A 72,089-nucleotide genomic window follows, 5' to 3' on the forward strand; every position below is an offset into this window, starting at 1 on the left:
ACACCTCCAAGCGTTAAGGTGTCATGATCCACTGCAAATGTATTTTTAAATGATTTTCCTGCAAGTAAATACAATGGGAGAAACCATGTGAGCTGTTTTGAAAGGTAATTTTTTTTTTCGCCCGGCAAACTTGCTCAAATATTAGATCAAAATACAACCTTCTTATTGCTATTGTCATTCATGATAAAAAAAAACAAACAATACAAACAAAAGTTTTCTCATTGGAAATATCACAGTCTTGTCATTTTGTGTGGCTTTAGTTTATTTCTTTAATTTTCAATGCCACAACAATATGCAACAAATGTACAGGAAAATCAACAGGACACAGAATAAGATTCAGGCTAAAGTATATTGATGCTACAACTGAATATGTTTTCAGGAAAAGTCGGTAATTTCTTGAGTATTAAAGATATATTACATATTTAAAAGTCAGTTTCTATCTGTATTATGTTAGGGTTAACAATATAGACCGGTGTTCTGCAGTCAGTGGCTATTGCTCTTTTAAAGGTACTGTCCAATGTGCTGTACACTTTGAATAGAATATGAGAGCTGAATGACTGTACTCAGCCATGACATTTTTTTTATTCCTGCGAGACTTTTAGACTACTTTTTCTACCTGGTAATGTTCAGGAAGCAGACTAAGAACTGGGGGCAGGAGACTGACAAGATAAGCATGGAACAAATTATTAGTCTCCAGGAAGAGGGGTGGAGGGAGCAATGATTCGACATGTATTTTACCTGAGCGGAATGCCCCTTTATAACATCAGTCAGAATGAATAACAAAAATTTCAGCTTTTCAGTTTTTTTAAGCAAAAATGTATATTGTTTAACAGCAAGAGTGCATTTGATTTTTCATCTCTATAAAACATATCAGCTGCATATAACTAATCGACAGAATTCACAGATCGCTGACTCTGCACACTCCAGAACTTTTATTCTTATTCATGACTCCTGCTGACATTTTTTTGGTACGAAAACACGGCAACAGCAGCTACAAAAAAAAATAGAAGAAAAAATATTTTATATGGAAATTCATATACAGTGTGAAAGTTTCTATTGTAAAAAAGATAATGCAATCAGGTGCTTATTATTATTTTTCTAGTTCCATTATTATTTCTTTCTATGTTACTACTTTATTGCTCAAAATAAGGAAATCAGCAGAATGCAAATGGGAAAGAGCAGGTCCTGGTGGGCTGCTCTCTTTATGGGCCGCCCATTCTACCCCTGTACAGCACTATAGTTCTGAAAATTTATTGCATCACATTTTTAACTGCTATCTCCAGCCAGACTCAGGACCCTATGGGTGATGTACATGTCTCAACATCTAAGAAACCTGGCTCCACCTCCTGACCTTTAACCCCTGACCTTCGTACAAATTTGATGCTAATTGTTCATTTTCACGGATCACAAATAATTTGTTCATAAGAAAAACAGATTGCTGATCTCAGGGAGACCAGCCAAATGACAACACTGCCGGCTGCTAGTGAAAGCGGTCAATGCAGTGAAGTCCTAGGTACATTGCCTCCTGGGAAACATGAATATGCAAAAGAAGAGCCTGTGGAGCCTCATCAAAGAGTCTTGAAACACAGGACTATCCAGATATCCCTCCAGGAAGGACCCAGCCAAGGGGTGGCTCCTGTAAGGAAACCACCAAAACCACCATATTAAGTGGCCCTATTAGTCAATGTAATGACAAGGAAAAACCAAGGCCAGGTAACCATCCACATACAGCTGTTTCGGGGTGTTGCCCCTCATCAGTGTGGAGCAGGATTCTGGCTAGGTGGGAGCAATGCCTAGTAGAGCCATAAGAGAAACAGATCACTGATCTCAGGGAGACCAGCCAAACGACAACACTGCCGGCTGCTAGTGAAAGCGCTCAATGCAGTGAAGCCCTAGGTGCATTGCCCCCTGGGAAACATTAATATGCAAAAGAAGAGCCCGTGGAGCCTCAATTTGTTTGATGATCAAAATGGTTCTAACAATAATTTTCAAACATATTTCGAACATGCGAATGTTTACTTAGCAATGTACGCAACTGCGCAATTTACGCTTTGTGCTTAATAATCTGTACACATGTGCTTAACTCTAGACCGAAGCGTTTGCAACTGCACAATTTATGCTTTGCACCTGAAAATCTGTACGCATGTGCGTAACTCTAGACTGAAACGTTTGCAACTGTGCAATTTATGCTTTGCACCTGATAATCTGTACGCATGTGCGTAACTCTAGACTGAAACGTTTGCAACTGTGCAATTTATGCTTTGCACCTGATAATCTGTACGCATGTGCGTAACTCTAGACTGAAATGTTTGTAACTGCGCAATTTATGCTTTGCACCTGATAATCTGTACTCACGTGCGTAACTCTAGACCGAAACATACACAACTGTGTATTTTGCACTTTACAACTGATAATCTGTACTTACCGAAATGTACTCTTGTCCGTACATTTGTTATTTGTTCCTGAGTGTTCAGCGAACACGAACATTAACCAACCACAATAATTTTTTTTTTATGCTCGTGTTCGGGATCTCAACCAAACATCGGGATGTTCGCTCATCACTACTCCTGATCTTACACACTAGTAGTGTAAAGCAGGGCAGTAAACTCTACCTCCTCTCTTGAAATCTGCCAGCTTCTGTGGGCCAACTGCAACTTGATAATTGGGTCTGGCTGCTGGCACTACTGTTTAAGGGGACTGGGAGAGTCATAACTATGTAAGGCACTGAGCATTGACTAGTGGTAGCACTTACCATTTCATGAATAGCAGACTAGTAAAGAGGGCCAATAACAAAGCAAAGAGAATGGGCAGGATGGTGGTAATGACAACCATGCTGGCGCTGCGACCCTTTCTTGAAGTATCAATTGTATGATAATCTCTGGCTGCAAGAGACAAGGGGTCACCCTTAGAAATATATAATGACATATAAATACACCTTCATATTACTATAGGGGATATTGAGAAAGACAACATAGAAACTGGGCACAAGTTTACACTTTCTCATTTTCAGTCTACATGGTTTACTCTACATTTAAGGCCCTTGCACACTGAGTAAAAGTGGTGGAATTTCGAGTGGATTCCGCATCCAAATGCACATGGAATCCACTCGAAATTCAGCCCGTAAAAAACGAACATCTCATTTTTATATTGCTTTGAATGGGCTTTTATCTCATTCGTCCACACGGCAGAATTTCCATCAGGAAAATTCCGTTGTGGATCCGCGTTCCGCCCAAAGAAGTGACATGTCACTTCTTAGCGTAAATTCCGCTAGAGGAATCCTATAGAAGTCAATGGGGCTTGAATTCTGCTCGAATTCCGCTCAAATTCAGCCCCCATTCTGCTCCTATTCTGCCAGAGCTGAAAAGGCAAGAAATTTCAAGCAGAAATCTTCCCTCGTTTTTCCTCACGTATTACTAAGTGTGCGAGGGCCTGAATCCAGATACCCTCACACTTTCCAGACCTATCTTTTTTTTTTTTCCATATTTTCCGGCGTATAAGACGACCCCTGACTTTCAATAAGATTTTCAGGGGTTCGCCCTATTAACTAGAAAATGTTAACCCCTGCCTTACCACAGGGGTTAACTGCAGCTAAAGAAAAAAACAACAACGACAATCAACTCACCTGTGACCTGTTCCCTGCAGCCTCTCCAGTTCCATTCCCGGCGCAGGCTGTGTGATGCAAGCTGCCTGCGCCAGAGGCAAAAGCTCTCCTGGGCAGCCGAGCGTCTTATTGGAGAAGCTCGGAGATGCTCGGCTGCCAGGAGAGCTTTGGAAGAATGACAGAGGCTTTGGGAACCTCCAGCACCTCTGCCATTCTCCCAAAACTCTCCCAGCAGCTGAGCGTCTCCAAGCTTCTCTGATGAGGCGCTCTGCTGCCCGGGAGAGCTTCAGGGACCTCTAGCGCAGGCAGTGTATGTCAAACTGCCTGTGTCGGGAATGGGTCTGGAGCCGGGAACGGGTCACAGGTGAGTAGAGTTTTTTTTTTTTATAGTGGTCACCCATACGGTGGGGATGCGGCCATTTTTTAGCTCTACCAACGTATGGGGTGAACATACTCGACGTACAAGACAACCTCCACTTCTAAGAGGATTTTTTGGGGTTACAAAGTCGTCCTATACGCCGGAAAATACAGTAGGTATTTTCTTCCCTACACATAACAAGTATACTGCAATAGAATTAAAATGGGGAAACCCAAAGAGATGCACAATGCAATCCTTAGACACATAGCTCTATCAGATGACTACATTAACGTGTCCCTTTCGTTATAACTTTCAAAACCTAAAACAACAGTAGATGTGATATAAAGCAAGTTTGCAATTTACATTCATTTTTTTCTCATTATCATGGAGAAAACTTCCTGTGTTTAGTTTCTTTTTTTCAACCAGCACAAGACTAAAAAGCTTCAGGAGACTGGACCTGGATTTCTGGTAAGTAAAGCTTTGTTTTAAAGCATGATAATTAAAAAAAAAAAGATAATGAATGTTAATTGCACTGTATCTACTGTTGATTTAGTATATGAGGGCTTGTTTTTTTTTTTGCATATGAGTTATATTTTTTAATTATGACATTCAAAATACAATATAAACATATATGACATAAAATACGTCTTTTGTAAGGCTATGTTTAACACGACAGGATTGTCGACGGTCATCAAAAAGATGTTCGTTATTTGCCAATGATGTCCACTAAATCCTGTTGTGTGAACAAATTTCTTATTTTAATTGAGCTTCTGGTGGATGTGCTGTAAAAACAAGTATTATCCATGTGGGTGAAAAAAACCTGAGGTTTTATAGAGTCATGCCTCAACAAACCATGACTGTTTTGGAGGAATGAGGAGGTCAACATAGTATTAGGCAATTTGGTCCTATTGTTATGGATGATCACTGCGTATAACATCTATGTGTATTACTCACGTCTTCTAAGGATGATTTCTGGTGATATCCTTGTTGCACCAATAAGTGTCCCATTACTAGCATAAACTAATTGTATTACCCTATAAAAGATTTAAAAAAAAGCAGAATAAGGGTAGTAACATGGCAATATATAATGTACACAAAGAGAAGACAGAGGGAGTTCAGAGATTCAGCAATGATATGCTTTTAAAGCATGGCTACTTCTATCTGTACTGCCACACCTTTCTACAGGCTGTGTGTTTGTTCCTGCATTTTAGTCCTACTACACGAACCGATCAGCAGGAGCAAGCGGGCGACGACCTGTCAGGTCAGCGATTGCTTGCTCCTCGTTTCCTGCTCGCTGCCAGCAAAATTACACACGGGGCTCTGGGCAGTCCATAGGAGATAGCGGCGGTCTGCTGCTCCTGTAACACTGAGCAACAGTAGCAGATTGTCGCTAACGTTGTTGTTCATATTTCAACATGTTGTAAGACGTTAGATATCGTGCTTGTCGGCTGATCGTTGCCTTTTATTACACAATCATTGCCTTTTATTATGGTGCGTTTACACAGGCAGATTTATCTGACAGATTTTTGAAGCCAAAGCCAGGAACAGACCATAAACAGGGAATGGGTCCTAAAGGAAAGACTGAGCTTTCTCCTTTTTTCAAATCCATTTCTGTCTTTGGCTTCCAAAATCTGTCAGATAAATCTGCCTGTGTAAACGCACCATTACACAAAGCAATTATCGGCCATAATGGCTGATAACCGGCAAATACGGTGATAATCGATTAGTGTAATAGGGCCTCTAATGAGCTGAGCTGCAGAACCAGATATAGTCCACAGAACTTTGATCAGCCTCCATGTAGATGACTAAAGTCTTATGTGATTGTTCATATTACTAAACTGATAAATAATTGTGGTTGGAAAAAAAAATCACAGTGAGCAGTAGTAAATGATTGGCCAAATGTTGGCTGTTTGCAGTCCTGACTTCCTATAATCTGCAGGTCATGGGGTCAATGATGTGTAGCAGACAATATAATTTATGGTCACTCAATAAAACACGCCGCCCCTACAAGTCTGTCACTCATTTGGCCTCATGGCAGAGATGGCCCTGCTCTGGACATGTTCCTCTCAGTCTCCTGATGACACAATTTATGTAATTGTGTATTGTTGAGCTTTTTTTGAACTGAGATCTGTGGGCCACCTCTTTGGATTCAGATGAAGAGGGCCTCGGGCACAACCCATTGTAATATGCTTTGTCTCAAAACTTAGAGCTTGTAAGTGTAACTATTTATTTCTCTAGAGGTCTGGATTTTATCCCTCTTTTTGCTTTCTTTTGCTGATCTAAAAAAACAAACAAAAAAAACCCTCTGATTTGGATGGCTGCTACGTACTGCCATGTGATCATTACAAACCATGACCATTTATAGTGCTTGTAATTTAATATTTGCCTAAAACTGTGTCTATGCAGCTATTTTGATACTTCAAACTTGATCTTACATTAAACTTGTCAAAAGGGGCCTAGAAACGCGTTGCCGTTATGCAATAATAAAAACAACCCATTTCAATACCTACGTGTCCTGAGATCTCCCTGCGCCACGAAGTCTCCGTTCTCTTGGAAAGTGTATACGCACTGTGGTTACTACCTCATCTGCACGTTTCTTCATATCCTGATACCTTCGACGTGAGGCATCCCGTCCTTGTTCCCCGGAGCGGCAGCATCGAGATCTCCATTTATGCGCATAAAGGTGTTGTGCTCTCAGTACAACCTGACCAGGTGAGCACACCCATCACCCCTACTTACCCTACAAGACCCGCTACTGATTCACCCAGGGAGCGCCTATCTTTTTGTGTTTCCAGCTATTATCTACTATCAAACTTGTCAAGTGATTAGTTGTTTTCCCCCTGAAAACGGCAACTGTGGTTTTTGAGCCAAAGCCAGAAGTGGATCCAGTAGGAAACAGAAGTATAAGTCTTCTTCTGTGTGGTTTAATTTAGCATCTAGTAAGGCCGTTTAGAGCACTGGGGGCAGGGCTGCTGCCCCTAGAGCACCAATCTGCCCATGGCCCACCCCCTCTAACTGATTATCAGTGGAGTGGGCCGGAGCGGTGCTCTTAGGGCTGTAGCCCCACCCCCAGTGCTTCAAACAGCTTTCATAGATGCTGAATTAAACTACAAACTACACCGAAATGGCACAGAGGATAAAGGTAAGAGACTTACCTTCATCCTCAGCACCCCTTGCACAATAAGGTGTTAGATTCAACCTGCTCATAGTTTCTATTTAATACTGTTTTCAGAATCTTACGTGCTGAAGACCATACATTTCCTTAATTCATTTCACAGGACTGTTCTCATTTATACATTAGACAAATAGAAAAAAGAAAATAAATAGTATAGGTTTACATTTTCCCAAGATCATTTACAATTATCTACCTGTAATCCAAGTCATTAGGTAGGGGGCCATTGCAAAATAGTGTGTTTCCATTCACCATGCAAGCAACATTATCTCCAATTCGTATTACTGACGGTAAATTTCCATTCAAGGGACAAAGGTCTCTAACAAGTCCTCCAGAGGCAGCAAAAAATCCGGAGGTATTTAAATTGGAATACAATGGCAGATCGCTTAAACGGATCGGGGGAACAAAATTGGTTATTGCTGAAAAATAGGAAGAAACAGGGACATGTTATACATTATTATATAGGAAGTGCTTATCAATTGAACAGTGTGGAAGCTAGTTTTGGTAGCTGTTACTTTCTATCCTCCAGGATTAGAAAAAAAGGGTACAGAAGGATCACCATTCTTGTCTATGGGCAGTGTCTGGTATTGTATATTAGTCCTATTCATTTGAAGAATAAGCTGCACTGCAGTGTGATACAGAACCAATGGCCGTATGTCTCACTGTCTCTGATACATCGCTTTAAGTGTTTAATATGATTAGACCAGCACCAAAGTGGGGATGCTGATGCCGCTGTCCTCTTTTTAAACCGATTCCCACGCACGGCATCGGTCTATTCTCGGGCACCGACCTGGCCTGGAGCACTGGAGGCGGGCCTTACGGCCCTCAGTGTGATGAAACCCCTCCCCTCTATGAAGTGGCTCTATTGACGGGGATTTGTCACACTAGTGGCGGGTGGGCCCGGCTCCAGTGTTTCAGGCCAGGCCGAATATACCGGCGCTGTGCGCGGGAGTCGGGACGCGGTTTTAAAAAATGGCCACAGCATCCCTATGCCAGTGCCGGTCTATTCATATGAAAAACTTATAGTGGTGTATAGTATATTCGCTTTAACTTTAATTGGTGAACTGCATAGTCTGATGACCCATTAATTATTGGGATTAGGGAAAGAGGGAAAAGGAAGAGGCTAGAGCAGCACTCCTCTTATAAGTACATAAAATTCCTAACTATATGTTAGTATATATTATCACTACTATTAGCCAATCCACACATTTATTGGCTTCCGCCAGCTTCTTTTTCCTACATCTACAGCCATGTTGCACTCCATGCAGTTTCACTTCTGCAGTTTCAGTCCTGGCCTGTAGGGTGTGCCCACCAGCTCCTACTGGTATCCAAGGGGACAATGCCAGCTCCACCCTCTCCCTGGAGCATTAATGTGACTCCTTAGCATCCATAAACGAAGGTGTGCTGAATCTGTTCCTGATTTCCATGTATTGGTCTTTGCCTGTTACCTAAATCCCATTTTGCCTGTTCCTTCCTCTAATGTACTGATTCTCCTGTGATCAACCTGGACTGCTGACTATGCTTTTTTTCCTGACCCCCTGATCACACATACCAGTTCCACCTGGTTCATTGGGCTAGCCAATACACACACTAGAATCATGCTTGGCAAACAATGGGAATTGTAGTTGTGCCACAGCTAGAGGGCTGAATTTTCCCCACCCCTGGCTTAAAGGGGTATTCCACCCAAAGTAAACTTTTAATACCCTTTAATGAGTTATTAGGTTAAATAGTAACCAAAGGAAGGATGGTAGTGTCACATATCAGATCTTGTTCCACACAAGGGAAGAGTAAACAACATAAGCCTAACTTCCGCTTCCAGTCTAACTAAATGCCCGTATGTCCCATGCTGGTTTTATTGAGCGGTGTAACCTGTGCAGCAGCCTCAGAAATCAAGCTCAGACAGGCAGGATGTTTACAGACACAGATTGTTTGTGCCTTTTGGCCAATCCATGCCAAGGTGCAGATTGATAAATCTCCTCTAATTCTATATAATTGTTTAGTTACTTTACTTACCACTGCTTGTACTCACTACTGTCACTATAGTGGAATCTGCTTGAACTCTAGGATCCTGAGCAATACAGCATGGGTTTTGCAATGTGAAAGTAGAAGACGTGCGTCCTCCAATAAGATTAGGTGAAACAAGGTTTGGAATACAGTTGACTATAGAAAAAAGATTAAGGACAGGTATTAGTGAGTTCACGAATTTCATTATACATTGGATGCTATTATACATATGCAGAATAAACTGCACGGCACCGAGCAGGGAGGGAGAGTGGTGCCAGTGCATCTAGCTACCTCCCCCCGCCCTCCCTGCACAGTGCCGTGGGACAGATACACACTGTACTACTCCTCCCATCATCTGCTCATACTATGAGCGCTTCTAACCCGTGCTCAGCCCGCATCTCACTAACACTACACTACAGACCTCCATAAACAATACACTACATAGAGTTCCATAGACAATACACTACATAGACTTCTACACATAGTGTGCCCCCCTGTTGGACACTTCATATGAATTACACCTGATTCCTGATGTCACTGTTTTTTTAGTGAATTTAAACTCTGCCTGATCTACTAAATTATGGGAATTAGCACTATATGTGCATTTCCCATAATTAATGAACATTAGGAATTTGTCTAACTTTCCTTAAGTAATAACACATTAAAAAATATTTTTGTTTGGAGTTGTCCTTTAAAGGTAGTTATTCTCCTTAATACCTGAAGATTCATAAAGATCATCAACTAATTTCACAAATTATATTTTCAACAGTTTTACCATCTAGGCTCTTGTAGTGGCAGAAAACTGTGTTAGGCTGAGTTCACATTACGTTTTTTTTCCGTTCTTCAATTCCATTATAAAAAAAAAAAAAAAAAAAAAAAACTGATGAAAAAACGTCCTTTTTTTTTTTAAACGTACATAAAGTGTGGTCAACCACATTTCTGTGTACGCTTAAAAAAAAGGATGCTTTTTGGTCTGTTTTCTTTATAGTGGAAGTCAATGGAAAAACGGATCAAAATGGATGCACACAAATGCCTTCGTTTTCTTTCCTATCCGGTTTTTGTAAAAACGGTTAAAAAAAACTTAGTACAAACCCGGCCTTATACAACATATTACACACTAAGAAAACAATATGTATTTACTGTGTTCTAAATAGGGTGGAAAGAGTGATAGACCAAAAATTTGAATGGTAATGCTAATCTACAAGTAAACAGTTGTGCTTTCCAGGGGACATACATGTAAACATCTTACATGTATACAATTAAATTATAAAATGAAGAAAAATTTGGAAATAAATATGAAATGAACTTACTCTGGCCATTTACAGTGGAGACGCCAAAAGCTACGAGTATCACCAGGTACCACATTGCTCCTGCACAGGATTGCGTCTCTATCGCTCAGCAATGCTCCCTTCCGTCTTCCACACCTTTTTCTCAGTTGAATAAAATATTGGTTCCATTCTCAGATGATATAAACTCCCAAAACCAAATAAAATCTTAATTGCTGCACATTCAGGTCAAGTTTCTGCCCTCAGGAAATGGTGGAGTCATTAAGATGACTCTATAAAAAAAAATAGTGAACGTGTTTGTACCAGTTGTACCTGTGTGATACATAGTAATCTGCTAAATATTTTTTTACTACACACTTGAATGGAAATGAGCTATTTCCAAGAATAGCATTTATCGTTTATTTAAGGGTGCATGTACACACTGTCATAGGGCTTCCACAGGTGTTTAACTCTTCTCTTGGATCTTCATATTCCTTAGATTTTATATGGCGGCGTATGAAATCTGTACAAATTTAACAGAAAAAAATCATGCCATTCCCCATCCAACACTATGTGGCTTGTGGTATTCTCCGCTATAAGACTATCTTTAAAAATGTGTTATTTGAGAGAACTTGTATGTCAACACAAATTGGCCACATGGGTACATAATAAGGATCCATGTAACCACAATGTACTGTGAACCTTCATGCTGACCAAACCATGGGCATAAAATACACTGCATACATCACTCACGTATAGGGATGCAGGCAGATGATCCACGGGGGACCAATGGACCGGGAATCCCCCTTGTATGGATCAGCGCAGGGGACAAGGTTGGTGGTGTGGGACAAGATATAATCCATACCGTACACAGTAAGTGGTAAACCGCACACATAGTAGATTCCAATATTGTGTTTATTCAATGCAACGCGTTTCGGCCCGTGAGGTCAGAACAGGCCTTTATCAAGCTTGAAGAATTTTTGGTTATGTGTTTGCTAATTTTCCGTTTTATGATCTACATTTAAAAATAATTCTAAAATCTTATGGTTTTCATGTTGGCGCCAGGCCTAATAATAAAATTAAACTTTCTGTTCTATACTGAAATCTTTTCATCAGCCTCCTCCCTATCATCACTGACAGGATTACAGTGGGAGGTAACTCCATTTGATAGATAAACTGTGATCAGGTTATTTACAATAAATGATGCTAAGAAATCCTTCCAGAAGTATTAATCTTCAGGGAAACAATAATAGATCACCTGAGATGCCTCAAAACATCCAAACTCTGCCTATGGGCTCTGCCCTGTATCCCTTCCGGGACCAGAGCGCACTCTAGCTTGGGCCCACTGGGGGATTTCCCGATTCCTCAGTGGGCTAGTACCAGGGGCGGGCTGGGCATCTGCCCCCCGGGCCAGTCTTCCTCAAGACAGTATGGGGCCGCACAGCTGCCACTCACTGACAGCTCGTTGAAGGTCTCAGGGCCGCCCTGCAGCTTCTAACCGCCCCAGCGCTCTTTTCTCTGACACCTAAGAGTGCTGGAGGGCCGGTCTGTGCTGCGGGCCGCCGCTGAAGCTCCGCCCCCACCACACCGTCAAGCCCTGCCCCCTCCGCAGACCCCTATGCTTTTAACTCAAGCCTATGAGGTTTATAGTTAAAAGCAAACTGCTGCTCTTTCTCCCTCCGGCCACTAGAGGCCGCTCTGTCCCCCCAGCTGTCACTACTACAGCCTGGATAGAGGAGCCGGAAGACAGAGAAGATGGTGGTCTGCATTCTGCAGGGAGCCAGGTAACATCTGTACAGGGGAGACCTACACAGCATCCGCTGCAGCCCCCCATACACAGCATCCCCTGAAACCCCCCCATACACAGCATCCCCTGCAGCCCCCCATACACAGCATCCCCTGAAACCCCCCCATACACAGCATCCCCTGCAGCCCCCCATACACAGCATCCCCTGAAACCCCCCCATACACAGCATCCCCTGCAGCCCCCCATACACAGCATCCCCTGAAACCCCCCCATACACAGCATCCCCTGCAGCCCCCCATACACAGCATCCCCTGCAGCCCCCCATACACAGCATCCCCTGCAGCCCCCCATACACAGCATCCCCTGCAGCCCCCCATACACAGCATCCCCTGCAGCCCCCCATACACAGCATCCCCTGCAGCCCCCCATACACAGTATCCCCTGCAGCCCCCCCATACACAGCATCCCCTGCAGCCCCCCCTATCCCCCCATACACAGCAGCCCCCCATACACAGCATCCCCTGCAGCCCCCCATACACAGCATCCCCTGCAGCCCCCCCTATCCCCCCATACACAGCATCCCCTGCAGCCCCCCCATACACAGCATCCCCTGCAGCCCCCCCATACACAGCATCCCCTGCAGCCCCCCATACACAGCATCCCCTGCAGCCCCCCCATCCCCAAACACAGCATCCCCTGCAGCCCCCCATACACAGTATCCCCTGCAGCCCCCCATACACAGTATCCCCTGCAGCCCCCCATACACAGTATCCCCTGCAGCCCCCCCATACACAGCATCCCCTGAAACCCCCCCATACACAGCATCCCCTGCAACCCCCCATACACAGCATCCCCTGCAGCCCCCCATACACAGCATCCCCTGCAGCCCCCCATACACAGCATCCCCTGCAGCCCCCCCATACACAGCATCCCCTGCAGCCCCCCCCATACACAGCATCCCCTGCAGCCCCCCCATACACAGCATCCCCTGCAGCCCCCCATACACAGCATCCCCTGCAGCCCCCCCGTACACAGCATCCCCTGCAGCCCCCCCATACACAGCATCCCCTGCAGCCCCCCATACACAGCATCCCCTGCAGCCCCCCCATACACAGCATCCCCTGCAACCCCCCATACACAGCATCCCCTGCAGCCCCCCATACACAGCATCCCCTGCAGCCCCCCCATACACAGCATCCCCTGCAGCCCCCCCCATACACAGCATCCCCTGCAGCCCCCCCATACACAGCATCCCCTGCAGCCCCCCATACACAGCATCCCCTGCAGCCCCCCCGTACACAGCATCCCCTGCAGCCCCCCCATACACAGCATCCCCTGCAGCCCCCCATACACAGCATCCCCTGCAGCCCCCCCATACACAGTATCCCCTGCAACCCCCCCATACACAGTATCCCCTGCAACCCCCCCGTACACAGTATCCCCTGCAGCCCCCCATGCACAGCATCCCCTGCAGCCCCCCATACACAGTATCCCCTGCAACCCCCCATACACAGCATCCCCTGCAGCCCCCCATACACAGCATCCCCTGCAGCCCCCCCATACACAGTATCCCCTGCAACCCCCCCATACACAGTATCCCCTGCAGCCCCCCCGTACACAGTATCCCCTGCAGCCCCCCATGCACAGCATCCCCTGCAGCCCCCCATACACAGTATCCCCTGCAACCCCCCATACACAGTATCCCCTGCAGCCCCCCATACACAGTATCCCCTGCAGCCCCCCATACACAGTATCCCCTGCAGCCCCCCCATACACAGCATCCCCTGCAGCCCCCCATACACAGTATCCCCTGCAGCCCCCCATACACAGCATCCCCTGCAGCCCCCCATACACAGTATCCGCTGCAGCCCCCCATACACAGTATCCGCTGCAGCCCCCCATACACAGCATCCCCTGCAGCCCCCCATACACAGCATCCCCTGCAGCCCCCCATCCCCTCACACACAGCCTCCCCCCCATTCCCCCCCACAGACAGCCTCTCCTGCATCCCCCCTATCCCCACACACACAGCATCCCCTGCAGCCCCCATCCCCCCACACACAGTATCCCCTGAAGCTCCCCCATCCCCCCCCCACAGCATCCCCTGCAGCCTCCCCAAACACAGCATCCCCTGCAGCCCCCCATCCCCACACACAGCATCCCCTGCAGCCCCCCCATCCCCACACGCACAGCATCCCCTGCAGCCCCCCATCCCCCCCACAGCATCCCCTGCAGCCCCCATCCCCCCTACACACAGCATCCCCTGCAGCCCCCATCCCCCCTACACACAGCATCCCCTGCAGCCCCCCATCCCCCACAGCATCCCCTGCAGCCCCCCATTCCCACACACACAAATAGCAGCCCCCATATCCCCCCCCCACACAGAGCATCCCCTGCAGCTCCCCCATTCCCCCCCCCACAGCATCCCCTGCAGCCCCCATCCCCCCACACAGAGCATCCCCTGCAGCTCCCCCATTCCCCCCCCCACAGCATCCCCTGCAGCCCCCCATCCCCCCACACACAGCATCCCCTGCAGCCTCCCCCCCTCCACACAGCATCCCCTGCTGACCCCCATCCCCACACACACAGCATCCCCTGCAGCCCCCCATCCCCCCACAGCATGCCCTGCAGCCCCCCATTCCCACACACACAAATAGCAGCCCCCATATCCCCCCACACACACACAGCATCCCCTGCAGCTCCCCCATTCCCCCCACACACAGCATCCCCTGCAGCCCCCCATCCCCCCACACACAGCATCCCCTGCAGCCTCCCCCCCCCACACACAGCATCCCCTGCTGACCCCCATCCCCACACACACAGCATCCCCTGCAGTTCTTCATCCCCCCCACAGCATCCCCTGCAGCCCCCCATTCCCACACACACAAATAGCAGCCCCCATATCCCCCCCCACACACAGAGCATCCCCTGCAGCCCCCCATTCCCACACACACAAATAGCAGCCCCCATATCCCCCCCCACACACAGAGCATCCCCTGCAGCCCCCCATTCCCACACACACAAATAGCAGCCCCCATATCCCCCCCACACACACACACAGAGCATCCCCTGCAGCTCCCCCATTCCCCCCACAGCATCTCCTGCAGCCCCCCCCCCCATCCCCACTCCACAGTATCCCAGGGCCATACACTCTCTTCCCCCCACCAACCAAGGGAAGCAGCCACACAGGATCAGAGGGGGACAAAGCAGGTACCAGGACAGGTGAGAACTACAACCCCCACCATCTCCTCCTAACAGTTCATGGTGGGAGTTGTAGTTTTGCAGTCTGTGGACATTCAGGTGCAGGGCTACAACCCCCATCAAGACCTATTGGCAAATCATAAAGGGAGTTGAAGTTCTGCAACAGATTAGAGGTTGACACAGTATAGGAGGGGGGAGCAGTGGCACAGTAGTACTACATCCCCCAGCATGGTGTATAGCAGTGCTTCTCAATTCCAGTCCTCAGGCCTCACCAACAGGTCATGTTTTGAGGATATCCCGAACAAAGGACACCTGTGATAATACCTGATGCGCCGAGTATGATTATATCACCTGTGATATACTAAGGAAATCCTCAAAACATGACCTGTTGGTGAGGCCTGAGGACTGGAATTGAGAAGCACTGGTATATAGGGTAGGCTGTACAACTACATCTCCCAGTATGATCCTCTGATGCTTTGGTAGAACTACAGTATGTGTGTATGTTGCTTTGTTTACTATGATTTTTACTAATAGGGGGTGTGCACATGAGGGGAAGGAGAATTGAACTATGGCTGGCCCAGTAGAAATTGCCCATACCCACAGGGGTATTGCTTGGGGGGGAGGCATTGACAGAAAAGGTGATCATGTGGAGGGAAAAGTGAACTATGGTGAAAATACAGAAACCCCAGTTTCTCAGCATCTTGTATTGTAATGGATGATGGAGGTCACCCAGCTTTCTCACCATCTTATACTCAGTATGATGGAGGTCACCCAGCTTTCCCAGCATCTAGTACTTAGTATAATGAAGGTCACCCAGCTTTCCCACCACCTTATACTCAGTATGATGTGGTCACCCAGCTTTCTACCCTTCTTATACTAAGTATTATGTGGTCACCCAGCTTTCCCAGCATCTTATACTTAATATGATGTGGTCACCCAGCTTTCCCAGCATCTTATACTTAATATGATGTGGTCACCCAGCTTTCCCACCATCTTATACTCAGTATGATGTGGTCACCCAGCTTTCCCAGCATCTTATACTCAGTATGATGTGGTCACCCAGCTTTCCCAGCATCCTATATTCAGTATGATGGAGGTCACCCAGCTTTCCCTGGATCCTATACTCAGTATGATGAAGGTCACTCAGCTTTCTGTCCATCTTATACTCAGTATGATGTGGTCACCCAGATTTCCCTGCATCTTGTACTAAGTATAATGTGGTCACCCAGCTTTCCCACCATCCCACCATGCCTCAGGGAGCTGCACAGTAAATCTATACTGTGTAGCTGAAAACCATATTAGCACAATTGTGCTAATTGGTTCCCTTTAAAGAAGCACTCCGGCCATTACCTATTATTGCGCTTCCCATATCAGTGCACGGATGGTAGATGGCACCCCGGCCTGTACTTCTGCCAGCGGCGATGTTCCGACAGTTCGAATAATGTCTCCAGCCCTTCTGGTCATTTGTGACCAGGGAATTCCTACTGCTCTGTGTGAAGGGGCCAGAAGTCACTTTCTCAATGTAAGTGTATGGGACTATGGTTCAGTGTCAGTGCTGAGCCGTCCCATAGACTTATACAGGAAAGTGACTTCCGACCCCTTCACAGTGAGTAGTAGGAATTCCCTGGTCACAAATGACTGGAAGGGCCGAATGTGTTATCCGAACTGTCAGAACAATTCCGCTGGAGGAAGTACAGGTCCGAGTGGCATCTACCTTCCTCGCACTGATGTAGGGAGCGTAATAATAGGTAAGGGCCAGAGTGGTACTTGAAGGATGGGCCGCTAGCCGGCTACTCATGGGCCACTGCTGTGTGCTTGCCCCCCAGGCTAAAATTTGCCAGCCAGCCCCTGGCTAGTACGAGCCTGTCCAAACCACTATACTCATCTGTAACCACCGACCAATTTAGTGTTCTTGTCTCTAAAATAAGTAATAAACTGGTCAGAAATGGGATTTAACGAATGGGAAGTCTAAGTGAGTAGCATTGGGACACATTTAGACTTGAACCTGTTAGTTTGTTAATATACCCATAAAGCTGAGATCCTTCTGCTGTTACACTGGGTATTACAAAAGTAATAAAATAATAAAATTTAAAAATAATATTTAAAAAAGTATAGTTTAATAAGATTGGCATTAAATTCGAATCGTGTACACTGGCACACTAGTACAACAGGTGAAAAAAGGGCCAATATTGACTATTACAGCAGGTTGACTTTGCAGAAAAGTAGTTTTGCATCATAGATACACATCCATATTCGTGCCACAGGTTTTTATTGGTTTTGATGAAGAATTTTCCAGAACAAGGTTTAATAATAGAAGCAATACCTATTATTAAAAAGCAAATTACACAGTAGTCGCTGCCATACAATTAGTTAATGTCATAAAAGTATTTGTAATGGTACGAGCTATGGAATGTGCTCCAGCAAGACTCAGAAATGGAGATTTTCAGGCGTTCCTCACATACATCTTTTAAGCATCATCTTGCAGAAATATGTATGAGGGGTAACATTTGCCCCCTTATGCAAAACTCTGTGTTCCCTAATATCTCATTGCTGTACTGCTTGTTATGCAGAACATAGTGCCTGTGGTTAAACCACAAGTAATGCCAAAGGGGCCTGCTATGGATGCATCTAGTACATGGGTCTCCAAACTCCGGCCCTCCAGCTGTTGCAAAACCCCAATTCCCATCATGCCTGGACATCTAAAGCTTTGGATTGTAGTATGTAGTATTGCCACAGCTTGAGGGTTGCAGTTTGTACTTTGGCCAAAGTACAGCAGTGGTAAATGGATGTGAAAGCCTGATTGGAGCCCTGAAGCAATGCTTCCCCCATTAGTATAGCAGTTTGTCTCCTAAAAACTATAGAAACTTTGAGAGTCATTGCTGGGTCAGTGTGGGTTGTAAGTATGCTACAACTGATTGGGACCAGTAGCTGGTGAGAGAATGGCTGCTTTGAAGCCTGGAGTGGGGACAATCACAAATTGGGCAGACTGATGGGGTAAGATGGTGAGTGTTATGACTGGTGGTACACTCGGTCAAGGAAGGAACGAGAAAGACACAGACAGTGGACCCTACACTTGTCCTCGCCCACTGTCCCTGCCTACTTGCCACAATCAGCCATAGGTGGCTGCGGACAACTGGGCGACCGTCCCTCACTTAGGTACAGTGGCACATGGAACACAGACAAGACAGACATATACAATAACGCAGTCAGAAAGCCGGGTCAAAACCAGAGGACAGCGAGGTACAAAATCTGAGGCAAATGGATAATCAGGTCACATAGTAGCAAGTCAGAGCAGGCGTATAACTAAGATTGTCAAGGTCAAAGCAGAGGGGTCAGGTAAACCAAAGGTACAAACAGGAAAACACAGGAGCTGGGCTAGCAAGGAGGGATCCAGACAAAATATCCATCAAGGGGTTAACAAACTGGAGATGTTATATTGGAGACCAGGAGTCTAGTTTAGAATGTTCCCTGCTCTCCAAACCACTGACATCTGATAACCATATGTGATCCCTGTAACCTGCCAGTCACAGGGATCACTGATGCAAAACAAGGTTAACCATGAAGTGACTGGAGGGAAGTTTCCAGGGAAGGGATAGGGTGTGGTAAGGAAACAGAAAGTGTAGGACAGTGTACACACCAATGCGGCGGCGTCTATGCAGCAACAAGTGCAAGACAGGTACAAGCATGGCAGTGAGTTTGTAATTGGAGAACAGTTCAAGACAAAGTAAAAAAATACAATTGTATCTGCTCTTACATTGTACATGGTTGCAAATTAAAGTATACCTGTCATTGGGCATCTTAATCTAATCGGTGTGCAGTTGCTTCTACCACTGGAAGGTCGAGAAACTATGGGTTTGGCCACATTGGGTAAATTTTCTTGTACTCTATTGATTCAGAATAGGGTTTACGTACAGAATTTACTTGGCATGGTCATATCCATAGTTACCCGATCATCCTTTACCTTAAATTAGCGCAGTTCAGTTAAAGAAACAGTACCCCTTTCCGACAAGGACTTATGCTGAAACTGCATTAGCTACTTTTATTAGCTGTATTCTTTTCTGCACTGTACTGTACTTGGGTACTGTATGACATCCATGCTGCACATTAGCAACCTTGGGTTGTTGGGCATCCATGAAAGGTATTGACTTAGTGGCCACAAAGTTGGCAACTGTTTTAGTCCTGCAATTGGCATATAGCCGAGACAGACTAATGGTCCTTTTACACGGGACGATTGATCGTTAGTTTTTGCACAATAACGGTCAAATTCGAACGATAATCGTACGTGTAAACGCAGCGAACGCTCAAACGACGAGCAAAAAATCATTCATTTTGATCTTCCAACATGTTCTCAAATCATCGTTGATCGTTCGCAAAAATGTGCAGATCGTTCCGTGTAAACATTCTTTCAGCGATTTCACCTGTGTGTGAGATAGGCTTAAACGGTCGCAAAACGATCGCATAGCGAATTTTTCATACGATGTATCGTTCCGTCTAAACGCTGATCGTTATAAAAAAAAACAATTATCGCACCGTGTAAAAGTACCATAAGGGCCCTATTTCACCGGACGATTATCGTTTGCATAATCGTTAACGATTAACGATCTCAAACGACCACTATTGCGAAAGACCTGAAAACGTTCACTCATTTCCATGGAACGATAATCGTTACTTATGATCGTAATTGCGATCGTTTTTTCTTTGCTATTTATTCGCTATTGCGTTCGTATCTATTGCAAATGACCGAATGATGTCTTATTCAATGCGAACGATTTGCGAACGAGCAACGATAAAAATAGGTCCAGGTCTTATAAAGCGATCAACGATTTCTCGTTCAGTCGTTAATCGTTAACTGCATTTCAACCGAACGATTATCGTTTAGATTCAAATGATTTAACGATAATCTGAACGATAAGCGTCCGGTGGAATAGGGCCCTATGGCAGGGGGTCGTCTGCTGTACACTCCCAGCCCCACAGTAGGTTGGGTGAGAATTCAGAGTCAGTTTGGTATAATCCGACTTTTGGCACATTCTGCGGTCCCTGGCCTTGATTTAGGGACTGCGTAGCGTTTTTTGTGCCACTTTTAAGAATAAAAACAAGAGACTTAATGTAGAATGTAAATGGGTATTCCTATAATATTCTATATGGGATATCATAGAAAATGTCTGAATGGGTAAGTTGCACCCTTGGGACCCTCACCAATCAAGAGAACCTATGTACGCTTTTTCCTGGAGCAGTCTAGTCCTCATTTTAGTGCCTTTAGGAAGCAGTAATGGAGTATTTTTATTTTATTTTGCTGTGATGGTATTACTATGTGCACGGTAGCATTTTATGTATGTTATTGTGCTATGAAGAACACTAGAGAGCTTTAGGACAAGAAACATGGTAGGAGGACATATGTTTATGTTCCCACCTTGTCAGCAGTAAATACAGGGAGGGGATGCTTACATGGGGGTGGGGGCTAGCTACCAGGGAGGATTACCTACAGGGGGATGCTTAAGATGGGAGATACTATTTACTGGGGGGGCTAACGACCAGGGAGATTACCCACATAAGGATGCTCACACGGGGATATTATCTACTGAAGGGAGGGCTCGCTACCAGGAGATACATGTTAAGGTGTAAACTGAGCCCATTATCCTAAACCTTACATTATTGATAAATACTAATCTTCCTAATGACTGATTTTTGCACATAGGCATTGGTGGCCTTATTAACCCCTTAGGGACCAAGCCTATTTGGACCTTTTTCAAAATCTGTAGAAATATGTAGAAGACGGCACTTCCGTGGCGGTGGTGCGCGAGGTGAGAAAAATGTTCAGATATTAGGAAGAGCCCGGCACTCACCAAGTAAATTATGCTTCTTTATTGTAGTGTAGCAAACATATGGTACCATATGTTTGCTACACTACAATAAAGAAGCATAATTTACTTGGTGAGTGCCGGGCTCTTCCTAATATCTAAACCTTTTTCAAAATCTGACCTGTCTCACTTATATGCGCTTATAGCTCAGTGATGCTTTAACATATGCTAGCGATTCTGAGACAGTTTTTTCGTAACATATGGTACTTTATGTTAGTGGCAAAATTTGTTCACTGTCTTGTGTGTTTTTTGTGAAAAACATTAAAATATCATGAAAAATGTGCACTTTACGAACTCTGAAATTCTTTGCTTCTAAAAAAAGAAATTCACATGACAAAAATTAGTAAGTCACATTATCAATATGTCCTCTTTATTCTGATTTAATTTCGTAAACATATTTCACTTTTTTAGGGTGTTACATGGCTTAGAAATGTATCAGCAAATTATGAAATTTTCATAAAATTTCCAAAACTGATTTTTTTTTAGGGACAAGTTATTTTTTTAAGTTGTATTTAGGAGGCGTGTATACTGGAAACCCCCATAAGTGACCCCATTTTGGAAACTAGACACCTTAAAGAATTAATGTAGGGGTATAATGAGCATTTTAACCCTACAGGGGCTGGAGGAAAGTATTCACAATTAGGCCAGAAAAAAATGGAAAATATAAATTTTCCAATAATATATTTGTTAAGATTAAAGTATCTCATTTTCATAAGCAACATGAGAGAAAATGCACCCTAAATTTTGTAACGCAGGTTCTCCTGAGTACAAAGGTACCCCATATGTGGGCATAAACCACTGTATGGGCACACAGTGGGGCTCAGAAGGAATGGAGCGCCAATTAGCATTTCCAGTTCAGATTTTGCTGAAGAAGTTTCTGAGCGCCAGGTGCGTTTGCAGTGCCCCTGTAGTGTCAGCAGAATAACCCCCCCCAAAAGCCACCCAATTTAGGAAAGTACACCCCTCAAAGAATTCATCTTGGGGTGTGGTGACCATTTTGACCCCACAGGTATTGGAGGAAAGTATTCAAAAGAAGACAGTAAAAATGATAAAAATAGAATTTTTCAAATAATATGTTTGTTTAGTTTGAAATTTCTCAATTTAACGAAAAACAGGGGAGAAAAAGCACCACAATATATGTAACACAGGTTTTCCTGAGTAGAACGGTACCCCATACGTGGGCATAAACCACTGTATGGGCACACAGCGGGGCTCAGAAGGAAGGGAGCGCCAATTAGGATTTTCAGTGCATGATTTTTCTGAAGAAGTTTCTGAGCGCCAGGTGCGTTTGCAGCGCCCCTGTAGTGTCAGCAGAATAGAATCCCCCCAAAAGTCACCCCCATTTTGGAAAGTTTGGCAATATGTGGTTCTGGGGTGGTAATGGAAATCTCGGGGTGTTTACTGGCTATCTGAGGTTGCGACAGGCAATCTGGTGTGGTTATGGGCAATCTGGGGTGGTTATGAGCAGTCTGTGCCAATCTGGGTTGGTTACGGGCAATCTAGGGTGGTTACGGGCAATCTGGAGGTGTTTACTGACTATATGGGGTGGTTACGGGCAATCTGGGGGTGTTAACTGGCTATCTGGGGGTGTTAACTGGCTATCTGGGGTGGTGACGGGCAATCTGGTGGTGTTCACTGGCTATCTGGGGTGGTTATGGGCAATCTGGCGGGGTTCACTGGCTATCTGGGGTGGCGACAGCAATCTGGGGTGGTGACGGGCAATCTGGGGAGGCGACGGGCAATCTAGGGTGGCGAGGGGCAATCTGGGGTGGCGACGGGCAATCTGGGGTGGCGACGGACAATCTGGGGAGGTTGCGAGCAATCTGGGGTGATGACAGGCAATTTGGGGTAGCTACGGGAAGTCTGTGGCAATCTGTGGTGGTTACGGGCAATCTGTGGTGGTTACGGGCTGTCTGGGATGGTTACGGGCTGTCTGGGATGGTTACGGCTGTCTGGGATGTTACGGGCAATCTGGGGGGATTATGGGCAATCTGGGTGGTTACAGGTAATCTGGGGTGGTTACGGGTAATCTGGGGTGGTGATGGGCAATCTGGGGTGGTGATGGGCAATCTGAGGTGGTTACAGGTAATCTGGGGTGGTTACAGGTAATCCGGGGCACTTGACTTTGGTGACAGGGGTAAAAAAGTGCCGGCACCATTTGAAACAAGTGATCAGCGGTATATAGTATATACTATATATACATATATATATATATATATATATATATATATATATATATGATCGCTTGTACTGGGACCACTCCGGATGGTCCCCGATCATTGCCCCATGCTCTCCGACACCTCTTGTGGTGGAGAGAATGGGGCTTTGGTCATTTTTAGGAATCCATCACTGTGAACAGAGTCTGTTCACAGTGATGGCGGCGGCCATCTTGGATCAGATGGCCGCTCAGGGAGGGGAGGGTCAGTGACCAGGTCACTAGGTGTTCTGGGGACAGGGGGGGGACATGTTTTCATCTCCTCTCATTGTGGATTCACGGTGAGAAGAGATGGAAGCGTGCGGCTGCGCTAGCAATGCCCGTTACCGGTGGCCGCCGGTGAGGGGACTGGCGGTCTGGCGATCGCCGGTGGGGGAAAGGCCGGGACTGAGCCCATCCTCTGCCCCAACCCCTCAGCGACCTCCGATAGCTGAGAGGAGGGGGCTGCGGGCCTTACCAGCGCTGCTGCACTATTCTGCACCATCGCCATAAAGAGCTGATGGCATCAGAATAGAGCCCATTAGTGACCACCGTAAAAATCCGTATCGGCGGTCACTAATAACAATAATAATACATGTATTCTCTGGGTCACTACGGTTACGGCGATACCACATTTGTGTAGGTTTTTTTTAAACTATTACCACTTTCGCGCAATAGAAACTATCTTCTTAGCAAAAACTCACAAAAACTGTCGCCGCATTGCAAGATCCATAGCGTTTTTATCTTTTGCACGACAGAGCTGGTTTGGGGCTTATTTTTTGCGGGAAAATCTGTAGTTTCTATTGATACCAAGTTTTATATGTATATGACTTTTTGATCTCTTTTATAACATATTTTCTAAAGTTTTTTTTAGTTTTTACAGCGTGTGTCATGCGGTATAACTATTGATATAGTTTTATAGATTGGGTCGTTAAGGATGTAACGATACCAAATATGTATAGGATTTGTGTTTTTCTGATCACTTTTATGTCACGTTTTATTGGGTATAGGGAATGTAATGCATTTTTATTATTGGGGGGGGGCTGTGTTGTGTTTGGTGCACATTTTTTTTACTTTTACACTAGTGTACATTACTGTACACTAGTGTAAAATACTTAGATCACTGATACAATACACTGCAGTACCTAATGTACTGCAATGTATTGTATCATGCATCATGCTGACCCCTGTCAGCATGAGGCATCTCCATGGTGACCCCGGGGGCCTTCATTAGGACCCCGGGATCACCATGGAGACATAGGGACACCGGACGGCGCCGCGGGACATCGCGATCACGTAAGTGACCCACGGCGCCGTCCGGGACCCACCGGGACCCGTTAGATGATGCTGTCATGGTTTGACAGCGGCATTTAACGGGTCAAACTGCCCGCAGCTGAGAATCCTCCGCTCCGGGCAGTTTCGGGGGGGGGGGGGGGGGGTCAGCTGTCACACTGACTGCTGATCCCCCGCACTGCTGTCGCCACCGGGCGGCAATTCATTCCGATCCGTACACCGTTAAAAGGCGAACGCATCGGAATAAAGACCATTTGTGGCCGCCGTGAAAAGTCAGCACGGCGGTCACTAAGGGGTTAAAGGGGTTGTCCAGTGAAAATCTTTTTCTTTCAAATAACTAGTGTCAGAAAGTTATAAAGATTTGTAATTTACTTCTATTAAAAAATTTTCCCATACTTATCAGCTGCTGTATGTCATGCAGGAAATGTTGTTTTATTTCCAGTCTGACACCGTGCTCTCTGCTGCCATCTCTGGCCGAGACAGGAACTGTCCAGAGCAGGAGAGGTTTTCTATAGGGATTCATAGAAAACCGAGACAGAGTTCCTGTCTCGGACAGAGATGTCAGCAGAGAGCACTGTGTCAGACTGAATATAAAACATTTCCTGCAGGACATATAGCAGCTAATAAGTATGGGAAGACTTGGATTTTTTAATAGAAGTAAATTACAAATCTATATAACCTTCTGATATCAGTTGATATGAAAGAAAAATATTTTTGCTGGATAACCCCTTTAAAAGCATTCCATTATTTCCTCTACAGCCTTATGTGATAAATAAGGAGTTACCATACATGTGAATGCAGAGCATTCTACACCAGTGAACCTCATTTAATAATTATACAGTCACCAGGAACACAATAGCAATTACTATTGTTAATGCTATTTTGATAATGACATCAATAAATTTATTATTGTACTTTATAAGGCTAAATGATGACTAATAATTTATTCAGCATTTTACACAATATTATCCACTGGTGACTGTGACTATTAAATGCGATAGGTGTGACAGTGTCCCCTGTAGACTAAGGCTGTAGCAAACACAACACAAGAATAATATGCATCATGTCATAGAACACACAGATGGAGACTGACAATTTTTGAGTCGGGCTGTCTCTTATGGAATTTATGACTCTAGTGGCTCATTTTTACCTGGAGTTTTAGCTTGTTTGCCTGAATGCCTTATTTAAATAATGCCCAGTCAAAAATCTGACAGGCGGCAGGGAAGAAAATAACAAGCAACCTTTGTTAACCTCTCCCCATGCCTGCGATGAGCAGCAAGACTGGTCCTGGGACCCCCGCCGAAAGCATCATCCTTGATGTCATGACTCGAGAGAGAATGCCTGGCCCGCTCAGCCAATCAGTGACTGCAGTGGCGTCTTTCCACAGTCACTGACTGACTGGGGCGCCGACGGCGTCCTTAGCTACCGGCTGGGTTGCTAGGAGTGCTTCGACATCCTTTGATCTTGCTAGGGCTCCGCAGCCCCCGGCTGATCGGTACAGCTGACCATAGATATGAATTGCTGAATGGCAGCCAGCACCGCCAGTCAGCCTGCAGTGTTGGTTCTGGGGCTGGAGTCTCAGCCCCAATCACGCTCTGGGGCTGGGACTCCAGGCACCATAAATATCCTCCCCGGTTGTAATGCCCTGTCTGTGATAGGGCCTCATACCCTGACTTTCTTCTTGACCTAGCACTCATTCTCTGATTGTTATACTGGTTTCTTTGACTTTCTTGCTTTTACTTTGGACGGATTATAATGTGGCTAGTTTGGACGGCCACCCGAGGCTCCTGGTGGGTTCATGGCTCATTGCACACCGCTGACAGTCTGCCGGACTTCCGGCACAGGCAGCGTCAATAACACATGCTGCCTGTGCCAGAAGACAACAGCACAGCACAAGAAGACAGTTTTTGTTATGTCCGCCCCCCTCATTCATTGGCATAATGCTAGGATGTACAAGGGGCCATCTATTTAAGGGGGACCTACACAGGGGCCATCTACTAGAGGGGACTACACAGGAGACCATCTACTATAGGGGGACTATACAGGAGGCCATCTAGTATAGAGGGACCATCCAGGGGGCTTACTATGGGGACTACACAGGGGGCCATCTACCACAGGGGAACTACACAGGGGGCCATCTACTATAGGGGTACTACAAAGGGGGCCATCTACCATAGGGGGACTACCCAGAGGGCTGTTGCATTAAATACACTAAACTTTTTCAAGTGGCTTTGCGAGCTGAAATGTAGCTGTCACTTTAGGATGGAATAAATTTACCCATTTGTTGCAATTCTATGGCATGCTGCTATTTTTTTCAGTTACCGTATATGGATTTAGGGACCTCTATTCAAGGTTGACACTGCCGACACCCACTTTACAAATCTGAACTGAGTGCTGCTCTTCTTTTGTATATACATATATGTCCATGCACTTCCCTATCCCGCTTCTCATGCTGCTTCTCTTCAGCCTCTGTGTCCTCCTCCACCTATGCCTCTCTGACCTCATTCTTAGCCTCTGTGTCCTCCTCTATCCTTTTCCTTGACATCTGTGCTCTTCCCCCTCATCATCTTCCTTACCCAGAGTACCATCCTCCTCCTCCTCCTCTTTCATTCACCTTTTCAGCATCCATGTTCTTCTCACTTATCATCCTACTCAGATATTATGCCCTTCTTCTCCTCAGCCTCTATGCCTTCCTCCATTCTCTTCCTCAGCCTGAATCCTCCTCAGGACCTGCTGTTTCTTTTTATTTGCTAGTCAATCCTCCTCCTCAGCTTCTGAGTATTCCTCTATTCTCCTTCTCAGCCTCCATGACCTGCTGTTATGTTTCTATAGGACAGATGAGACTGATGAAGAAGGCATCTTTATTTCATGGGTGTTTGGTGTCTGGAGATGGAACTCCCCCCCCCCTCCGCCCACCTGCCTGTTCCCTTAGGAATTTTCATGGGGGGGCTCTGCAATGATAAGCTGCCGGAGTAACGTTGAGGCAGAGCACTACATAAGTATTTTTGTATACCAGGGGACCACGACAGCCGGGTCTTATATAGCCCATGTTGGTTTAGCGCAGAAATTAAAGCTGTGCCAGCAATGTAATATTTACATTTTCACATCATTTTATTTGCACATCAAACTTATATGTTACATTGCATTAAACATCATACAGTCTCTGGGACTCTGGACCCCCCTCCCACCTCCAAGTAACTTTTTTGGGTGCACCCCTTGAGGGGAGGAGTACAGTGGTGAGTACATCCTGCTCCTTGTTATGCTGTATGAATGTCGGGTAACATCAATAAGTCCCTTCTCCTGCATATGACATGATGTAGAGACATGGTGACTATGTAAATAAATTAAAGTGACAAGCCAGTTGGTGTATTCATATCAGTTTCATATAGATAACATTCAACTAAACAATTTCTGCATATTACACGATAGGAGGAGACAAGGTTTGTCATGGGTTTATCTTCCAAAAGTGACAAGAATAGGACATCATATTTATAGTTTACACAATGTGAAAACACACTTAGTCACACAATATAATCTAAGGTAAAATAAGTCATAAAAAAAATACTTCTAGGTTACAGATCAAATTCATAACATATATGCAGAATCATAAGCATAGCCAATGAGGAATGACATTAAACAATGGGAGCAGCAGACAGGGTTATTTCCTGACTTATTGCCATGAAATTTTCTCTATAATATTACTACAAGAAAACAAAAACAGGTAGAAGAATCATCGGTATATCTGGCAGTTAGGCCTTTGGGTTAGAGTATAGGTCAAAATCTGGATTTTCAGGTGCAATGTGTGTTTTATAATCCTTTATATTTACGGGTGGAGGAACAGTAAGTTCCTTTTTTTCAGTCTTGCAACAAATCACGTTTTCCCTATTAAAATTTTTTTTAAAAAGCAACAAATTAATATATTATACAATAGAATAATAAAATGTCGACACTTTTACATCCTTTTACTCATGCATGTGTTATAAAAGTTTGTGAAATAAAACTTTATAAGTTAATTAATTGAATCATTGTACAATATTTCCCTAACTTCTCAAAAGTCTACTCTACTCTGCTGAAAAAAACTCAACAATCTTAAGGCCCTATGACACCAAGCCATTATCAGCCATACTTTAGCGATTATCGGCCGTTACGGCTAATAAGTGCGTGGTGTATTATCTCCTTTTAAAAGGCCGTTGCCGCTGGCTGCCGCTGCCTTAAAGGAGTACTCTGGTGGGGGCTTTTTTCCGATGTGGCCGGGGAGGAGGTGGCTGAGGGCAACGATGTTCACTCACCTCCCCGGTTCCAGCGGCGGGTTCCATCACTGACTGGCTGAGCGGAATTGAAACGTCACGTCTTGAGCCTACGTCAGAGACCAGGAAGCAGCCGGGCAGCGGGGACTGGAACGCCGCGATACGTGACCCGCCACTGGAACCAGGGAGGTGAGTGGACATCGTTGCCCTCAGCCACCTCCTCCCCGGCCAGATCAGAAAAGAAGCCCCCCCGCCGGAGTACCCCTTTAAGTGGAACGGTGGCAGCAGATTACAGATATCTCCTATGTAAAGATCATCCGGGCAGCTCCCCGTATCCTCCCACCCACTTACCTGCTCGCTTTTGGTGCTCGCTTGCTCCTCCAGATCGTACCGTGTAATACGGCCTTTAGGCTACAGCTACAATGACTTAGGCTATGGCTACTAAAGTGCCTTTGGGCATTTCACGTCATTGTACTGCATCACAGCTCCTGAAACTTGAATGTGGTCCAGTTGCAGTGAACAATTCCCCATGACTTGACAGTGACCGGAAACTTAGGAATTCAGGTAACCTTCAGGTTGTGGTAATAGCAATGTGCATGTTGCAGCAGGACCACATTCAATTTTAACCCCTTTAATTTTCCACAGACAGAGCTGTACAATTCTACTAGCTGTATTAAAGGAGAAGTCTGGGCAAAACAAAAAATCAGTGCAGGCAGGGAGTGTGAGACCATAATAAAGAATTTATACTTACCCATCCCTGTGCCCTGCAGCACCACAGACCTCCTCTAACTCCTGCTCCTAAATCATCACAACCCGGCTCAGTAATGCCAGCTCAGCCAGTGAGGCAGGACACCGCTGCAGTCAGCAGGTAATTTCCCCTGGGTTGTTGTGTACCAGGAAGCCTTGAGTAAATAATATCTGGTAGCTGACAAGGAGAGGTGAGAATGGTGCTGTGGGGCACAGGGATCGGTAAGTATGCACTCTTTATTATGTTCCCCCTACCTGCACCAGATTTTTGGTTTTGCCCAGACTTCTCCTTTAAACCTGCAACCAGCCAAGTACCAAGGTTACTTTGTCAAATATTATTGCTTGGCTGTTCAAATACATTTAATGGCTTTATATACATTTTAATTGATATCTATACTATTATAACAGCTTAGACAGGTATGATATAACAATATATATATTGTGGCTTTATTTACCTTCCCACGATGAATGTCCCAATGAGACAAAGCAGAAAGGAAGCCAGTAGGATTGAAAGGATGGTGGTAATGACGATCATTCCCCCGCTGCGCCTTCCAGGCCAAGTATCAATTATTGCTGATGTCTTTCCTGTTCAGTGGTAAAAAAAGAAAAGAAAAATTAAATGTATAATAAAATATTTTCATTATATCGTGTCTGAATTTACTTTCCCTTTTTTACCCCCTAACCTTCTAAAAGCAATAACTCTTTTATTTTTCTATATACAGAACACATTACACTCTTCCTTTTCAACTTTTACCTGAACTTTGGCACATTTTGAAATCCCTACTTTTGGACACTAAGAAAGCTTTTATTCACCCCCTTGACCACACGTTGTACTATACTTTATGAGCACTATTGATACCAATTAATTGTAAGTATGAGACTTTTATAAAAAGGCGTAAATACACATTGATCATATGCTCATATAAAGAGTTCAGGAAGTATTCTAAGTCTGCAAGAAGTAATGAAAATAAAATTTTTGTTCATTTTTATGGGGGTTGCCATCTTGCCTGAGCTGGTTTTAACTGCATTTAATGTTATGCATTATCGCAAGCCCCATGGACATGGAGGACAATAGACAGAACCTGTTCTATTGAGATGAATGTGAAACCTTACTGAGCCTACTCTGTGACCTTTGAAGAGGTCATTCCACAGGAAGCTGCTATTGTCTTATGCTGGTGCTAACTATGCACTGGTGTCATCTTTCACTGTAATGTTGTACAGGTCACTTAACAGCTGCTTCCTGCTTATCACTACTGACAGAATAGCAATTCACTGCTTAGTTTTAAAGTGTACCTGCCGTTACAACTTTCAAAATCTAAATCAACAGTAGATGTGATATAAAGCAAGTTTGCAATTTACATTTATTATTTTCTTTTAGTTATCATGAAAAACACTGCATTTCCTGTTTTCTGACTCTTTCTTCTCTTAAAGAGTCAGAAAACAGGAAGTCCTGTGTTCCCCAGGCCATCTGAGCACTGTGATTGATGGACACATTGAGCCATGACGCACTATACTGGCCAGAATTCCTGTGTTTAGTCTGTTTTTTTTTCAATGAGTCTAAAAATCTGCCTTTAGGAGACTGGACCTGGATTTCTGGTAAGTTCAGCTTTGTTTTATAGCATGATAACAAAAAAAAATAAATGAATGCATATGGCAAACTTGCTTGTGTGAACGTGCAGGGTTTTCTGACATGGCAGTTTCTCGCGGCACTGCTAGGGTTCCTGGCCAGAGTGTATACTGCAGCACTACGTAAGTTCCGTACTAATCACGGCCATTGCAACAACGGTCGTGATTACCGCAGGACTTATGTTGTGTGTACATGGCCTTACATTGATTATAAAATACACTTTGCTAATAGTTATGAATATCTTACCTTGGCGGAGTGTGATTGGGGCTGACCAGCTTGTTTGATCCACTAGAGTATTAGCAGCATTTAGAACAACAAATTTAACTCTGGAAAGAAATAATAAAACACAACAACCCATTGTTATTTTCATCTGACACCACAGAATCCATTATAAAACCCCTGGCATGCAGATTTGGGAATATGCACAGTGGGGAAAGAAGTATTTTATACAGTGATGATATTGCAAGTTTTCCCACATAAAGGTGTGTTATTTTTATACTCTCCCGCCCGGGCAATCAGTGGCTGCGGCAGGGCAACACACTGATTGGCCGGGCGCGAGAGCAGGACGCCGGGACCCCGTGGAGCGAGGAGGTATGTACACAGAGCGGAGCAGGAGGCGGCCGGCATCAGAAGGGGTTAAGCGGCCGGCAGATTTACATACACGCAGCGGTCGTTCAGACCGCTGCGTGTATGTACTGACAGTGATCTGCCAGGACCTAGCCGTCTCGCAGCGTTATTAACGTTGCGAGTCGGTAGGTGTGAAGGCACCCTAAAAGGTGATTTCAACTTTAATTGGTGGAAGGGCTGTATCCTATCTTTTTTTTTTTTTTTAACTTTAACTTAACTTTTTCCTTTTTACACTTTTTAAAACCCTTGTAGGGGACTATTACATGCAATCATTAGATTGCAAATACTGATCAATGCTATGCTATTGCATAGCATTTAACATTATTATGTTATGGGATCATTATGATTCCATAAGCTGAAGTCAAAAAACGACCTTGGCATTGATGAATGAATGACCCCATGGTCATGAAAGGGTTAACATAATGCATCAGTATAGACCTAGTTTTCTTAATGACACAACTCCTTTAAAGGGAACCTGTCACCCCCCGTGCCGGGGTGACAGGCTCCCGACCCCCGTTAGAGCCCCCTATACTTACCTAATCCCGCCGGGTCCCGCTTCTGGAGGTGGTCGGGTGATGAAGATTTCAGCCGCGGGGGGTGACAGGTTCCCTTTAAGGCCATGTTCACATGGCGTATAACACCAGCTTGTCACAGAGCAGTACCGGCTTGATGATCTTCCTTTCTGGTGAGTTCGGATGCAGGTGCACCCGAATGAATAGTGGCCGCACAAAACTGATGTGTCAGTTTTTCCATCGGCTGGATGGAATCCTGGCCGGAGCGTGTACTATGGGTATATGATCCGTCCGGGATTCCATTCATTGCAATACAACGTATGTTTATCATGAATCACCGCCGTTGTTGCAAACAGTGATCTGCCAGGACCTAGCCGACTTGCAGCGTTATTAACGCTGCGAGTCGGTAGGTGTGAAGTCACCCTTAAGGCCAGAATAGGAGGCAGAAGCAACGGGTTAAGTACTGTATTTAGGTCAAACAACCCAAAGATACGTTCTGTACTTACCGGTATGGGCCAGGAGAGGTTAAAGGTCCATTGCAGTTGTCATTGTCAAAGCATGACAGATCGCTGCCAACTCGAAGGTAGTCAGCTACACTATTACAGGGGTAACTGTCTGCAGTCATGCGAAGGGTGCGATAGTATCCCGAAGAGGAAAATGAACTATAAGGAGCACTTTTTGACAATGCAGCGTTATCCAGTTGTGCTATAAGGAAGAGAAGATAACAGTAACAAAATATTGAAAATAATGGGTGAGAAAAACAACATTTGATTATTGAGTATTGTAGGAATTTGTTACCTGTACTGTTAGCTACGATTACCCACACATTAAACGCTGAGCCCTGGTTGAAGTAGCACTGTGGTTTGACCAGAATAAATGTTGTAGCTGTCACTCTTCCTTGTACAGAGTTATCAGCCAGTTGCGGAATATAATCTGAAAAAGAACAAAAAACATATATATGCATCGCTCTTAGGCTCACACCCTGCTTGTGGTATCAATATGCCGTATGTATGTCACAGGATAGATATGGTTAATATATCCATAGACCCCAATAACCTATTTGGGTGGTTTAACTTCTGCATAATTCCATAGAGCATATGCCACACAGTATACATTTTTTTCCATGGGAGTCTATGTATGATGGATTTACTGGACTGAAAAAATACAGCGTGATTCAGCGTGATTGCACAGACACACTATTATAGAGTGCGGGGTACTTATTGGCCGACCAGGCCAACATTGTGTAATAGCACCAAAGATCAGCTGACGAATGAGCAAACATTGGTTTATTAACTGATTTAGTAATTTTTTGACCTGCTGAAGAATCCAATGATCTTAAAAAGGTATTCCAGTATAAAAAATACAGGATATCCACTATCCCCTATCTACAGGATAGGGGAAAAGTGGACCGACCTCTGTGCCCCCCGCCAACTCCTTATCGGGCCCCGCCGGCTTTGTTATGAATAGAGCTGTGGGTACAGCAAGCGACCTGTGGCTCTATTCATTCCTATAGAGCCAACGAAAAGAGTCGAGTAGAACGCTATTCTGGCGTACTTGGCTCTTTCCCTCGCTCCATAGGAATAAATAGAGCCATGGGTTGCTTGCCATAACTGCGGCTCTATTCATAACAGAGCAGGTGGGATCCGATACGGAGATCAGTGGGGGGTACAGAGGTCGGACCCCCAGCGACCTCCTACTTTTCCCCTATCCTGTGGATAGGGGAAAAGTGATTTTTTTTCCTGGACAACCTCTTTATGCTTTGTAAAGACTTTGTAAAAAGTTTCAACCAGTAAGATTGACCAATATACAATAATAATAATATTAATTCCTCATCCACATACTTTTTACAATATAGGTTACATAGTATAACTTAATGTTGTTATCTTAGCATTAGAAAAACATGGCCACTTTCTCTCAGAAACAACGTCACTCTTGTCTCCAGTTTGGGTGCAGGCTTTGCAACTCGGTTCCATTGAAGTAAATGGAGCTTAGTTGAGACTTGAGACAAGAGCGGTGCTGTCTCTGGAAGAAAGTAACCATGTTTTTCTAACACTGGATAACCCCTTTAAGGTTCATGCCCAAATCTGAACCTGCACAGGGACCGCATAGCCTCTTATTATAAAGTCACTTAGCCTCCATATACTGCTATACTGTATCAGTGGAGCATTATGTGATTATTTTTCATGTGGTCCCTACGAAACTGAAAGTATACACAAGAATGGTCACAGCTCAATACACATCAACTGGAGCCCCATTATATCGGTGTGTGATCATGAGAAATGAGTGAATCTATAGTAGGAACAAAGCAAAGTGCTCCTCCCCGGGTGCTGGAAAAAGCTGGATCCAGTCCTGGGAAATTGGGAGAAGTTTCCTAGGACTGGATCTATCTTTTCCCTGCACCCAGGAGGAGCGGCATGGAGCGGCATCTACATTCCTACTGTAGATTCGCTAGTGGCCATCATCTTTACGAAAGCCATAACCAGTTTCAGAGGTGCAATTGTAATTTTCCATCTATTTAGATAAATGGAATGATTATGAAAACCATCCTCCCCAATATCCCTTTTAATAATACCAGTGTTGTGAGCTGCTGCCTCATTGTCATTATTTCCCATCAACGTTAACCAGGTAAGTGGTGTGAACCTAGCCATACAGACAGGGATCTGCTCAAACTGATCTGCTGTAGTGTCCCGTTTAGCTGAATAGTACGGAAAACATACCAACTCTAGGAGTTCTATGAGATGTATAATGTTCCCTACTATTGGTACCTAAAGTTACCTAAATTCCATCTATAGTTTCTCCTGTACCACACACATTGCACTCTATAACTGTTACCCATAGTGCCCTTGTAAAGATTATTATGATCACATGATCTATGAATGTCCATCTATTCCCGAAACTTATAATCATTGTCAGTCCAAGTTATCTATGCGTTATATGACTCCATTATTGGGATGGGGGCGTTCACCAAATTTATCAAACTTGCAGACTATGTTGCAAGTCAAATACATCTGCATTATACTGGAAAAATTTAGATGTCGCAATTCATACATCAAATAGCCAAGTAAGAATATGCCATAATACACTTACCTGCAGCAACAGCAGATAATGTAACCAGCAGCCACAACTGAATGTGGAAAGCCATTGTAATGGAGTGTTTTTTCTTCAGAGCCTGATGTTCTCGTGACCAAAACCACCGAGGTAACTGACTAAAGTCAGGACAGCATGCCATCTCTTTAACTTTCAGGAACCCCACATAACTAGTAAGATACCTTAAATTTCTACATTCTTCACATTCATGCTGATAGTAAACACGTTCTCCTTGTTTTTCACTGTAAGCCATTGTATCAGTGTCCTCTTAGCTTTTGAACTTTCGTCAGTTTCTTTTGAAATGTCACCAAACCTGTTCAGTCACCTGAAACATCTCTGTACAAATAGTTAAAACTCTTTTTTTTTTCCCTTCTGGAGCCGGGGTAGAGGAATGATAGGGCTTGTGGTCTGATGGAATCAGGTCGATTTTTTGCATGAATTTATAAATGTATTTATTTATTTTATTTAGTTGCAAATAAGGGCCTGTTCACATTACGGAATTGGCACTGAGATTCAATTCTTTAAATGGACAGGCACGGAGAGCAGAGGTGTGCAAGCCTTCCCATTTAAACAGATAGAAGGCAGGATTCAACAGCAATGCCCCGTGGGGGGGGGGGGGGGGGGTTTCCGCCTGGAATCTGGCGCCGATTCCGTAGTGTGAACGGTGCCTTATGGTTCGTGCAATTATTTGTGCTATACTTAAAAAGATGCTATGCCATCAGAACCCCTTAAACCCACTAGTCGTGGATGCTGGCAGCCAGAATATTGCACACTTTATAGACTCCCCCACAGACAATACTATTACATTTGTATAAGGTTTGTGTAAGGGTCACAAGGCCTGGCTTGACCACAGGTCTGATGGCTGACAACACGCTTGTCTATGGGGAACTTAATTGTGTGTTAAAAATTGACACAGATTGACAAGTTTAAGAAGGATCTGCAGGAAAGTTTCTGCCACAAGTGGTACAGAGATGGAGAGGACTACTCCACAGGCCGGGTCTACACGTGGGGCAATATACCCTCCAAAAGGAGAGGTGGACGCAAACACCAACAGAAAATCTGATGTCCAAGTTCAACAACAAAAGGAAAACCATGATATAACTCACATAGGATCATCACTGCACACCACAGCAGACAATGCACTTTTTTTTTTTGTACTTGTACTTTTTGTGCTTTTATTGTCATCGTCATCCAGCTTATATACGTGGCATACGCCAGATCACTTTCCATATCAGAAACAGATTAGCCAGATGGTGACTCTCTGACCAACATCCCTTTTCTTTGGTATACAGCTCTAGATATAAGTGCAGCAGGTACCAACTCATACTCTACGTACCTTCATTTATGATGTAATGTCAGATCCTTCAGGGCAATATTTGAACTGTTATACGTGTTGGTCTATGTGGGTGATGTGTTCCTGTAGATGGCGCTATACAGGAGGTGCATAATGAGACCCCATCTATTTATATCTTTCTATAATCACATCACTGAACATTGAGTTATATATTTGCACTGTAAAAAAATTTGTGTGTATCCGTACACATATTTTTTATCACTTTGCACTATTCACACTTGTATATTGTTTTGTATTGTTTCACATGTGACTTTTATTACTTTGACCAGAGTGTAATGTATTGGAAATACACACCTTCTATCACTTATGGCTTCAGAGAGATTGAAACATTGCACTGTAATTTATTTGGCACATGCTGCAATGAAGACACAGAAGTCTTGGAAAACAAACAAACAAAAAATTTGACACAGATCCATAATTACTAGATTAATAATACCAACCCATAATGCATATTTACAATGTGAGAGCTCAAAACGGAAACCCATGTATTCAATATTGTCCATCACTGTCATCTTTCTTTTAGCATGTTGCCTTTCAACAATGTGCTATTACACAAAACGTCTGGTAATCGACCTAGTAAGGCCAATAAGCGTTTTGTGTAATAGGGCATTTAAACGGTTGCCAATTAGCTCAAAATAGGGAACCTGTGACATTGAAAATGCAGTCCAATCTGCCAACATGGTGATATAGAGCAGGAGGAGCTAAAAAAAATAAAAAAATAAAAAATAATAATTATATATATATATATATATATATATATATATATACACACACATATATATTTACATATAGTTTGTGTCAACAGCTTTGAATTAACATGTTGCTTGCTCATGTAACCATCTGCTCATTGTAAGTTTTGGACACACTCACGCTTATTTTGGTTCTAATACTGAACAAATACTGGGCAAATAGCACCTGTCTTAGGTGCTATTAAGGTGCTTTACCTTTTAGCAATTATGCCAGTCGGTTGTTAAACCTGTTTTACATGAAACCAAACCAATCTATTATCACATACTGTAGCTGCGGTATGTCAAGCAGCAGGGGAAGGGTCACAGACGTTCTCACACCCTTCTCTGCTGGACTCTACAAAAAGTCTCTTTATTACAGCTTTCCTGAATCCAGCACTGATTAAATAACATTAACACTTTTCTTCTTCACAGTTGTTACATAGCTGGTTTATTACATGTGTTCTACAGCGACACTGAACTCAACTTTTATAGCTATCGAACGGGCTTGGCAAGCTAAATATTTTTGCATATACATTTTATTTAGCAAATTTACTTCCTCCTGATATGCCGCTCTTTCGGCGCGTTTACACGGAACAATTATCGTTTGAATTTTCGCGATAACGCATTTCAGCGATGATCAGCTCATGTGAACAAAACGACGAGCGAGAAATCGTTCATCGTGATCTTTCAACATTTTCTCAAATCGTCGTTGGTCGTTCACTGAAAGTTCGCAGATCGCTTCGTCTAAACAGTCTTTCAAAGATTCACCCTATGTGTGAGATGGGCTTGGGCGATCTTAAAACGATATATCGTTCCGTCTAAACGCTGATCATTACGTTGATCGTTACTTCAAAATCATTAATCATTTGATTGGGCGAATTATCACTCTGTGTAAACGCACCATTTCCCTCCAAATGTTGACAGCTAGTTGTCTAGGTTACAGACCACCTCTTTGCATCAGCCATACCATAAATGTATTTGCAAATATATTTATCCGAATGAATCCTACAAGTATAACTATATTAGCTGAGATGGGAATATCCTTTTAATCCCTTATATAAATTTACAATTGTAGCAGTAGACTATAGAGTAAGAACTGCCTGTCTAGCACATACTCTGGCACCTCTATGGCAGAAAGTTCCGCCTCACGTCGGTAATGCTCATGATTGCCCTTAGAATGGAGTTTATTCTGGTAGGTCCTGTGTAGAACGGAGTTCCTGGTGGTAGGATATTCTAGAACAAGGGTGTCAAACTCAAACACACAGTAGACCAAAATGAAAAAAATTGGACAAAGTCGCAGGCCAAGCATGATACCTATTGAACGTGCGTGTGGTGTTCCTGGCACTGTCAGAGTGGCATGCAGATTCCTTACACTGGCAAAGCCATGTGAGTCTCCCGTTGCTGCAACGGATAGATAATAGATAATAAACAGATAATGCTGTACAAAGCAAGTATAGGACAGGAAAGCTTAGGAAGGGAAGCGTTCACGTCACCGCTGCACGTACCGCCCATGACACAAGTACCACCATCCTAAGGGGATGGCTGTGTTGTAGCCTAGCACAATGGCTCCCCTATGGCAGGAAGCTTTCAGCAGTATCATGGGCAGTACCTAGGATCTACAATTTTGCCACGTCTTGGTTGGTTTACACTGTATCAATCTATTAATTTAAAAAAAAAATAAAAAAATAATTCACAGGCAGGCAGAGGGGTGCCGGAACATAAAAAAGAAAGTATACTTACCTGTCCCTGTGCCCCAGTAGAGCAGTTCTCACTGCTCTGGGCTAGCCACCGGATGTTATTTTCGGCCAGCTTCTTGGATGATCATGATCCAACTGCTGCTTGCCAGTCAGTGACTGCAGCGTTGTGTCTCCCCCCCCCCAATCACTGATTGGCTGAGCAGACAATCCATCAGCTGGGTATGTGACATTGCAGCAGCAGGAGCTGCAGGAGGCCAGTGGCTGTCAGGGAACGGTGTGGCAGCACTATGGAGCACAGGGATGGGTAAAAACAGTATACTTTATTTTTTACTGTCTGTTCCCGCACCCCCCTGCCTGCCTGTGATTTTATTTTTATTTTCGTGGAAGTTCTTCTTATTTCAGGATGCTATTTTTGGATTGGAATACTTTTTGTTCCATTTATCATCATGGCTTTTCTGAGTATATTCCACTAGGATCAGGTGGAGTATATTATTCTCCATTATTGCAGTTTTCTGCTAAACAACATTTGAGGTATAAAAGAAAGGATTTGTATCTTGATTATAATAATCCCCAGTTACCCACTAATGTATACAGTGTGTGCGTATGTATGTGTGCGTGTGAGTGTATATATATATATATATATATATATATATATATATATATATATATATATTTATACATATATTAGAGATGCTCTTCTTAGAGTAATAGGTTGGACCTCTTTTGGCCTTCAAAACTGCAACAATTCATCATGGCATAGCTTCAACTAGGTGGAATACTACCGTTCTGTCGGAATATCGTCACATTTATACAGAATCACATCCACATTAGAATGAGGTACAAACATGCTCTAGAAAGCCCTGTCTACCTTATCCCAGGGATACCCTATAGCAGCAGTCCCCAACCATTTTTTGTAACAGGAACCAGTTTTATGCAAGACAATTTTGCCAAGGGCAGGGGGAAGGGAGCTTATATCAGTATCATGGGACAAATACTGTCACACCATGACCACTGCAATTACCAACATACTGTTACTCAATAAAGTCCTATACTATACTGACATTGATATGCCTCTATACATTGCCAAAATATAGTGTGGCCATGCTAAATTTTGGTGTGATGCCCTATGATTAATCTGTAAAGGACTGATCATAGAGAATAGGTCTTGGCTTGAGGCTCCTCTGCAGTAAGGTGAAGAAGATGTTCATGAATGAATACTGTGGTAAGCCCCCAGCGGTGTTATGGTGGAGGTACGGCCGGTCACTTGCCCGATGGTAGAGTGTGACCCCTGTTCTATGGTGGTTGGCCGAGATATAGCCAGGCCCAATAATGTTATGTAGTGACGCCAGTTCTGGTTGGACACACATGTATGATGGCACACCTGCTTTTAGTTTGGAGGGCCGGTTATACCTTGTTCCCCTGTGGTCAGTGACCTGCCGGGCTGTAGTGGGGTCCCTTGGGAAGTAGTCACGGTGGTCTGGATTGGAGTAATGACCCACCCGGACTATTGGCACTGCCACCCACAGAAAGGGGAGATGACCCAAGGAATGCTCGTGTACTGTGTTGGTGCGGGGTGAGAGATCACAGAGTCTTGATTATAAATAAGATCTGCTTTACTTGGAGAATACGTATGTGCAGCAGGTCATACAGCTTTGCATTGACACAGAACTTCACACTTAACAAGACACTCGGTTAGGATCCAGATCTGCAGTACAGTCGTGTGGACTGAGTTGGGTGCTGAAGGTGTAGAGTCAGAGAAGTAGAGAGGAAGATGTCATGAGAGTGCCAACCCAATTAGTACTGTGCTCTGCCAGGATGTTGGAGGATGAGGTAGCAGAATACTTGAGAAGAAAGAATACTTGTGCCCGTGCATCGACTCTTGTCTGAATGAACCACCTATTACACTTCCAGTGTTGGGGCACCCGTCCTAGTGGGTGACACAAGCCCCAGACCCTGTTAGGCCCCGTTCCCACTGAGCAAAGAGAGCGGAATTCCACAATGGAATTGTCCGCCGCGGAATGCCGTTAGCCTCCCGCTCATAATGGGAGTCTATGGGACGGGGCCTTACCTGGGATGAGCGGAATACTAAGGGTTCCCTTTCCACATCCGCGCTGCGAGATACAGTTCATAGACTTCTAGTAAGGTTGCTCCATCCGGATCAGTTCCTAACCTTCTGCTTTGTGGATACTGTCCTGCACTATGACTCTCCTTGTCCACGAAGAGGTTAACACTGCATAGTGCTGAGTAGCGTTACTTGAGGAGAAAAGGTTAACTGCATCTTGTCCCTACGGAGTTTAGTGACAAAAGACCTCTACACTTCCTCTACCCATGTGACTTCCTATCTACAGCCCTATCTATAAGGTGTGCTGTGAATGGGTGAAGAGTGCATACAGATGAAGTAAAGAGAGAAGTGATAGATCAGGAGAAGCAAATATGCTCATTGATCTACAGATCTATGTGACATACCAATAAACAATAACCCTTACAGTTCTACAGCTGTGCATCAACTAAGTACATACACTTACAATAGCGACATCTTGTGGCAAAACTTTAACACTACTTCATCACCAAAAAGTACAGGCTTTTGCACAGGGTGTAACTACAAGTAACACCTGTGGTGGGACACCACAGTACCACCTGGCTGGGATCTTACTGTGGACTGGTCAATGAAAAGTCTTTATTTGGATGCCAACATGTTAGCTACTGGAGTCTGCAATACCGCCAAACTTCCACTAGGTGGTAGAGTAACTCCATTGAGCTTCATCTACTGCTAAGCACCATCCATCTATTAAAAACGTGGTAAGAAGCACACAACTGAAATAAGTTACGAATATCTGCACAAATTGAGGATTGAACTATGTGGGATTTCTGGCATACATAGTTAATATATTCTCCCATAAGTATTTAACATAATAATCTGTTAATATGGTGATTTTTCTATTATATTTCCACAGGACTTAGCCTACCGCTGATATTACACTGCAGCCGTGTATACCCGCCGTGAGCAATGACAGACACCCTGTCCGTCAGATGAATCCAGGAAACCTATTTACTAGCCGTTGATGGATACTGTTACTTTCTATCTGTTCTGTTTTGCACCTTAACAAATGACTGACTGATGGGGCGTCACTGATCCTGAACAAGCAGCAGTGCTGAATGCAGTTGCCCACACAGTAAGTGGTCAGGAGCCTGAATGTGCAGGAGAAATGACAAGCGGATCTGTGCCTCTTCTTTTCTGGGATCAGCCCAGGTCTTGGAGATCCTAGTGATATATACAATCTTTATTTATAACACATGTATGCAAGGGACAAACATTTAAAAACATACACATCACTATTCACCGGTTCCAATCCGACACGGCAAAAACTGACCTATCATAGGCATATGCAGGAAACAGCAGCATAAATCATAAGACAATAACCAAAATATGGAAAGAAAAACTCAATTCATAAATCCTAATACCCCAATATCCAAAAAGAATGAATTACTAAATACAAAAAACCAAGGGCTACAAAACCATAATGCAGTGTGCAAAATGACCGCTGCCACCCCAGATAAGGTCAGACCAGAACACCCCACGCTTTCCGTCACCTGGACTTTCTCAGGGGTGAGACTCAAGTCCCTTTTTGCAAATATTTATATGAGAAGATAAGTAATAATAAGTATCAAATGTGTGGCGCTCGATACGATTACTCACACAGAGGGGGTGGCTCCGGATTATGCATCCAACGCCGGCGTGGCTACAGCGCCATTACTTCCTGGTCACATGTATGATCAGGTGATCGACACGTGATGGTGACGTAAGCCGCAATCTTGTACGCATGCGCAATGGTTAACACTCGCGATGCCGAAAGCATCGCTGTGTTAATAGTGGCCACCATATAAGACAGCGCAAATACAAAGTATATATATATATATATATATATATATAAAATTATTGTTTAGTGGTAATATCAAGCATGATAACAACAGACACACTCCCAACCAGAGATGTAACAAAATGCATATGACATACCATATCATAAATGAAAAGGTCTATTACTAGAGCCCTCAAAAGGAGCTCAATTACCATGCCTGTCAGCAAAAAAGCATATGTCTGTGTAAGGCTGCAAATGCTACTTGTGTTCCAAAATATAAGGGACACATAAACTCCATTCAAATATGCGCTCTCAAAATAAAGAACGCATAGGAGCCAGATCACACATGCGTTTTCAAAATAAAAATAAAAAAAGTTTAAACCACACAATAAATATGCATGGTATACTGTTTAACCTGACTTGCTATCTACTTCTGATGCTAAATCACATTCCCATGTGGACAATAAGGTCGATTCATCCTGCGGCACTGGATGGTATTGTGTTAAGTAACCCACTCTATTTCCTGCTGTGCACAACCCATGGGTTAAACCTGATGCCCAACTCTGCCCTGCATTTCTACTCTGAACCACTATAATGAGCAGTTTACAGAAGTATAATGGAAGCCTATGGAACATTTAGCAATTCTGTATACCAGAAGTCTGCTGAGCGTGTTTGCCTCTTTTTTCTAGCAACCGATGAAGTTCTCAGCCACTATGACATGTCCGAAGTTTGTTTAAATGATAGTTACACTTAATGCTTCACTAGAAAATGTACCAGGCGCTGCCCGGATATAAACTGTCAGTGTGTTAATTAGATTTGTTCTAAGGTGCCCAGGAGGCCAAGCTAAAGGTATTGTTTCATCTGAGTTAATCAGTGGAATTAGTGTATACCTGTAGTGCATAGTTGGAGGGGTTCTGTATACCCACAATATATAGTTTTTAGGGGTCTTGCATATCTGTAGTGCATAGTTGGGGGGCTGTATACCTATAGTGTATAGTTGGGGTGGTCCTGTATACCTGTAGTGTATAGTTGAGGGAGGTCCTGTATACCTGCAGTGTGCAATTGGTGAAGGTCCTGTATACCTGTATTGTATAGTTCGGGGGTCCTGTATACCTGTGGTATATAGTTGGTGCTGTATACCTGTAATGTATAGTTGGTGGAGGTCTTGTATACCTGTAGTTTATAGTTTGAGGGTCCTGGATACCTGTAGTGTATAATTGGTGGAGGTCTTGTATACCTGTAGTATATAGTTTGGGGGGTCCTGTATACCTGTAGTATAGTTTGAGGGTCCTGTATAACTGTAGTATAGAGTTGGTGGAGGTCCTATATACCTGTAGTGTATAGTTTTGGGGTCCTGTATACCTGTAGTGTATAGTTTGGGGTCCTATATACCTGTAGTATATAGTTGGTGGAGTTCCTGTATACCTGTAGTGTATAGCTTTGGGGTCCTGTATACCTGTAGTATAGAATTGGTGGGGGTGCTGTATACCTGTATTATGTAGTTGGTGGAGGTCCTGTATACCTCTAGTGTATAGTTTGGGGTTCCTGTAAACCTGTAGTGTGTAGTTTGGGGTCCTGTATACCTGTAGTATATAGTTGGTGGAGGTCCTTAATACCTGTAGTGTAAAGTTTGGGGGTCCTGTATACCTGTAGTATAAAGTTGGTGAAGGTGCTGTATACCTGTAGTATAGAGTTGGGGAATGTCCTGTATACCTGTAGTGTATAGTTTTGAGGTCCTGTATACCTGTAGTGTAAAGTTTGGGGTCCTGTATACCTGTAGTATATAGTTGGTGGAGGTCCCGTGCACCTGTAGTGTATAGTTTTGGGATCCTGTATACCTGTAGTGTCCTGTATACCTGCAGGGTCGTATTTACCATTAGGCACCCATGGTCTGGTGCGTAGGATAGCACCTTGCAGAGGGGCAGTACCCTCCCGTTAAGACTTGCCAGAAAATCTGGTGTCTTTTCGAGGGGGGTATGGTGGTATTGGTCAGGTCTGGTATAGCGGTGTTATCCAGTCACAGTATGGCGGTATTGGTCAGGTCTGGTATGGCAGTGTTATTCTGTCACAGTGTGTCGGTATTGGTCAGGTCTGGTATGGTGGTGTTATCCAGTCACAGTATGGCGGTATTGGTCAGGTGTGGTATGACAGTGTTATCCAGCACAGTATGGCGGTATTGGTCAGGTCTGGTATGGCAGTGTTATCCAGTCACAGTATGGTGGTATTGGTCAGGTCTGGTGTGGCAGTGTTTTCCAGTCACTGTATGGTGGTATTGGTCAGGTCTGGTATGGAAGTGTTATTCAGTCACAGTGTGTCGGTATTGGTCAGGTCTGGTATGATAGTGTTATCCAGTCACAATATGGTGGTATTGGTCAGGTCTGTTATGGCAGTGTTATCCAGTGATAGTATGGCGGTATTGGTCAGGTCTGGTATGACAGTGTTATCCAGTCACAGCATGGCGGTATTGGTCAGGTCTGGTATGACAGTGTTATCCAGTCACAGTATGGCGGTATTGGTCAGGTGTGGTATGACAGTGTTATCCAGTCACAGTAAGGCGGTATTGGTCAGACTTGGTGTGGCGATGTTAAATGTGACGTGTGGAGCTATTACCTACCTATCATGATGCTATTTGGTGAGTGAGGATGGGGCGCCCTCAGGTTTAGTGCTTAGGGCAGCAGCAGCTGGTAATACTGTCCTGTGTACATGTACTGTATAGATGGAGTAGGGGGTCCTGTATACATGTATTGTATAGATGGAGTAGGGGGTCCTGTATACATGTACTGTATAGATGGAGTAGGGGGTGCTGTATACATGTACTGTATAGTTGGAGTAGGGGGTCCTGTATACCTATACTGTATATATGGAGTAGGGGGCCCTGTATACATGTACTGTATAGATGGAGTAGGGGGCCCTGTATACATGTACTGTATAGATGGAGTAGGGGGTCCTGTATACATGTACTGTATAGATGGAGTAGGGGGTCTACCAGTTATTTCTGTGGATGTTGTGAGGCAGCTGCCCTAGCAACCATTCACATTCCAGCTCCCTGTGAAAATGAAAGCAGTAATCCTACAAACTCAATGTAACCAAAGCTCCAGGGCCTGATGGATTACACCCCAGAGTTCTTAGTGAACTCAGTTCTGTAATTTCTCTACCCTTGTTTGAAATATTCCGTGATTCTTTGCTTACTGGTATTGTGCCGAGGGACTGGCGTAAAGCAAATGTAGTGCCGATCTTTAAAAAGGGCTCTCGAACTTCCCCAGGTAACTATAGACCTGTAAGCTTAACGTCCATTGTGGGGAAACTATTTGAGGGGCTTATAAGGGACTACATCCAGGAATATGTAGTGGCTAATAGTATTTTAAGTGATAACCAGCATGGTTTTACTAAGGACAGAAGCTGTCAAACCAACCTGATATGTTTCTATGAAGAGGTAAGTAGAAGCCTGGATGGCGGCGCAGCTGTGGATATCGTGTACCTGGATTTTGCAAAAGCTTTTGACACAGTTCCTCATGGACGTCTGATGGGTAAGTTAAAGTCTATCGGTTTGGAAAATTTAATGTGTAACTGGATTGAAAACTGGCTTAATAATCGTAGCCAGAGAGTGGTGGTCAATGATTCCTACTCCGAATGGTCCCCGGTAATAAGTGGTGTACCCCAAGGGTCAGTACTGGGCCCTCTTCTGTTTAACTTGTTTATTAATGATATTGAGAATGGAATTAACAGCAATGTTTCTATCTTTGCAGATGACACCAAGCTTTGTAGTACAGTACAGTCTATGGAGGATGTGCAGATGTTACAGGATGACTTAGACACACTGAGTGTTTGGGCGTCCACTTGGCAAATGAGGTTCAATGTGAATTAAATGTAAAGTTATGCACCTGGGTGCTAATAACCCGCATGCATCATATGTCCTGGGGGGAGTTACTCTGGGAGAGTCACTGATAGAGAAGGATCTGGGTGTACTTGTAGATAATAGACTACAGAACAGCACACAATGTCAGTCAGTGGTTTCTAAGGCCAGCAGGATATTGTCATGCATTAAAACAGGCATGGACTCTCGGGACAGGGATATAATATTACCGCTTTATAAAGCTTTGGTGCGGCCTCACCTGGAGTATGCCGTCCAGTTTTGGAACCCGGTTCATAAAAAGGATGTTCTAGAGCTGGAGAGGGTACAAAGACGGGCAACTAAACTAATAAGGGGAATGAAGCATCTTAGTTATGAGGAGAGATTAAAAGAATTACATTTGTTTAGTCTGGAGAAGAGACGTTTAAGGGGAGATATGATTAACCTATTTAAATATATAAATGGCCCCTACAAGAAATATGGGGAAAAGATGTTCCAGGTAAAACCTTCTCAAAGGACAAGAGGGCACTGCCTCTGCCTGGAGAAAAAAAGGTTCAATCTCCGGAGGCGACAAGCCTTCTTTACCATGAGAACTGTGAATCTGTGGAACAGTCTACCACAGGATCTGGTCACAGCAAAAACAGTAGAGGGCTTCAAAATCGGCCTAGACAAGTTCTTAGAGCAAAATAATATAAATGCATATGTATAGAACCTATCACCCCTCCCCCTTCCCTGTATCCATTCCCTCCTTGGTTGAACTTGATGGACATGTGTCTTTTTTCAACCGTATTAACTATGTAACTATTGGTTGCTAAGGCTCCAACTGCCGTTTACTGCTGGAGACATGCAGCTAATTATATCACCTGTGTTTGCAGTGAGGAGATTTTCCCATTCATCTCTATGGAGCTCTCTTCCCCCTCCCCTCCCCTCCTGTACATCTGGCGGGGACGGGACCTTCGCAATAACCTTCCTGGGCACCCAATGTATCTGTGTGCCAAATTTGGGGTCAAACTGTTCAGGCGTTTGGAAGTCTATACGGGACAGACAGACAGACTTTCATTTTTATTATATAGATCTATATATATGTCACAGGACACAGTGCCACCTACTGGTCAGAGATGCAACAACAGGCTCTACAGAAGCTGAACCAGCTTTGACTATAATGTCAAAAAATGTTACAAATAGTTTACTTCATTTATTGTGTAGCATCTTGTCTCTAGTCACATGATCACATCCAAAGTGACTGGCTTCTGCATATTGTTCAGGGCGCAGGACATTGCACGGTCCCTGCTAGTTCACTGTCTATACACAATTTCATCTCCTACAAGACACTGTTGGGGTTTCTTGTGGGAAACACATTGTTTAGATCACTACCTTATAACTACTTTCTGCATTCTATTACAGTGTTCATATGAAGCAGACACTCCACACTGGCCTGCACCTAACTCTCTGTCTCACTCCCTCTCTCTGTAAAGACAGGCTGGGCTAGGTTAAGCTTTGTCTCCATTCTGGAAGGTTCTTACAGTGGTGTTAAATACGTGTTAACTTTTTCACAGTAGAAATTATAGTGTGAAACATTACAGCACAAACCTGTGTAAAACAATGCACAACAATAAGGGCATATAAAGCATCTTTGTAATGCTGATAATAATTGTACGTTACATTCTTTTTCCTTTAAATGGTCACGGTCATTACAAACAACGATCATGTAAAAGCCTACAGTAGGTGATCTGTCACATCTTTACCAAAAATACTTACCAAAAATTATTCATTTCCATAGAAAAACAGCTCTAAAATATTGGCCTCAAGGTGTCTCACTTCTCTGCTATCTGCTGCTCACTGCGAGACACAGTCTAGTAACAAAGACAACAAGAGAAAACACACAAAGTGGATATGAAGCCTATCTTGAGCGGGGCAGAGGAGAGAGTAAGATAGTCTGGGTTGCGTAGCTGCTAACAATGAGCATGTCTGCCTGCTCAAGAAGAATTAAAGGGAAACTACATACAAACCTACTGATAAGTACCTGTATGTACCCGTACAGCGCACACCCTAGTGCACAGAGGTGGCATTGCAGCAGAGACCGGGAGGAGTGAGGATGTCGGTAGACTGTGAAACAAAAAACAAAAATGTGCTATTAAAAAAATTGCAATTTGCAGATTTTTTTTTTTCTTTATACACATTACTTAAATTCATCCGGTCGGTATAATTATAACAATACCCAAATTGCATAATTGTATTTATGTTCTAAAAAATAAAAAAAGGAGAAGTAAACTTGTCTATGATCATATTCTGATCTGTATAACATTTTTGGTGCTTATGAAGCAGTTTTGTAGGGATAATTTTATTGCGTTTTCTGGAATGTGACAAAAAAAAAAAAGAAAAAAATACAATTCTGTAGTATGATATTTTTTTTCCAATTGTGCTTCTCCATGCATAATCGGTAATATTAGGGTTTAACCCCCTAGTAACACATCCATACGTGTTTTACTTTTATTACTAAGGACCATTGTATTGATCCCAAGTACCAAAAAATGTAGTAAAAGGTGAACAAGCTGCCACAAAAATGGTACCAATAAAAACTACAGCTCACTCTGAAAAAAAAAACAAGCCCAACCCCCCCCCCCACACACACACACACAAAATGACACATTCAGAAGGCCAAAGTAGGAAGCTGAATCTGGCCAAAAATCAGTGATTGCCCAGACAGACACCACCAACAACTGAATTTCCATTGACCAATCCCTTATACAAATAAGAGCTAAATAAGCAGGGTGTTTGTCCCCTGTGACACAATTGGGGCGTAATAAATGATGCACTAAAATCGCACATCTGTGGTTATATTACAGTTGAAGTGTTATGTGGGGTTATTACAGGTGGAGCAGTTTGTAATTCTGCATTGTACTCCTAATTTGGCACTGCTCTGGGTTACTATGTGGACTACATTGTGCTATCTGTCACTGAATAGTCGTACTGTAAGTGTTTGTTGGTGAGTCCCCAGAATCGGCATGGATCGCTGGGTGAGGCCTAAGAACAAAAAGTCTGAGAAGCCCGGCTATAAAACATCCTAATAAAAAAGGCCACAAAATGTCACACAAAAGGCCACTCTGGGTTCACTGAATTTATAAAACTTAGTTTTATTTCTCCCCCTGCTGTATGCAAATCAGCGCTAACTAGTCATGTGGGCGGCGTCTTTCCCTGAACTAGTCTCAGATCCCCGGGCTGTAGTCACTTTTCTCTGCTATGTAATCCCCCCACTCTGGGCTTCCTCTGAATGATGTAGCAGGTTCCTGGCCTGAGAATCACGCCCAAAGGGGCGGGAGTACATAGCAGAGGGGAGTGACTACAGCCCGGGGAGCTGTGACTAGTTCAGGGAAAGACACCACCCACATGACTAGTTAGCACTGATTTGCATTCAGCGCAGGGAGGAATAAAACTGCATTTTCAAAGAGACAGAGACAATGGCAATCGATCAGCTGATATGGTAGGAAATGTTGCAGAATGCTATATAATGTCAGTATTCTAACTCCGAATACTAAATCTTAGTTATTGGTTCTCTTTAGCCTTTTAAAGGGGTTATCCAGTGTGGGGGCACTTTTTTGGGGGGACCGGGGAGGAGGTGGCTGAAATAAAAGCAAACACTCACCTCCCCGGTTCCAGCAGTGGGTCACTCATCGCGACGCTACGTCTCAGGGCCGCTCAGCCACTCAGTGAAGGAGGCGGGATCCGAGCGGACTTCAAACGGATCCCGCCTCCTTCAATGAGTGGCTGAGCGGCCCTGAGACGTAGCGTCTCGGGCGGCGTCAGACACCAGGAAGCGGCCGGGAACCGGGGACCGGAGCGCCGCGATGAGTGACCCGCCGCTGGAACCAGGGAGATGAGTGGACGTCTTTTATTTCAGCCACCTCCTCCCCGGTCCCCCCCAAAAAGTGCCCCCACACTGGATAACTCCTTTAAATCACATTTACATAATGATACCAACATAAAGCAGACATAATAAAAATGTGAATTATTTCTATTTATATATATTATATAGATTTGTCCTGAAAGTTTTTTTTTTCCCTACAAATGCTCAATATATTAACAAAATATGTACCATTAACATAACGTACAGTGTTTAATATATATATATATATATATATATAGTTTTTAGCACATAAAGTGATAAAGCGAGACTAGATCTGGAGAATGGGCCTTAATCATTAAGTGACGTACAGACCTTGTTGTCATAAAGGGGTTAAAGCAGGATATTATTCTGGCTTCATGCAGCCACCACCAGAGGAAACTAACTGAAAATGGATTTATCCTGGTAGTATAGATTTTAATAAAGCTGTAAAAATCGATATGCGGAGAACTCCCTTTAGCGGTAACTGCATGTATCCATTGTGACCAGTGGATCCAAATAGTTTACCCTATAGTTAAAGGGGTTGTCCAGCAAAAATGTTTTTCTTTCAAATCAACAGGTTTCAGAAAGTTATATAGATTTGTAATTTACTTCTATTTACAAATCTCAAGTTTTCCCATACTTTTTGTCCAGAGTTCTAAAGGTTTTCTATGGGGATTTGCTCCTGCTCTGGACAGTTCCTGTCTCGGACAGAGGTGGCAGCAGAGAGCACTGTGGCAGATTGAAAAGAAAACAACATTTCCTGCTGGACATACAGCACTTGATAAGTATGGGAAGACTTGAGATTTTTAAATAGAAGTAAATGATAAATCTATCTAACTTTCTGAAACCAGTTGATTTGAAAGAAAAAGATTTTCGCTGGATAACCCCTTTAATATATAATATAGTTAATAGGACCCTTTTTATTATTATTGTATTATTTTCTTACTCTCATACTGTTAGGTTTTTATTATATCATTATATACGTATGCTTATGTTAGGGAGAAAGTCTGTAGCATGCATATGATTTTCTTAATTCATTCAGGGACCACCAGAGTCATGCTATTTAAGGCGATGGATTCCCTACAGCCTTTAAATTGAGTGAAACTGCACTTTATTATAATGCTTCGCTGTTGTCTCCTCTGATCAGACAAATCAAATCTAATCTAATCTACCGTATCAGTTTTCTATGTAATACTGTCTTGTCATCTTAAAATCCCAAGCTGAATGAGGAAGAAACAAGATTTCATTGGTAATATCAATAACCAGCTTATTTTCATAGACTTTGTCTCGCATGTTTCGAACATGCTCCTAAATCCAGTTAAAGCTACACATGAGATGGAAGGTCAGAACAAGTAGGAATTTTCTGAAAGGATTTACTATTGAAAGTAAACATTTAAACAGACTTTATGAAGTATAGGATTCTATCTGTTATCTCTCTATGGATCTGTCATCTATCTCTTCATTATACTGTGCTACAATCCGTGGCTGCTTTGGCCACATGACGGTACCAGGTTGCTAAAAGACAAAAAGTGCAACAGCAACCTACAGATGCAAGCGCTTACCGTACCTTCTCCCCCCAAGTGTACACACAATAAAAACCTGCTCTATAGATATTAAAAAATGAGGATGTTAGCAAACTATTTCATCAAACAGAGTGTACGATGTTACCACATTAAGGTTACCTCAGAGACATAGTCCTACTTTAGCATTGTCACACTAGCAGGTGTGCTTAGTGTACACACTCCTCAGGTTGCTATGCATCGAATACATTATATTAGTATTTTTATAAATGTGACAATCCTCCTTAAAGCCAATGTACCACTAGGAATATTGCTTTTTTTTTTCATGAACAGACTGGTGCCATGGTCCTGTTTTTTACCAGTTCCTGCACACAGTGCCGGTCTGTGTCCGAGCTTTGGCCTAGCATGAAGCACTGGGGGTGGGCCCACTGACCCTCAGTGTGACTAAACCCCCTCCCATCTGTGACTCGGCTCCATTACAATAAATGGAGCCACGTCACTGAGGGGAAGGGAGATCCCCACACTGGGGGCCAGTGTGCCCACCCTCAGTGCTTCATGCTAGGCCAGTGCTTGGTAATAGAAAGGCACTGTGCACAGGAAACAGGCGGTGACTCAAAAAAAAGGACCGCGGCACAGGCATCCCTGTTCATGTAAAAAAAAAAAAATTGATGTACCCAGTGGTACATTCAGTATAAAGTGACACTGTCCCCCCCCCTATTTTGCAGTTTTCATACCTCATTTTATATCATACGTCATGGTGCTTGTTCCAGTAAAAAGTGATCTTGTATGACCTGTGGACTGTGCTACCTGCTTCATGACCGGCACCACATCGGCATCATAGGCCCCACCCCGTGACATTTTTCAGAGCATAGGCTGTGCCCCATGACGTTATTAGAGCATAGGCACCGCCCCCTTGACAGCATTTGGAAAAAGCCAGCCTAAAGATCTAGGCCCCCCCCTCTGACAATGTGGGCCGGGCAAAGTGGCGCTTTGGCTGTGAAGCCCCGTTCACTTTTTACTGGAACAAACACCATGAAGTATGATATAAAATAAGGTATGAAAACTGCAAGATTTACCCTTTACACCTGTGTAGAGAATTTATAATGGAAAAAGGGGGGGACAGTGTCACTTTAAGTTTTATGTGAATATGATCACAACACCTTCGGACAGCTGCTTTTAATCCAAATCTGTCCTGGGGTCCGTTCGGCAGGTGATGCAGTTATTGTCCTAAAATGCAACTTTTAAACTTGCAGCCCTGTGTCAAATTGGCGTGGCGAATGCCCCTAGAACAATTTTTCCTTATTATCACCTGTCTGCACACTGCACAGGTGCCTTAACGATCCAGCACATGTGCACTCTTCACACAGGTGATGAATAGGAGAAATTGTTCTAGAGGCATTCCTAATGGTGAAGAGGGTAGGGAGGAGGGACAGAGAGGCGTCGCACAGACACTCTAGGCCACGCCAATTTGACACAGGGCTGCAAGTTTAAAAGTTGCTTTTTAGGCCAATAACTGCATCACCTGCCGAACGGACTCCAGGACAGATCTTGGATTGAAAGCAGCTATCTGAAGGTACAAGCCATTTGGGGGGGGGGGTCAGATTGTGGGTACAGAGTCGCTTTAAGATGTAAAACAAACCGATAATGTGACTGAATGTTTACACTTTGTTTTTGCAGTCCGTTTAACGGATATGCATTTTTAAAGACATTGAACCATGTTTTTTTGTACGCAAAAAAAAGCTGGATTTTTGAATTTTTGATCCGTTTTTTTTTTTTTTTTTTTAAATAATGGAAGTCAATGAAAAAACAGATCCAAAACCAATACACACAATTGCATCTGTTTTTACGCCAATTTTTTCCCCATTAAACATTTAAGTTAAACGGACTGCAAAAAAGTGTGAACCTACCCTAACCTGAACAGAACATCTATGTGTTAATAGGCAGCACTTGTTCTTAGCAGACAAATAATAACATTTGTAGAAAGTAGGAGAGAGTACCAATTCTGTGCATGTACATTAGAAGGGGTATGGAGGAACTAACCGCATATTTTAGAAGTGTTTCTGCCATAGCAATTTACATCACTGAGAACAGTTATGGTCCCATTAACTCACAATTACAATCTTTCAGCTTAGACATAAAATCATTGGAGATCCACTGAGTCTGTACCTGCATAATGTATTTAACAGAAATTAACCTGGTTACATCCTCACTCTGTTGAAAATGAGAAAGTCCAACTCAGTAAAATCAATCTCCTTACAGCCAAATTACTGCCGGGCTGGATTTGAATTTCATACAAATGGTTAGCCCCTCCGATAATTTCTTTAAATGCAAGGCCTCGATCGGGGAGCAGAGGTAATTTGGCATCCTGCTCTTTCATGGACTGAGATGATCATGTCATTTAGCATATTCACCTCAACCACATGCTATTTATGATTTGATCCAGACTATTGATGAGAAGATTCTGCCTCCATTGTGGCGGAAAACAGTTACTAATGCTTCATTATTGTGAGATTTATACGATTAGGGGTACTATTTTTTTTTTTATTTTAGGCATATTTCTTTTCTACTAAATGTAGAAAACTTATCAAATAAAAAAAATTTGTTAGATGAAAAAGATATTCTATGATAAAAGAAATATACTTGCTCTATACATGCAAAACTATGGAGGAGAAGTTACCCTCCACCAAATATAGCCACTTTTCTATTGTTCTTCTTTTTATTACCCAATGTAGAATCTGTCTGTTATACAATGGTATATAGTGGGCCAAATCATTCATTGGCAGTTATGGTTCCTGTTTATTCCATGGTATATGTAATGTACATGTGCCTACTTCCTGGTCATTTAGTCGCTTAAAGGGGTTATTCAGCGCTACAAAAACATGCCCACTTCCCCCCTCTCTTGTCTCCAGATTGGGTGGGGTTTCAAACTCAGTTCCATTGAAGTAAATAGAGCTTAATTGCAAACTTCACCTGAACTGGAGACAAGAGAGGGGGAAAAGTGGCCATGTTTTTGTAGCGCTGGATAATGTAACTGTTGTAAAATGTTGATTCACCCCATGGTTTACAGTCTCCCCAGTGTACTGTAGCTATAATTCAGTATCTGAGGGTCTTCTCACAAACAGAAATGAGCACAACTCGAGCATGCATGAGTCCAGTTGTTGGAAATATGAATTCTGGTGGCTGAAGAAGTTGGATGCAGCCCTAGAGAAAACATGGATATAGCCAATTGTATTGTATTCATGTTTTCCTGGACTCTCTAGGGCTGCATCCAACTTTTTCAGCTGCCGGTATTCAAATGGCCAATGAACGCACTCGAGCATACTCGAGTTGCGCTCTTCTCTACCCACAAACTGTCTGCGGCCTTTAGATCCAATAAGAACAATCTTATATGTTTTCCCTCTCCAATCATTCTCGAGCTAGAGCTAAAACCAGCCAGTATAACATTTGCTGCCTTCCTTCTTTAAAGGGAATCTGTCACTAGGTTTATGCCATTTTAAATGCGGTCAGCATAAACTAGTGACAGAAATGCTCAACAGATCGGTGTTTTACTTACATCATTCTGTTCAGATGTTCCCCTAATATGCAGGAGAATAGAATTGTTGCCACACCCCTCCCCCACCCTCCAGCTGCTGATTGACAATTGACTGCCTATACACAGCATTGATAGATAACTGCCAATCATCAGTTGGTATGCAGAGTTTTCTGTTGCTCATGAATATTGAGTACTTCTGAACTCATGCACATAATGGAGAGGACTATTTATCCTCCATGTTATTCAGGAGGATATCTCAAAAAGAGCTGTTCAGAACAATTTAATGAGGATGTATCACCAGGTACATCCTCTTTAAGCTGAACCCATGGATCGAACGGCACCATCATGGGGGAGCCGGTTCTCGTGCACAGCGCCGTACTGTGCACCGGAACCGGACGGTGCTCAAGCACTGGAGGCGGGCCGGGCCTCCCCCAGTGGGAGGAAATTTCCTCCCCTGTATGACGCGGCTCCCTTAGAATGAATGGAGCCGCGTCATACAGGGGAGGGAATTCCCTCCCACTGGGGGCGGGTTGGCCTGCCTCCAGTGCTTGAGCACCGGCCGGTTCCGGTGCATAGTACGGCGCCGCGCTCCGAAAAACGGACTGCGGCACCGGCTTCCCCGTGGCGGCGCCGTTCGATCCATGGGTTCAGCTTAAAGAGGATGTACCTGGTGGTACATCCTCTTTAGGTGATACATCGTTCTGTTCAGCTTCTCTGTCACTAGTTTATGCTACCCTAAACCTACTGACAGAGTCTCTATAACATCTCTTCACAGAATGATTGACCTCATTGATTGAATCTACCATTAATTACAACACTCGCTTTCATTAAATGAGTCAATGACACCCAATTAGCATCGTACATTGCATGACTGTTAATTCTGTTGGTTGCCCATCACTCGGCTACAACTAGTCATGGCTTTTTTCCCATGTTTTCCCATGTTTTCTTCCAAAAACAGTAATTAAACACATAAGTGATGCTAGACTGCCATTATTTTGTGCATAACTACATATGCTGGCCAGACCACTGCTTTTATAGCAGAGTGGTGGTCGGTAACCTAGACAACAAGCTGTCAACATTGGGAGTTAAAGAAAGAGAATATCAGGAGAAGGAGGCAGGTTTGATCTCACAAAACAGCAGAACACAAAAGGCCTTCCAAAATATAAATGTCCAGGTCTGTACATATCACACTTTTCTACATCTATGATTTTTGCCTGTTTTGAAAAATTTTGAGCACAGGGAGGACACATGGTCCCCACACGTAATGCTGTGCCCCCTCAGCGACCACATAGGGCACAAGGTGCAAACTTGAAAAAATGCACTGTTTCTTGCATTTCTTGGTTTCAAAGAAGTCCAAAGAATACTCCAGGTTGTTGGTGTTCGCACACAGAATTCAGTCTCCTGCAATGCCTCTTCCGGGCCATCTCTTCCAAGATGGCTATATATATATATATATATATATATATATATATATATATATATATGTATATCAGCCATCTTGGAAGGGAGGGGGGAGGAGAGGGAGACAGAGAGAAAAGCTCACACGCAGATTCTTGTGTCTTCAGCAGAAAGCAGCAGCTCAGAACTGGGGGAAGGAGACTGAATATATAATAACAAGTATGGGATGAATTGTTAGTCTCACCATGCGCAGCTATCCATGAATAGTTATGTCTGAGTGGAGTACCTCTTTAAAGCTACCCACAAAGTCTTTTTAGTGAAAATAACGGACATTATTTTATCATATTGGCTGCAAATAATGTTCATGAACATTATTTGCAGTTGTCATTATCAAACGTTTGTTTTTTTAACCTAAAAGTTGAACATAGCCTTATCCTGCTTCTATATAGGCTAAACTAAGAGCTGTAAAAGAGGGGGGGGGGGGGTTCGAGATACTGGGTGTGAGAGAAATAGAGGCGCAAAGTATACTTCAGGCTATGTTCACACAATGTCTTTTAATGCAAACCTGGGAACCTGTTATCCCAGCACCAGAGCCTCCCCAGGAAAGCCCCCGATACTCTGCCCTTGGTGGCAGGTTGACAGATTCCCTTTAAATATAACATATATTTTGATTAAGGCTATGTTCACACAACGTAAAACTACGGCCGTAGTTCTCGCCGCAGAACTACGGCTAGAGTTTTGCGGAGTGTAACAAAGCCTTATGTGCAATGGGATCCCGGCCGGAGCGTACACACATTGTATATGCTCCGGCCGGGATCCCATGTGGCGCTGGAAAAAACTGACAGGTAAGTTTTCTGCGGCCGGAATTCAGTGAATTCCGGCCGCAGAAAGCCCTGTCAGTTAACACAGTGAAGCAAGCGGCTCCGGCCACTCGCTTCACTGTGCGCTATGGGAAGCTCTGATGCGGGCGCACGCTGATGCTCCGCGGCCGGAAAGATCACTTAAGTACCGGCCGAGATGATCCGTCCAGAGACCGGCCATTCCGTGATGCGGCCGGGGTCACGGAACGGCCGGTCTCATACAACATGTGAACATAGCTTGATTTTTGGACGGTCATAAAGCTTGACTTTAGGATTGTTCCTATGCGACATATCCCCTCATCTGAGAACCTTTCTGATACCAGTAGTGTAATGCATATGTATTACCTCTGGTCCTTGTTTTATGTGAACATCAATAAACAAATTTGTTTTTATATTAATGTACGCTGATTATTAGTTGGTTTTTGCCAGGGAGCATCAATGTGGAATATTATCTCCACAAGAAAGCCTCAAACCATACAAAGGAAAATATTTTACAAATGAATAGCTGGGAGATTGGTCATTCATTATGTGGATTTATTGCACATAATTGTGCTCTCTGGTCTAGACAGATACTAAGCGGTACAACCTTGGTCAGGTCTTTTATAGAGCATGGTAGAATGATATAGATCTGTGGGTCAGAGTCCTACCCAAATGCTGCCTGCACTAAGGACTGAATTACTGCTGGAAAAGTTTAGAAATTCTTTATTAGCCTTCAGTTCTGTATTGGTTAGACATCACGGTCAGCATTTTACCAATGTTACATTATCAGTACTGGAATACAAACTACGTGAGCGTACGTGAGAACTGCAACACAATTCTCTTAGGGCCCTATTACACGGGATGATTATCGTGCGGAAAATCATTATATCGTTCGAATTTAAACGATAATCGTTCAGTGTAATTGCAGGCAACGATTGAAAAATCGTTCGTACGTCATTTATCGTTGATTTAGAGCTGAACCTAAAATTATCGTTAATCGTTCGCTGATAGCTCTCTGTAATAAGTTCCTGGGATAAGTAATAAGTTTTGCTGGGATCAGAGGGAATAAACCATCATAGTAACGATCACAATAACGATCGTAGTAACGATCATAACTAACGACTATCGTTGTTTGTGATATGGTGAATGATTTCAGGTTAACGATAAACAATCTCGTTTGCGATCATTTATCATTAGTTGTTAATCGTTAAAAATGGCTTTGTGTAATAGGACCCTTATTCCAGAAGCTTTGACTTTTTCTTTTTTAATCATGATTGTTATATAGGTGATTATCTCTGCACAAACTTCTTATTTTGCAGTTCTGTGCTAGATACTTATGACAAACTATCAGGCTATGTTTACACATTGTATTTTTGCATGTTTTTTTGTGCTGTAAATGCCCTTGAGGCTATGTTCCCACAATGTAAATATACAAGCAAAGCAAATAACGGCCGTTATTTATGATCATGTTCATTAAAAATGGCCGTCATTATTTGGGCAAACAACGGGCATCATTTTGCCATAAAAAAGGCCCAAAAAATTAAAATATATATATATATATATATATATATATATATATATATATATATATAAAAATAAACATATTTGCTATCGCTGCGTATGGAGCCACCAGAACTATTAAATTATTCCTTATTTCGCACGGTAAATGGCATAAGCGCAAAAACACGCCTAAGCGCGAAATTGCTGATTTTTGGCCATATTACATCCAGAAAATGTTGAATATACAGTGATCAAAAATCGCATATATGCAAGCTACCAATAAAAAAAGCACACATCTTGGCACAGAAATTGACGTGTTTAATAAGCCCATAGACTAGAAAATACAAGCATTATAATGGTCAGAATAGAGCAATTTTAAATAATTTATTTTTTAAAGTTTAAGTTTTTTAAAAGCAGTCAAATCAAATCAAAGCTGCATACACATTGCTTATGGTTCTAATCATATTGATTTGTGGAACATATGTAACTTGTCCCTGGGTCCTGAACTGTCCATCCAGCCTGGCCCCCCTCCCCCCAGCTCCATGGTCCCTGCCCCACACCTGTGCGCAGGTGCAGTGAAGCGCAACCTTAGAGCAACAAGCTATACAGCCTCACTTTGACCCTGCTTCCACTGGTATAAAAGTCTTTTTTTTCTTCAAATAATGGCCCCATACATAGTAGATGGCCCCCTTTGTGTTTTCCCCCTATAGTAGATGGCCTCCTGTGTAGTCTTCCTACAGTATAGGGCCCCTGTGTAGTCCCCCTATAGTAGATGTTCCCCTGTGTAGTCAGGGCCATACTTACCACTGGGCACCCGTGGTCCGGTGCCTAGGGCAGCACCTTGCAGGGGGCAGCACCAGGGAGCAGGGAACAACTTTTTTTTGTTTTTCATTTTTTAGCCTTCCACCTCCCGTTCAGACTTGCCAGTGAATCTGGTGTCTTTTCGAGGGAGGGTGGGGGTGGGGGGGTGGGTGGAATTGTTCAGGTCTGGTATGAAGGTGTTATCCAGTCACAGTATGGCGGTATTGTTCAGGTCCGGTGTGGCGGTGTTATCCAGTCACAGTATGGCGGTATTGTTCAGATCCAGTGTGGCAGTGTTCCATGTGATGCCTGGAGCTATTACCTACCAATTTACCAATCCTGTGGCGAGAATTCCGTCAGACAATATGCAGATGGCTCTAATCATTGATTCAGGGTAAATTCACACGTGCGTCTTGCATAAGAAATCTGCAGCTAATCCGCAATACACATATTAATAATAATAAGAATAATATGTGTATTGCGGATTAGCTGCGGATAAGCTGCGGATTTCTTGTGCGAGACGCCTGTGTGAATTTACCCTTAATATGGAAATCCGTTCATGTTTTAGCAGTTAAAAACCAGGAAAACCGCAATTCAGACAATGTTTCTGCATGTAGAGAAATGCATGTGGCCAAAACCACTCTCCTCCACGCTCCCCAAGATGGGGCGCCTTCAGGTTTAGTGCCTAGGGCAGCAGCAGCTATTAATACGGCCCTGTGTGAAGTCTTCCTATAGTAGATGTCCCCCTGTGTAGCCCCCCTATAGTAGATGGTCCACTGTGTAGTCTCCCTATAGTAGATGTCCCCCTGTGTAGATCTCCATAGTAGATGGTCCCCTGTGTAGTCTCCCTATAGTAGATGTCCCCCTGTGTAGGTCTCCATAGTAGATGATCTCCTGTGTAATTTTCCAATTTTAGCAGTATTACATAGTCACATAGTTAATAAGGTTGAACAAAGAGTCCATCAAGTTTAACCTACACAAACCCTACTGTGCTGACGCAGAGGGAGGCAAAAACCCCTATGAGACAGATGACAACCGCCCCATCACAAAGAGAAAATTCCTTCCCGACTCCAATTGCAATCAAAATATTGCCTGGATCACTGTCCTATAACATAAAATCTTGTGTCCATAACTTGTAATGTTATATTTTTCAAGAAAAGCATCCCGGCCTCCCTTGAACTTATTTAATGAATCAGCCATGACAACCTCATGTGGGAGAGATTTCCACAGTCTCACTGCTCTTACAGTAAGGAATCTGTGTCTATGCTGGTGGTGAAACCTTCTTTCTTCTAGACTAGAGATGAGCATGCTCAAGTGTCTCCGAACCCGAACCTTTGGCATTTGATTAGCGGTGGCTGCTGAAGTTGGATAAAGCCCTAAGGCTATGTGGAAAACATGGATATAGTCATTGGCTGTATCCATGTTTTCCAGACAACCTTAGAGCTTTATCCAAGTTCAGCAGCCCCAGCTAATCAAATGCTGATCGTTTGGGTTCGGATCGACTCAAACCCGAACCCGGTTCGCTCATCTCTATTCTAGATGTAGAGGATGCCCCCTTGTCATGGTTACAGACCTAGGGGGAAAAAGATCACTACAAAGATCTCTGTACTGTCCGTTCATATATTTGTACATTATGATCAGATCGCCCCTAAGACGTCTTTTTTCTATACTAAATAGCCCCAAGTTTGATAACCTGTCTTGGTACTGTAACCCACCCATTCCCTTAATGACCTTTGTCACCCTCCTCTGCACCCACTTCAGTTCAGCTGTGTCCTTCTTATATACTGGTGCCCAAAACTGTACACAGTATTCCATGTGTGGTCTGGCCAGTGATTTATAAAGAGGCAAAACTATGTTCTCATCTTTACCATTATTTTATTAGCCTTGGCAGCTGCTGCCTGGCACTGATCACTAAAGTTCAGTTTACTGTTCTCATTACAGGGGCTGTCCTAATCAAGCCAGTAATTAAGCCCCTCTATCTAGGCCACACTTCAGGTCTAATTGTCTAGGCCATTCTAAAGGGCTGCAAAGCAGGAGGAGGGGAGCACGTCTCCAGATAGAGCGCTTGCTGTTCACTGTATCGATGTGCAAGTCTGTAGCTGGTTAGACCATAGATTAGGACACATGTCCATACACCTGTACCGAATTGGTGAGACATATATCCTGGTGGTCACTTGAACAATGGTACAGTGAGTACTTATATTTCATCACGCACATATAAACTACTGGCGGGTAAAATTTGCCATATATCTTGTGATTTGTAATGTCATTTGTATACAGTACTTCATGACGTTTTGACCTTTTAGCCCCTGATGATGTAACTGACATTGGTGATGAAACGCATTGGGAAAGGTGGTTTATTGTTCTCCTTGGACTGGTTTAAACTGGAATATTATGGTTTATAGACTGACAGGAGTAATGTTTTTGATACTTTTTTGGTATACTTTTTTAGTCAGGAGATATTGGTGACAACCGACCATCTGCTATTGTGACTGGACTCGGGACTGTTATCTGTGTATCCCATACCAGCTAGGACAGTGTGGCGACACCCTCTCCCTATGACTGTACATTATTGGAGATTCTTGTAAATATTTTGATTCAATATGTTATTTTAATATATATCCAATAAAAGGTAATTTTTAAGTGTATCCTTTCTGCATTATTCTATAGCTCTAATTCCTGTTTCTATATTTCAATCTGTCTGTCTGTCTGTCTATCTATACTCATAATTTAATTAACAACTTTGTACATCTTTAGCATTGTTTAGTTCTATCATATTAACCTGTGTTCTTCCAGATATACTGGCCTATTAGCTGACGCAAGCCTTTAATTCCAGTGCAATCTTATTTATGATGTTTTTTTTTCCCCCTTCAACGTCATAAAAAACCCACAAATTGCTCAGGATGGGATGTTAAGCATCTTAATGCATTTTAAGAATTAATATGCTGGATATTTCAGTAGAGGAAGAAGCAGCCTGCTAGCGCATTAGCATTTCAAGGATCCGGTTCTCTCATGCAGGGAATGCATTCAAAAACAATGATATAAACATAACTCTAGCCTGAAGCCAAGTAGTTATCTGTTGGTTAAAGTTCAAGAATAACACTTAAAGAATATTTTATGTGATTTACTTAAAGGGGTATTCCCTTTTTAGAACGGGGACACAATGGTCCTTGAAATAAATGGGTAGTGCATTGCATAGGCAGCCCCCAAGGCCTGTGTTCCATTCTTTCTTTAAGGGGTTGCCTTAAATTTTCAAATCGATCTGTCAGGATCGGAGGAGATCTTAGTGGTTGAACCCCCACTATCCCCCGCTATCCCGATCTCTTTCCCAACTAAGAAAATACCAAATTTGTCTCAGGTTTTTCCTTCACGCTGCCAATCTGCTTTCAAATATTTGGGTATCCAATGTCAGACTGGGGTACCTAAAACCCCAATGAAGAACCAGTGAGAAATGGAATGCTGACCTGGTTCAATCTTGGATACAACTGTATCTGTAACTACAATGCTAACAAGCTTTCGAACTGCAATTCTCAAAATGGCCAAAACTTATGAAGCTCTAAGGCCCCATTCACACTAGGGAACTGGCGCCAAGATTCTGTGCAGGAACCCCCCGCACGGATTCTGCACCAGATAATGCCTTCAATCTTTTTTAACGGGATGGCTCGCACGCCTCCGCTCAAAGAATTGACATGTCAATTCTTAGGGCGGAGAGGTAAAGAGAACAGAGGCCCATTTAAACCCATTGAAGGCAAGATTCGGTGTCGAGTCCGCATGAGGGGTTTCCACACGGAATCTTAGCGACGATTCCGTAGTGTGAACAGAGCCTTAGGGTTTGCTGGGAGTTTGTAAGAGGAAACCCCTTAAATAAATAGAAGGGCGAGCAGCAATTTAAAAAAAATCCATCTTTAATGATTGTTCCTGGCTCCAGGTAACAAGGCATGATGGGGGAGCTGCAGCGTATATAGTCTGTACTTATCTCCGTTATACTGTTACTGTCCATTTTTTGTCACATTTTATAGAATAAAAAATTTATAAAAAGTGACCAAGACCCATCTACACAAAAATGGTACCCCATACAGCCCTGTAGGTGAAAAAAATAAAGCCATTATAAGAGTCACTTTAATCAAAATTATTTGCAAAAAAATAGGGTTTACCGTTAAAAAATAGTAAAACATTAGTAAAGCTATGTACGATGGGTATCGTCGTGTTCACACTGACCTACAGAACAAAGATAACACGTCCCAAACTCCCCAAAATGTGCAAAATTCCATATTTTTTTCCAATTTCACCCGTAATTAATATTTTGGAGGTTTCGTCATACATTTTATGGTAGATTGAAAAGCAATATTATAAAGTACACTTGTTCATGAAAAAAAACCAAAAACAAACCAAGCCCTTACATGGCCCTGTAAATGCAAAAATAAATGTGATATGGCTCTTAGAAGGCGAAGAGAAAAAACATTAAGGCACAAATATGAAAATTGGCCTGGTCATCAAGGCCAAAATCTACTCTGACCTTAAAGGGGTTGCTCACTAAAAATGTTTTCTTTCAAATCAACTGGTGTCAGAAAGTGCCAGAAAGAGATTTGTTATTTACTTCTACTAAAACAAATCTCAAGCCTTCCAGTACTTGTCAGCTGCTGTATGTCCAGCAGGAAGTGGTGTATTCTTTCCAGTCTGGAGAGCAGGAGAGGATTTCTATGGGGATTTGCTACTGCTCTAGACAGTGCCTGACATGGACAGAGGTGGCAGCAGAGAGCACTGTGTCAGACTGAAGAGAATACACCACTTCAGGGGTAAAGGCTGATTTTTCTCTACAGGGCTAACAGAAATGATTGAGAGGATTATCCTCTCAAAATGTCAATGAAAAATGTCAAAGTTTAAATTATTGTGACAAATTTGCGTCTTATTATTCTTATCGACTGATCAGGTTATATGTATTTCAAACTCTTTATGTTTCCTTACAGGAGTAGCTAAAATAAATGGAATTCAAGACAAACTGAGAATGTACATTTTCAAGGTATTTGCTGAAAAGTAGTGACAACAATTGATATAATGTCAAAATATATTGTGCTGTGGGACCACTTCCCAACATTTGATTTGTTAATGTAGAAGAGTTGGGTTACGGTATATTTTGGTATAGATGTCATCAAAGCTTTCTGTCATTCATAACCAATGTCATGTGATTTACAGTCTTTTCATATTATTTAATATATTTTTATGAAAAGAAACTACGGAATGTGTTTTTCCTTTTTTGAATATTTACTGTGATAAAAAAGAATAAATGCAGGATTTACTTTTACTATGTTACTGTTACAACCATTTTTTGGTGACAGAATTTAAAGGGGGAGATTTATCAAACTAGTTTAAAGTAGAATTGGCTCAGTTGCTTCTAGCAACCAATCAGATTCCACCTTTCATTTTCCAAAGAGTCTGTGAGGAATGAAAGGTGGAATCTGATTGGTTGCTAGGGGCAACTGAGCCAGTTTCACTTTACACCATGTTTGATAAGTCTCCCCCTTAGTTTTTCCCCTTCATATCTTCTGTGGACTGTAACATTATTACTGAGCCATAGGACAGCTTTCTTTTGTGGGACAAGTTGTACTTTTATGGTGCGTTCACACCTACAGGATCTGCAGCTGATTTTCTGCAGCAGATTTCAGTTAAATAACTGAACACAGCATCAGATTTGATGCTGTGTTCAGTTATTTAACTGAAATCTGCTGCAGAAAATCAGCTGCAGATCCTGTAGGTGTGAACGCACCCTTAAATGGCATCTTTTATTTTACAATGTAAATTATTGTGAAATAAAATTATTTGTGTGAAGTAGAAAGAAAAGTGATACTGCTCTGCTTTGTGGGTTTTTACATTTTACAGCATTCATTTTGTGCTAAAAAATGTTACTATGTTACTATGGGTCAGCCTGATACATATCAGATTTTTCAGTTAAATTTAATACTTTAACCCATGGGTCTCCAAACTGCGGCCCTCCAGCTGTTGTGAAACTACAACTCCCATCATGCCTGGACAGCTAAAGCTTTGGATTTGGCTGTCTAGGCATGATGGGAAATGTAGTTTTGCAACAGCTGGAGGGCCGCAGTTTGGAGACCCATGCAACCCCTTAAAGGGGTTGGCCACTTTATAGTAAAATAGTTCAGTGTAAAAAATTTGTAACTGTCCTCATTCTATATACTGACAGCAGCTCCCTGTGTTCCCATAAAGCTAAAACCAGACTCCCCTCCTCTCGGCTGTACTGCCCTGCTGTTTTTTTTTCCCTGTCCATAAGATGGCCGACATAGAGGAGAATGTGACCATGCCTCGCCCCTGGAGTCCACCACTGAGCCTGTATATGCCTATGGAGGACACTGGGGGTGTGGCATGGTCACATGCTCCTCCATGTCGGCCATCTTATAGACAGAAACCAAACAGAGCAGGGCAGCGAAGCCTGGAGGAGGGGAGTCTAATTTTAGCTCTATGAGGTATACAGGGAGCTGCTGTCAGTATATACAGTGAGTACACTTACTAAAACGATATACTAAACAATTTAACTATAAAGTGGCCAACCCCTTTAAGGCAAATTCACATGCATGGGGTTGCTGCACATAAGCGTACCCCACTTACATGCATATGAATGAGTTAGGGTCTGCACACACTACGGATTCGGCGCAGAGATTCCGCCGGCAACTTCAGTTCGCGGACCTCATGCCGAATCTCTCCTGCTATGCCTTTAACCCCTAGACAACCCTGGACGTACAGGTACGTCCAGGGCCGCCTACGGGTTCTCAGAGCGGGACCTGGCTATTAGCGGGCACGGTCCGATCGCCATGCCCGCTAATTAACCCCTTAAGAAACGGGCAAATTTCGATTTTTGCACTTCCGTTTTTTTCCTCCTTGTGCTTAGAAGGCCATAGCAGTTGCATTTTTTCACCTAGAAACCCACATGAGCCCTTATTTTTTGCGCCACTAATTGTACTTTTTTCATAAAGTACACTGCAAAAGCAGAAAGAAATTAAATGTTTGGTGAAATTCCCTGACTGTGCACGCCTGCGGGGTTGGTAGCCACTGACCGGCACGGTGTGGACTTAGTGTAGGGACCCATGTGTATCAGATACCTGCACGATGGTACATGGGGCAGTGTGGCTTGATCAATTCATACACAAAATTCTGATGTGTTTTTTATTTAGCCTAGGGACACTAGTATCAAGCATAGGTGTGAGGTGCAGCACTCTTTTTCTTCCCTGAACTGTATTTTGTTTCTCTCTTTTCTCAGTGTTTTTGCACTCCTCCTGGCAACCCACATGACCGCAATTAGCAGGAGACACCTGAGTGCACATGGTTTTAATCCCTCCTGTCTTTTCCCATTCTGTCTGCAGCAGCTATGGTGAGCGCAATACCTCATCCAGACTTGTGCTGTTTGGGGGCGGCCTTCTCCGCCGGCGGTGCTGGCCGGGTTCTGGTGTGGTGTTTTTGGGTCTGGTCCTGTGGCATGGGGGTCGCAGGGCCGTCCCATGGCCCCCGTTCCCTGACTGTGCACTCCTGCGGGGTTGGTAGCCACTGACCGGCACGGTGTAGGGACCCATGTGTATCAGATACCTGCACAATGGTACATGGGGCAGTGTGGCTTGATCAATTCATACACAAAATTCTGATGTGTTTTTTATTTAGCCTAGGGGCACTAGTATCAACCATAGGTGTGAGGTGCAGCACTCTTTTTCTTCCCTGAACCGTATTTTGTTTTTACGCCGTTTGCCCTGGGGTAAAATTGACTTTTTTATATATGTTCCTCAAGTCGTTACGATTACGATATGCAATATGTATAACTTTTCTTTTATCTGATGGCTTGTAAAAAATTCAAACCATTGTTAACAAATATACGTTCCTTAAAAATCGGTCCATTCCCATACTTATAACGCTTTTATCCTTTGGTCTATGTGTGAGGTGTCATTTTTTGTGCCATGATGTGTTCTTTCTACCGGTACCTTGATTGCGCATATGAGACTTTTTGATCGCTTTTTATGGCAATTTTTCTGGGTTTGATGCGACCAGAAATGCGCAATTTTCCACTTTGGGATTTTTTACGCTTACGTTGACGTTTACTGTGTGAGATCAGGAATGTGATAAATTAATAGTTCGGGCGATTACGCACGCAGCGATAGCAAATATGTTTATTTATTGATTTATTTATTTTTATTTATAACATGGGAAAAGGGGGGTGATTCAAACTTTTATTAGGGGAGGGGGCTTTTTATTAATAACACTTTTTTTTCCTTTTACACTTATGCTAGAAGCCCGGCCCGAGCAGGATGTGTAGACAATGTTCCGTAGGAGCGATCCACCCAAGTAGACACCAGGGAATTGGTTGCATTGAGGATTCAGATGCAGCTGTCAACTTTGACAGGGCTCATGTGGGTTTCTAGGTGATAAGGGATAAATGGAAGGGCTCTCTGCGCCTCTACGCGAGAGCCCTTCCATTGAAAGACATAGCAGGAGAGATTTGGCGCAGAGTCTGCGGACAGAGGTTCCCAGCAGAATCTCCGTGCCGAATGTGTAGTGTGAGCGGGCCCTTCAGACCAGGGGCGTAACTACCACCACAGCAGCCATAGTAGCTGCTATGGGGCCCACCGCCTCAGGGGGCCCAGTAGCACACTACTGCAGTACACTGAGCCCCTTACCCATCATCACTTATAGCACTCGGGTGCTGAAAATGTCCTTTTAACTGCAAGCACTCCAAACGAGCCCTTGCAGTTTAATGTTAGGCTCAGTGCACACATGTTCATGTGGAGAAAGGAGGCGCACAAGCCTCCCATAGATTGTCATTATGACAGGAAGGCTGGCGGCATTCCGCGGCGGAGAATTCCGCCATGGAATTCCGCCACTTTTGCTCCATGTGCACGGACCCTTAAAGGTTATAACTACACTTGACGGTTTTGAGGTGAGTTGAGGGGGCCCAATCAAAAGTTTGCTCTTGGTCCCAGCCATTTCTAGTTATGCCCCTGATGGTGACAGTTTAACTTCAAGTTAAGTCAGTGAGTGGTGACATGTCCTGGCAACCAGTGAGAGACCTATCATTGCTCACCTCGGCCAGTGATCAGTGCGATTGGTCTGTCATAACAGAGAGGATGGCTTTGACAGCTCTTCCAGCTCTGATCCTCTTACGTGTTTGGAAGGAGTTCACAGCCAAGAGTCAAAAACAGACTCTCAGCGCAGTAATGTATAACATACACAAAACACACAAATGAACCCCTTCCTAGCCTCACTGTCCCCTGTTGCTGTACCTAATAGTCTCCCCTGCCCCCTGTTGCTGTACCTAATAGTCTCCAATCTCTTGTTACTGCACCTGATAGTCTCCTTTGTCCCCTGTTGCTGTGCTTGAATGTCTCCACTATCCCCCATTACTGTCCAGATATTCTGCCTTGTTGCTGTACCCGACAGTCTCCTTTATCCCCCATTACTGTACATATATTTACCCCTGCTATAATACTGGTTGTTGTCCCTGTCCCTTTTTTGATGTACCTGATCGTCATTCTTGTTCATGTACCTGATCGTGTTAGTGTACCAGATCATGTTAGTGGAGATGATTGTCGCTTCTGTTGCTACACGATTGTCGATGCTGTCACTGTATGTGAAATTTGAAAAAAATTAGAGCCAAACATCTAAGCCCGATAACATCCTAAAAATAAAAGGACCAATGCCGACATACAGTAAAATTACAGTATTGTAAATGTGAATTATTAAATTTTATAGTTTTTCACATAAAAAGTTTTTTTTTTTTTTAAATAGCTTTGTATCACCTGATTCTGTACCATATAACTTTCTTTTTATTTTAACATCTGGAGCCATGTAAGAGCTTTTTTGTGTAGATGTTATATTTTTATTGATACCATTTCAGGATAGATGTGACTTTTCATTAATTTTTAATCTGTGTTTTTAGAAGGTGTGAGTTAAAATTTTTTTTAATTCTGACAATGTTTTTTTTTTCTCAAATGGTGATCACTATGCAGTATATTATGTGTTAATAGCTTGGATATTTTCAAACACAGCCACGGTAATTTTTTATATTATTTTTTATGTAGCCTAATTTGTATACTATGCCCGCTGTTTGTCATTGCCCACTGAATCTGGGATGTGACAAGAAGAGTTTCACATTTCACCCCAAAACTGGCAGAATTGACATGTCAGTTGTTTGAGAGGAGAGTGGCGGGAGTGGAGGCGCGCAAGCCCTCCCATAGAGATGATGTGTGACACTGAGGTAGGTGGGGTTCCGTGGCTGGGAGCTCAGTGTGAACAGGCCCTTATTGTTGCGCACTGACAACATTTTTGCAAATTGTATATAGTACTTAAATGGGCAGTGTCACAACTCTCAGCCATAGAGTCCCTCTTAGTCGATTAGGCATATCCATCTATGTAAGGATTTTGGGTGGCCTTTCAGCAGGAAGCGACAACATCCCCAAGCTTACTTTCATTACTTTTCCCACTGACAGATTGGCCCAGAATAATTATAGTGTCCTTGTCACATAAAAAAAAAAAAAAAAAACTTTTAACAAGTCCTAGAGATATGGAAAAAAAATTTAATGGTCAGGGTGTTTAGGTGGCCGCCGATTGTTAAAGCCAGGAGAAGCAGTGTTCTGAGCACTTCACACCCTAGCCTGCTGTCTTATATGTCTCTGCAGAAAATAATCTCCATTGTAAGTTGATAGAGTTTGCAGACAGGGAGTGAAGTACGCAGCTGAGCGCCTCTCCGGGCTATAACAATCAGTGGTGGACCGAACGCCCAGAGCCCGACTGAGTAAATCATTTATCATGTTTCTAGGAAATGTCAAATGTTTCTTTTCTATTTCCTTTCTTTTTTAAGTGACACTTTAATTATCAAGGGCCAACCTGTTATTAGAAAAAGACTATCTTTGCCTAATTGGCTAAGAGGGATCATATGGCTGTTCTCCCACATCTACTTTACATGATAAGAGAACTCCTACCTATCTACCTACTAACATAGTTACACAGTAAGGTTGAAAATAGTCCCATATCTATCCTGTTTAACTAAGGGAGAAGATGTACTGTATGAAGAGAAGGTGTATGGATGGATAAATGGCAGGGGATGTGATTCTACATTTCTACATATGCATTAATGTTGTTTTACTAAAACAATTTGTCTAAGCAGGTTTGAAGCCCTCAAGTATTTGTGCTGTAATAGGGATGAGCGAACCGAACCGTAACGAACCAGATTCATTATGAACTTTGCAAAAAGTTTGGTTCGTCACCGAACTTTGAGAAAGTTCGTAACAAATCTGGTTAAAATAACATTAACAAATAAAATCACAATATAATCAAGTCCAAGATATCTTTAGAAAGTGATGCAAACACCTTTGGAATGCATCTGGGAAAGCAGGGAATCAGTATTACAGGAATCGGCATTATCGGGGTTAGCGATCCCCGGCAATAATGCCGATCCTCTAATTCCTCTAATGTTTAATTAATAAAACAAATTTTCGTTCTAATAAAGCTATGTTCGTTGTTCAATAGCCTAATTAAAACCAATCAATCCTTTTGCAATTAAATATACTGTTAATAAAAATACTATATTTAATTGCAA

General features: G+C 43.3%; 2 protein-coding genes across 2 annotated transcripts; both read right to left on the reverse strand.

The window, feature by feature from the left end:
- Positions 1 to 244: 244 nt before the first annotated feature.
- LOC138793810 (uroplakin-3b-like) lies at positions 245 to 10,565 on the reverse strand. The gene is made up of 6 exons (XM_069972508.1): positions 10,446 to 10,565; positions 9,145 to 9,291; positions 7,328 to 7,550; positions 4,914 to 4,993; positions 2,753 to 2,882; positions 245 to 991 (listed from the first exon to the last, which is right to left on the reverse strand). The coding sequence occupies exons 1-6, from the start codon at positions 10,498 to 10,500 to the stop codon at positions 943 to 945; spliced, it is 684 nt and encodes a 227-aa protein (XP_069828609.1). The 5' UTR covers positions 10,501 to 10,565; the 3' UTR covers positions 245 to 942.
- Positions 10,566 to 28,442: 17,877 nt separating this feature from the next.
- LOC138794194 (uroplakin-3b-like) lies at positions 28,443 to 35,793 on the reverse strand. The gene is made up of 6 exons (XM_069972971.1): positions 35,541 to 35,793; positions 33,252 to 33,386; positions 32,960 to 33,158; positions 31,561 to 31,640; positions 30,143 to 30,272; positions 28,443 to 28,575 (listed from the first exon to the last, which is right to left on the reverse strand). The coding sequence occupies exons 1-6, from the start codon at positions 35,791 to 35,793 to the stop codon at positions 28,443 to 28,445; spliced, it is 930 nt and encodes a 309-aa protein (XP_069829072.1).
- Positions 35,794 to 72,089: the final 36,296 nt, after the last annotated feature.

The sequence above is a fragment of the Dendropsophus ebraccatus genome, chromosome 5, assembly GCF_027789765.1.
Source record: "Dendropsophus ebraccatus isolate aDenEbr1 chromosome 5, aDenEbr1.pat, whole genome shotgun sequence".
NCBI classification, from domain to species: Eukaryota; Metazoa; Chordata; class Amphibia; order Anura; family Hylidae; genus Dendropsophus; species Dendropsophus ebraccatus.

Coding starts and splice junctions, on each gene's coding strand:
- LOC138794194 (XM_069972971.1), bottom strand. CDS start 35,793: ATGGCTTACAGTGAAAAACAAGGAGAACGTGTTTACTATCAGCATGAA. Junction 30,273..31,560: donor CCCAATCACACTCCGCCAAG/GTAAGATATTCA, acceptor ACCACTGAACAG/GAAAGACATCAGCAATAATT. Junction 28,576..30,142: donor GGGACATTCATCGTGGGAAG/GTAAATAAAGCC, acceptor AAATTTTAATAG/GGAAAACGTGATTTGTTGCA.
- LOC138793810 (XM_069972508.1), bottom strand. CDS start 10,500: ATGTGGTACCTGGTGATACTCGTAGCTTTTGGCGTCTCCACTGTAAAT. Junction 9,292..10,445: donor CTCCACTGTAAATGGCCAGA/GTAAGTTCATTT, acceptor TTTTTTCTATAG/TCAACTGTATTCCAAACCTT. Junction 4,994..7,327: donor CCTAATGACTTGGATTACAG/GTAGATAATTGT, acceptor AATCTTTTATAG/GGTAATACAATTAGTTTATG.